General features: G+C 39.3%; 1 long non-coding RNA gene across 3 annotated transcripts; it reads left to right on the forward strand.

Moving 5' to 3' along the window:
* Window positions 1–3207: 3207 nt before the first annotated feature.
* LOC306642748 lies at window positions 3208–50514 on the forward strand. 3 transcript variants are annotated; one of them, XR_013758664.1, is made up of 5 exons: window positions 3208–3288; window positions 4083–4242; window positions 46631–46736; window positions 46966–47113; window positions 49042–50514. It is a non-coding gene; the product is annotated as an uncharacterized lncRNA (long non-coding RNA). The 3 variants fall into 3 exon arrangements; XR_013758665.1 differs by having other exon boundaries at window positions 46678–46736; XR_013758666.1 differs by lacking the exon at window positions 46631–46736.
* The last annotated feature ends 21575 nt before the right edge of the window (window positions 50515–72089 follow it).

Here is a 72089-nt window from a genome sequence, read left to right on the forward strand (position 1 = left end):
TATTCAACATTGTCCTTGAAACTCTAGCCAGAGCAATTAGACAGAGTAAATATATTAAAGGGATACAAATAGGAAAAGAGGAACTTAAGCTGTCACTATTTGCTGATGACATGATTCTATATTTAGAGGATCCAGAAAACTCCTCCAGAAAACTTCTAGACCTCGTCAATGAATTCAGCAAAATAGCAGGCTATAAAATCAACATGCATAACTCTAAAGCATTTTTGTACGCAAGTGATGAAACATCTGAAAAGGAGATGAGGAAAACAACTCCATTTGCAATAGCCTCAAAAAAAAATAAAATACTTGAGAATCAATCTAACCAAAGAGGTGAAAGCTCTCACAATGAAAACTACAAAACATTGAAGAAAGAAGTTGAGGAAGACTTTAGAAGATGGAAAGATCTCCCATGTTCTTGGATAGGCAGAATTAATATTGTGAAAATGGCCATACTAACAAAAGTGTTATACAGATTAAATACAATTCCAATTAAAACCCCAATGACATACCTTACAGAAATAGAGCAAGCAATCACGAAATTCATCTGGAACAATAAGAAACCCAGAATGGCTAAAGCAATCCTTAGCAGGAAGAGTGAAACAGGGGGTATCGCAATACCAGATATTCAACTACACTACAAAGCAATAGTAACAAAAACGGCATGGTACTGGTACCAAAATACACAGGTAGATCAAAAGTACAGAATAAAGAACATGGACACAAACCCAAATAAATATAATTGTCTCATACTAGACAAAGGTGCCAAAATTATGCAATGGAGAAAAGATAGCCTCTTCAACAAATGGTGCTGGGAAAACTGGAAATCCATATGCAAGAAAATGAAACTAAATCCCTATCTATCATCCTGCACAAAACTCAACTGCAAATGGACCATGGACCTCGGAATCAGACCAGTGACCCTGTATCTTATAGAAGAAAAAGTAGGTTCAAATCTTCAACTTGTTGGCTTAGGATCAGACTTCCTTAACAGGACTCCCACAGCACAAGAAATAAAAGCAAGAATCAATAACTGGGATGAATTCAAACTAAAAAGCTTTTTCTCAGCAAAGGAATCTATCAGCAATGTGAAGAGAGAACCTACAGAGTGGGAGAAAATCTTTGCCACTCCTACTTCAGATAGAGCACTAATTTTCAGAATATATAAAGAACTCAGAAAATTCTACACCAAGAATACGAATAACCTAATCAACAAATGGGCTAAGGAAATGAACAGACAATTCACAGAAGAAGATCTACAAGCAATCAACAGATATACGAAAAAATGTTCAACATCTCTAGTAATAAGAGAAATTCAAATGAAAACTACCCTAAGATTCCATCTCACCCCAATTAGAATGGCGATTATCAAGAATACAAGCAACAATAGGTGTTGGCGAGGATGTGGGGAAAAAGGTACACTCATACAATGCAGGCAGGGTTGCAAATTAGTGCAGCCACTCTGGAAAGCAGTGTGGAGATTCCTTAGAAAACTTGGAATGGACCTGCCATTTTACCCAGCTATCCCACTCCTTGGCCTGTACCCACAAGACTTAAAATCAGCTTATTACAGAGATACAGTCAGCCTGTCTGAGGGTATATATTTGTTGGAAACACATTAAAACAAATGTTGAGTTGTATCCAAAGTATATGTTCTAATTATGATAACATGTTGCTTCAATATTGTTTCTTATAATTCATTATTTTGGGGAATGGGAAACACTATTCCAAAAAAAATCCATCTGAAATAGGTTCTTGCTTGTCTTTAAATTGCTCTTGGTTGTTTTATCAATTGTAGGTGATAGAAACCCAGTTCTAACTAGCTTAGAATTAGTAACTATTCATGGACACTAAAATAGGACTGGACAAACACACCGGGGTAGAGTTGGGCCCATCTTACTGCCCATGGTCAAGTTTCATCTGACTCTGGGGTTTATCCATGCTCAGAGCAGAGCAGCTCCTGCATGGAGCTGTGGCTTCTGAAAGCCAAAAGTATGACTTTCACAGAATTTGTTTTATAATGACCCTTCTCAAAACTTTCTTTGTTTTGTTTTTCCAGTTGTAGATGGAACACCATACGTTTATTTTATTTTTATGTGGTGCTGAGGATTGAAGCCAGGGCCTCACGCATGCTAGGCAAGCACTCTACCACTGAGCAATAATCACAGCCCTCCTCAAACTTTTAACATGCATAGGAATCACCAAGGTGTCTGATTTAAGGGTATATTTTGATTCATAAATTCTAGGTCTCAAAGATTCTGCATTTCTATCAAGTTTCCAAGTGACACATAGTGTTGAACTGCAGTATTGTGACCTGATCACAATTGTTTGTGACCTGATCCATAACTTCCCTCACAGCTTTCACTGACACTAATATAGCAGTGCTAGAGGTGGGTGATCTCAACGTGTTGTTGGGCACTTCACATGCTTGTGTGAGCTGCTTTGACACTCTACCATGATTTTGTTCCAATGGATGAGGGCACTAGCCTCATTCCTTGTGACTATATCCACATGATCGGTTCCAGAAGTAGACAATACATTCCGATTCTGTAGCTCTGTACATTTCTTCCTAAATTCATTTTTCACAGTCCTTCTCAGTCTCCATTTTAAGGTTCAGATCTTAAGGCCTGAGTTTGAAAAACCATTTCTATCACCTTTACTAAAGTACCACCTTGGGCAAGTTATTTAACACTGTGCACTGATTCCTCATCTGGATGGTGTGAATTACAGCAAATCAGTAACTCTGTGTGCATCACTCATCCCACCTATTTTTGAACTCTTCTTAGTCTTGAAGCTCAAATGATTTTTTTGTCACTTCTAGAAAATTATTATACTTAATACTACTGTTCTTCAGTAAAATCGCAACTTTGTTCAAGGAAAGAGGAGGTAAATACAGTTTTTAAAATGACTGGGGATGCTGACAACAATGTAATTTTCTTCATGTTTTCCCCAAACTTTTCTAAAATCAATAATATTACTAGAAATAAAAAGTTTAAAAAAGGACCATTAAACTTTCACACTATCTTGGGAGAAGAAAAGAATGAGAGCCCACACAAAGACACCCCGGGTGGGGGCCGGTCACATGGCAGCCTCCTACTTGCCTCCCGAAATGACTTAAGCTCTCCCCTCTCCCGCGCTGCCGCTTCCAGCTGCCTTGACGGCTTTCTTCCACCAGGCGGCGCCGCAGGACGTTCAGTTACCTATGCCTCGGGCGCAGCCCACTGGCGCCTGCCACAAGTCACCATCTTCGCTTGTTTTCTGGAGAGCGCAGGACTGCGAGGCTGAAAAGTGGTAACGTCACTCGGGTTCCCCGTGTGCCTTGCAGGGGCGTTACTAGGGACAGGGCTCGCCGGAAGAGCGAAGAGGGGTAGGGGAAGGGAAAGAGGAGGCGGAGCCAGACAAGGACTTAGGGGGAGGACACCAAACTGTGTGCGCGCGGTCTGGCGGGGGTCTGACTCGGGTGCGCCTGCCTCGTGACACACCCTGGGGCCCAGCCTGGACCTGCGCGCCCTGCAGAGCTGTTGACTAAGCGGGCGCGCAGCTCCTCGGAAGTTGGGCCTTCCTGCTGGCGGGCCTACCAGCTCGTGGGTCCTCTGGGGCAGTGCAGTAAGCACTAGGGCTGAGTAGCACTTGAGCTCCCAGCCACAGGGCTGCAAGGAACTGCGCCCTGGACCTCGCCCCGCCCTGACGCGGCGCACGTTTGTCCTCCCGCCTCACTAGCATTTTGCAGTCCTGAACGTGGCGGTGCTTACCACGGGAAAAGAAGAATCGGGCAGAGAAAGAGGTGTGTGTGTCTGAACCCGGGCTGCCACTTGTGTGCTGCTGGCCTTGAGCAAGACGTTCAGTATCTCTGAAATTCGGTTCTCTTTTATAAAGTACTTAGAGCACCATCCACCTCACTGACCTAGTAGTCTGCCCAGCACATGGTAGGCGTTCAGTCTGCACGCATTACTGTAACCCCACTAATTCCCACCCCACCTGAAGGGTCAGCTTTAAAAGGGCATTAATTCATGTGCTGTCTATAAAACAAAAGTTTTTGTGTGTTTCCGTGTTCTGGTTGTTAATAGAAGCGTCTTTTTTCTTAGGGTGAGCTTCATAGTCCACCAAGTGGCTTTGGAAGAAAAGGTGACCAAGAAGAGCTCATCTGTTATTCTGCCTGATGAGAATTGTGGGGAGTTGTTTTCTCTACCCCGGCACCTACCTCACTCTTTATTGGAAGACCGGTGTAGGACACATCATGCACAGGTTTTTTTTTGTTGTTGTTGTTGTTATTGTTTTGGTTTTTGGTTGGTTGTTTTTGCTGCCCCTGCACAGAATTTTTCATCTCTGTGACATTGCTATGGCCATTGTGGAAGGATGACCTGAACCCTGGAAAGAAGTCAGCCTCCAGTATTTTGAATGAAGTGGACAAGGATAGTCCACCGAGGGCAGGACCTTTTTTCCTGGAAGGAAAAAAAGAAAGTGCTGAGAAAGCACAGGTCAGGGACTGACCTAAGTTTTTTTCACAAGTGAGCTCATCCTATTCCATAAGGGTGTTGTGGGCTAGGTGGAACCATTTGATATAAAGAAACTGGTTCAGCAGGTTTAAATAGCTCACCTCATATCTCACAGCAAGGATGTGTTGGAACCATACTCTTGGAGACTCAAGTTGTGTTTTGTAGGATTCTGGCAAGGAAGAGGCACCAAGTCAGGTCTTCTCCACAGTCTGAGATGCTAGGGACCATACGAGAGAGTGTGAGTGAAGGCATATTACATTATGGTCTACCCCTCCATGTTCTTGGCCACTTGTATCAGGACAGAACCTGGTATGTGGTGCACACCTGTAATCCCTGTTATTTTGGAGGCTGAGGCAGGAGGATGGCAAGTACAAGACCAGCCAAGGCAACTTAATGAGACCCTGTCTCAAAATAAAAAATAAAAAGGTCTGGGGATGTGGATCAGTGATTACATGCCCCCATGTTCAATCCCTGGTACCAAAAAGAAAACAGCACATTAAGTGATAGAGGAAGAATGGCATTTGAGGTAGAATCCCCAAAAGGCAGAGGAGAGGCAACCCTCTCCCACTTTTCCTTGGTCTTGGAGGGGTTAGTGAAAGGAGTCCTGTGTATCAGACTTGGGCCTTTTTTTTAGCACCATCTAGCCAGAGTCACCTCTCCTGCATCTGCTGCTTCTACAAACCACTGCCCATTTGCTAGTCAGCAGTGCAGCAGACAAATGTTACTCCTGTGTAATTGCGATTCCATGGCCCCCAGGGTTAACTGTGCTCTTTGCTTCATGTTGTAAGAATGGAAGTCTGTACACCGTTGAGTTGTATGTGGAACTGCTAGGGACAAGAGAAAGTCAACAGAGGCAGAACCCCCCCGCCCCCATGTAACTTAGGTTACAGCTCTCAACATTCAATCATTTGACTTCCAAATGTTCCTGTATTAACAGGAACTTTTGGAGGATACCTCATAGCCAAACCATATCAGTATTGGTTATTGGTTGATGGTTAGAGGTGTATGTGTGTGTGTGTGTGTATGTGTGCATGCAAGCAGGTGTGCATGCATGTATGTACACACGTGATGGGGGAAAAAGAGAGATTGCCAGAGGTGGGGAGAGGAGGTAATCAGGACAAAGAACCATGAATTCAGAATGACTGACTTATAGCCTGAGGCAACTGCACAAGAGACTAATTCCTCCTGGAAGTAATAGATGAGAGGAATCCAAAGACCCTCAAACTGAGGAGCCATGAGTAGAATTTGGGCAAGTAAATGAGAGGAAAGCTTTGTGAGTAGGAAGTCAAGAGAGATGGGTGGAAGGATGGAGAGGCGAGAAAAAGCTGAGAAGGCTCAGACAGCTCTAGTGAAGGGATGGGAGCCTCTGAATGGCTTCCTGCTGAGGAGCAACTCAGTTTAAACAGCCTCCCTGGCACAGACAGCCAGAATACTGAACATTTGCTGGTGTGAATCTCCTGCATTATGAGGACTTTGCTGCCCTCCCCTCACCACAAGTGAAGGCTTTCCTCACCACATTTAGTGGCCCCACCACCTGGTGACTTCTTGATTCCTCTCTGCTCTGCAGAGTGTCACAGTGTCTGCTGAAGGAGCCCATGCCCAATACATTCTGCAAAGTGTCACACATGCCATAGTGAGACACTTTAGCCACACCCCCACTCCCCAAAGTCCCTGCTACTTCCTCTAACAGAAGTACCACACTTCTCGAACCCTCTCCAATGAGGAGAACCATGGATGAGCTTTGGTCACTGAACAGTGAGCTCAAGGTGTGTATTTACAGGGACAACTGTGCTATCCCCTGTGGAATACTCTTTCTTTATTCCACATTACTGAGTACCCACTCCGGGCCATTGGCTGTGGTAGCAGTTGTCTAAACCAAGCCTCCATCACCTAAAACATGCTAAAACCTAAGGACACAGAGATCTATTACAGCACAGAGGACCCAGGCAGAGCCAGAATCTGTCTTTACATACTGTGTGACCCAGGGCAACTTATTTAACCTCTGTGGGCCCTTGTATAATGGGGGAATGACAGAGTGCATAGAATAGTTGCTGGGAAGATAAATGAGTTAGTTGCTGTAATTTGGATCTGGAGTGTCCCCCAATGCCTGTATTCTAAAGATGTGATCCCGTCTGTGGCCCTCTTGGGAGGTGGTAGAACCTTTAGGAGATGGAGCCTATTGGGAGAAAGTTAGGTACCACAGACCCTTCTAGTCTCTCTTTCCCTTTGCTAGCATCAAGGAGGTGAAAAGGCCTCCTCTGCCACAAATTCCTGCCCTAACATACTGTGCCAACACAGACCCAGAGCAACAGGGCCAAGTGCTGACACTGTGAGCCAAAATACACCTTTCCTCTTTTAAGTTGGTTATCTCAGGCATTTCATCACAGGAAAGTGAAACTAGCACATTGACACACAGGAAATAGTACACCTCAAAGCCCACAGGGAGCATAGTTGGTTATAGGGTTGGTAGTCAGGTCAGGGCAAGGGGACCCAAACCAAAGTGATGCCACAGTGACCTGGAAAAGACATCAGCTTCAGCTAGAAGAGCAGGAGGCCTTTCAGGAGGGGCATCCTTGAGGGGTGGCCTCAAACCTGCAGCCAGGAAGAGAACTCCTGGTAGAGGGAACAGCCCCTGCAAAAGTTTCACCTGAGAGATAACAAAATGAAGGCCCAGAAAGGTGAAGTCATTTAGCTCCAGAGTACTCAATAAGACAAAGTATGCTGGGATTTTAACCCCATGGAGCCAATAAAAATTTAATTTGTCCCCCCCACTCCATCTCTTCTGCTAAACATCAGCTTTAAATCCCTCCCCTCATAATTCCTCTGTGTATATTCCTAATTACTCTACCTTTTCCAAGCTCTGCCCTGTACGTACAGCATTACAGGTCCCAACTGTGATAATGTTGACATCTGCACCAGACCTGCTTCTGCATTCATGGCCCAGTCATTTTTCTCCATGTGTCTCTTGAAATCATTTGGCTGAGAGCTTTCAGCTGCAATAGTGAGCTATGGGAGGCTCTGAGTAAGAGCAAGTGTGAACTTGTGGAATGTCCTTAGAGGACACCCACTGGCTACAGTGCAATACTGAGTGCTCCTGTTAATCTTTTCCTTGTAGGGTTCTCGGGGTCAGAAGGGGATGCTCCAGGTTGGAACCACCCAATAAAAGTGGAAGTGTCTGGCTGCCAGCAGCTCTCTGACTAGCACCTAGTGTTGGCCTGTGTGTCTCTATTCCACCTGTGAGCTGCACCCCTGCATTGCAGACATCTAACTTCAGTCCCATCACCAGGACTGTCAGAATGCTGCCTCCAGCTTTCCATAAAAAGTGACCCAGAGAGAGGTGCAGGGTCAGGAAGAGCCCATAAGGGAAGGAGAAGCATGCTTTCTGCTGAGATTGACCCTGGGCCCAAAAGACTGGTTGTCATTTTGCCCCAGGTGCTAGGGCTATCTGGGTGGCAACAGGGTTATTGTTGGAGAAGACACTTGTGAACTTAACAGGTGCATGAACCAGTAAAGCCATTTTTATTAAACCTGTTTGAGTTCCTATCACTTGCAATGGAGAAGGTCCATAGATACCACAGGTGTCTGTAGATCTTGAGTGCCCTGGGGGTCTCTGTTTTAGAATGTGGAACCCACCAGGTTGGGCATTCAGCTCAGGCTGCAGGGATGAGGGACTCAGCAAGTTTGGCATTCAGAGAACCTTACCCATCTGGAAGTGCCTTACAACAATTGGGTAATCCAGGCTGTAATTCCTCTAAGGTCCTTCAGGGCCATGGTCAGCTTCCATCTTGACAATCTTCAGGCATGAACATTGTACTACAATAAGGGACAATTCCCAATGACCTGTTTTATAACTTAATTTACAGCTACCACTAACAGTTCCCTGCCAGTATCTTCTCACACCCAGTCTCCCAAATGGTTTCCAAGTTGTACATACCTGGAAATGACACGCACAGGCCCTAATGGGCTGATATGAGGAATGTGAACCTGGTGATGTACTATGGGACAATTTTAATGTCATTACTATGATAAGTAAGAACTTTCCCTTTTTGAATTCTTTAGACCACTTTCCCTTTAAAGGTTTTTATCTGGTCAAGTTGAGATTTTTAATAAAACTCAACTTGAAAGGGATCAAGGACCTCAGAATTAGACCAGAGACCCTGCACCTAACAGAAGAAAAAGTAGGCCCAAATCTTCATCATGCTGGCTTAGGACCAGACTTCCTTAACATGACTCCCAAAGCACAAGAAATAAAAGCAGGAATCAATATTTGGGATAGATTCGAACTAAAAAGCTTTTTCTCAGCAGAGGAAACTGTTGGGGGCTGTGCCGTGTTGGCGGCGCCGGGATGGCGCCTGATCACATCGGCAGTGAGGTTAATTGACATAAGCACACTCAGGTGATTTTCTCGTCCACGCACACAATGTATGCGCATGTGTTCTCAAGCACTAATTGCCTGCTCGGAGCATCTCGCCTAATCTTTGCATAAGAGGCGTGGCCCTGCTCTCCGCCTCCTGGAGGTGATATAAGCGAAGGCGGAGCAAGACAGACACAGCAGCCATTAGAAGAAAAGCAGTAGAGGAAGACACACGCGTGGCAGCAGCCAGAGGGAAAAACACGCTACAGCAGCCATTAGCAAAAAAGCAGCCAGAGGGAAAAACACGCGGCAGTAGCTAGTAGGGACATACGCAACAGCAGCCAGAAGAAAGGAAAAACGCGCGGCAGCAGCGAGTGGGGGCAGCGGCAGAAGGCAGATCACAGAACGGAGAACTGAGACGCATCACTAGGGCACCTTGGGTGGACATACCCTTAGTTCACAGGATGCAGGACTTTAAGGCATAGCAAGTCTCTTCCTCTAAGCTCTAAGCAAAGCCTGTCCTTCTCTCAAGGTCTCTCTTAAGCAAAGTTTCTTTCTCTCTGATAAGCAGGGTCTCTCTCTCTCTCCTCTCAAAGCAAGTAAACCTCATTTCCTCTATCCTCTATAAACAAACAAGCAAGAAAGCAGTGCACTAAAGAGAAAGATAGAAGTGCCTCAGTTTCCACTCCACCACCCATAAGACCCGGGCAAGTTGTTGCTGCAGGCGGTGACAAATATCCACGGATTTTGTACCGCAAAGAGCCAGCGACAGGAAACAATCAACAATGTGAAGAGAGAACCTACAGAGTGGGAGAAAATCTTTGCCACACACATTCCAGATAGAGCACTAACCTCCAGAATGTATAAAGAACTCAAAAAATTTTACACCAAGAATACAAATAACCCAATAATAAATGGGCTAAGGAAATGAGCAGACACTTCACAGAAGATCTACAAGCAATCAACAGATATATGAAAAAATGTTCAACATCTCTAGTAATAAGAGAAATGCAAATCAAAACTACCCTAAGATTCCATCTCACCACAATTTGAATGTCTATCATAAAGATTACAAGCAATAATAAGTGTTGGTGAGGACGTGGGGAGAAAGGTATGTTCATACATTCCCAGTGGGGTTGCAAATTAGTGCAGCCACTCTGGAAAGCAGTGTGGAGATTTCTTAGAAAACTTGGAATTGAACCACCATTTGACCCAGCTACCCCACTCCTTGGCCTATCTGCAAAGGGACTTAAAATCAGCATACTACAGTATCAATGTTTATAGCAGCTCAATTCACAATAGGTAGATTGTGGAACCAACCTAGATGCCCTTCTAGAATGGCGTGGATGAATGGATAAAGAAACTGTGGAATGAATATATATATATATATATATATTTATATATATATTATAATATAATATATATAATGGAATATTATTCAGTCATAAAGAAGAAAAAATTATGACATTTGAAGGTAAATAGATGGAGAATATCATGCTAAGTGAAATAAACCAATCCCAAAAACCAAAGACTGAATTATTTCTCTGATAGGTGGTTGATGACACATTAAGAAGGGTAGATAAGGGAAGAATGGAAGAAGGATGGATCATGTACATGGAAATGAGGGGTGGGGAGGGGGTGGGAAAGGAAAGAGAATAGAATGAGACAAACATCATTACCCGATGTACATGTGTGATTACACAAGTGATATGACTCTACTTTGTGTACAACCAGAGAAACAATAGTTGTACTCCGTTTGTGTACAATGAATCAAAATTTTAAAAATTAAAAGTTTACTTTAAAAAATAAAAGAGAAAGAAAATAGTCTCTAGGGGGCATTATCTCCTCTAAAGCAAAATTATTTTTAGGCACTGTCCACATCCTTGACTGAAAGTGCCCACATTCCTCACTGTCTAAGCAAAACTGACATATGTTCACTAGACCACCCCTCAAAATAACCTGTAAAATCTCAGTTCCTTTCTTTGTTCAGTGACTCATTTTCCACCAGGATAGTGGGTCCACAGGCACCATTTCATCCCCCTGAATAAAGAGCTGAATGATGCATGAGGTTTGTGTCCTGCCCAGTCTTTCTGTGCTAACATTTTTGATGAAATGGTATAGCATCCTTTTGATGTCAGGCGGTTGGTGCTCAGTGTTGTTTGCTCAAAACTTAGAAACTGTGTTTTATGAATGCTTCTCACATTGATTCCTTAGGTTGTTGGTCTGTATATGATTCATCCCACTGAATTTGAGTCAGCCTCTGGTCAGGTCTGTCCAAACAGTGGGCCTTGCCTAACTGACTTGTCTAACTTAAGATGTGGTCTCCACCTCCTGGGGTGGTCCCTGAATACATAGATATCAGGACAATGAGAACTCAGAGAGTGGATCCTGCTGGTTTGTCCTCCCAGAAGTCAACATGAAGCAAGATGAAACTAGAATGGATTTTGTATAGGCAATATTGGGAAAGAGATAGGTAAACATGAAAGAGAATGGATTGGGTGGGGTCTTGTCTTGAATCAGCAGATTGGTTGATTGTGGAAAGAACTGATCCACCAGCTTCACTCTTGAAACTGCATTCATATCCTCACTTAAAACTAACTATCCCTGGAAGTGTATCAGGTATAGTATATACATGTAAATGAATTCATGCAAGATAATATGGGTGGGGGCTAAGGCAGAGGATATTTAAAGGGTTTGGTCTTGAAGAAGATAAAAGGTGTCTCTGAGTATTTTCTCCCTTGGTCCCTTGGGTATTTTCAGTGAATGGGAGTTTACCAGGAGGACAATGAATAGGTGGAGGAAATAGTGCAGAGATAAGACAGGTAAACAGTACAGTTACAATCTAAGAGGATCTCTGGGATCTGGGAATAGAGACGACAGTGGTAGCCAGGTCCTAAAGGTCTTGTGCATCCTTTATTTTGACTTCAGCAGTGGGAGGTTTTCCAGCAGGTTTCATCCAAATAAGTTATTTTACAGCCTGAGTTGTTCAATTTTGCCTCAAATGACTGTTTGCTCCTTAGCCAATGTGACACACCTAGTCATTCTTTGGTTAGATTCATCTGGTCATCCACCTAGTCCTTATTACTGTTTCCAACCTACTACATCCTTCAAATTTGTTGTTTAGTGAGTCATAGAAAGATGTCCCTAATATAAATTTTCTGCATTTTTTTTTATTCATTCAACATGATTTACTGAATAACTGCTGTTTATCATGCAGGGAATATGGTTGTGAGAGGTATTTGTTATTTTCTGGTGCTTATGACACAGTGGGACAAGAATAATGGAAGAAGAAACAAGTATGTAAAAAAGCAAATAGTGACAGTGGCCGAAGTATGAAGACCACAACAAAATGGCTTACCGAATGGCCAGATGGTAGAGATGGTGGGATTTGTTTGAAACTTCCTCTAGAATGCAGCTAGCATTTGAATTTCACTGATGCTCCTATAAATTTTTTCAAATTATACACGTTTGACCTTTATGAGCTCTGTCCCTAAAGACCAAGTATAAAGAATGTATATCTTGTGCAGTACCAGGGGACAATTCCTAATATCTTTAATGTGAATTAAGTGACAATCTCCATCTTGAACAGACCTGCCCCTTGTATTTTACTGTTTCTTCTTCCTAAAAACAATTTTCAATTTGCACATACACTACCATAATAAGCACTGAAACTGTTATGGTTCTCATATTAGGTGTCCCTGTAAAGGTTGATTGGGGTCCAGTTATAAAAGTTAACTGGAGAGTAAATAAAGAGGCAAGCACACAGGATGGTGTATAGCAAGAAGTGATTGCTTGCTTCTCAGGGTCCACTAGTACTAAATGTTTGTATAATAAGATAATATCTCCAGACCTCAAGGACAGAGGAGTTGCAGTGTTTCTAAGCCATTCAAATAGAAGGCCTTATTTCCTGAGGAGTTTGCTCACTAAAAGGACTTTGGCTCCTCTGTACTTTGGCCTGAATCTTGACAGTCCCCCAAAAGCTCATGTGTGAGACAATACAGATGTTTAGAGGTGAAATGATTGAGTTGATAGCCTTAATGCAATCAGTGCATTAATCCCCTGATAAGGAATAACTAGGTGGTAATCATAGGTAGGTAGTTGTGGCTACAGGAGTGGCTAGAGTTGTGGCTCTGTCTAGGGGCATGCCCTTGGGTTATATATTTGGCCATGGTGAAGGGAGTCTCTCTTTTCGCTTCTTTGTTTGATGTCCTGATTCACATTCCTCCACCTTACTCTTCTGCCATGATGTTCTGCCTTACCTCAGGCCTTGAAGAATGAAGTCAGCTATTCATAGACTAGAAACTCTAAAACCATGAGCCCCCCAATAAACCTTTCCTCCTCTAATTATTCTTGTCAGATCTTTTGGTCACAGCATTGAAAATGCTGACTAAAAAGGCACTAATGAGCTAAGACAAGAATGTGTACCTGTTGACACATGGGAAACAATTCTCTAAGGCCCCCTTAGTAAATTAAGTTTCAAATATGCTGTGGAATCTTCCTGCCACTTGCATTTTGCTGATACTTCTATAACCTGTTTTCAAATTACAAATATTCAGCCATAATGAGCACTTGCTCTAATGGACCCATATGAAGAATATGTACATGATGTTCTACCTGGTAACATTTCCCAATGCCCTTTCTCTGAATTAAGTGTGAAACTTCCTCTGGAATGGCTCTGCCATTCACACTTCACTGCTGCTACTCTAATGATTTTCAAATAGCACATAAATGGCCATGATTAGCGCTAGCATTAATGGGCCGATATGAAGAATGTGAACTCAGTGCTGCAACAGGAGACAATTACATAAGTTCTCCTTGTGAACTGTGTTCAAAATTTCCTCTGGAAACTCATTACCACTGCCAATTCAATGTTCCTACTACATACTGTTTATAAACAGCACATGTGTAGTCTAGAAGAGAACTAGTACTAATGGGCCAAAATGAAGACTATGAACCTGATACTGCAACAAGGGACAATTTCCAGTGCCTCATTTGAGAATTAAGTTGATCCTGCCTATGGACCACCTGACACTACTGGTTCTTTGATGATCTTTCAACCTGTTTTCAATTTGCAGGTATTCAGTCATAATGAACCACTGGAACTAAATGTCCAAAATAAAGAAATTGAACATGGTTCTGCAAAGGTACAATTATCAATAGTCTCTTTGAGAATAAAGTTTGAATTTGTCTTGGGAACTACCTGACAGTACCACTTCACTCCTGCTCCTACAAGTTGTTTACATATGACACTCAATTGGCTATGATAAGCACTGGCCTTTATTGGGTTAGTATGAAGACTGTGAACCTGCTGCTTTATTTGAGGGATGATTGCCAATGCCCTTTCTATGAATTAAGTGAGAACTTATCTCTAGAACTGGATGAAATATGAGTTTTGCAACTACTCCTATAATCTTGTTTAAAAATTCACATATTTGGCCATAATGAGCACTAGCACTAGTAGTTGATAAGAAGAAGTTAAAACTGGTACTGCAGCTGGAAACAATTGTCAAAGACTCTTTGAGAATTACTTTGAAAATCCTCTGGAACCTCCTTGCCACTTGAGCTTCATAGGTGATCCTATGAGTTGTTTTCAAATTGTACATATTATTGATAATGAGCACATTTCCTAACAAACCAATAAGAATATGAATGTGGAGCTCTGAATGGCCAAATTGTTCAAGTGAACAATTTGAACATGGTATTGAAACAGAGGACAATTACCAATGCCCTCCTTAGGAATTAAATTTTATATTGCTTCCAGAAACATTCTGCCACTCCTCTTGCCCTGCTGGTCCTTCAAGCTGTTTTCCAATTGCCTGTATTCTGCTATAATGAGTACTGGTCCTAATGGTCCACAGTTAAGAATGTGAGCATTATTTTGAAACAAAAGAAAATTAAGTTTGAATTTGCCTCTGGAATATCCCTGCAAATAATATTTTCTTCTCTTACAAATGCTACAGATGTTCATATTGAACACATTTGGCCACTATGAACAATGGCCCTAATGGGCATAAATGAAAAAATGAGAAACAAGTGCTACAATGGGGAAGACAATTCTCTAATTCCCTTTCTGTGAATTAAGTTTGAAACTCCCTCTGTAACCTTCCTGCAACTTCCATTTCAGTGCATATACTAAATGTTCTTTTCAAACTGCATTCATTTGGCCCTAATGAGCACTGACCCAAATGGACATATGTGAAGAGTTTGAATGTGGTGCTGTACTGGGGGACAATTCCCAATGATCCTTTTGTGAGCCGAGGAACTTCCTGTGGTACCTCCCTACCACTTGCAGTTTGGTGGTACTCCTAATAGCTTTTCTCAAATTGCACATATTCAGCCATAATGGGCACTGACCCTAATGGGTCAATGAGAAGAATGTGAGTTCAATGAGGCAATAGGTGAAAATTAAACCCCTGTTGAATTAAGTTTGAAACTTCTTCTGGAACCTCCTTGCCGCTTGCACTTTAGTGCTGCACCTATAAGCCATTTTCAAATTATACATTTTTGACCCTAATGAGCACTGGCCCTGGTGCTGCAATGGGAGATCTTTGAAAATGACTTAGAAGAGCATGAGGGAAATGAAAGTGGTCTAAAGAATTCAAAAAGGAAAGTTCTTACTTATCATAGTAATGAAGAGCATGAGGGAAATTTGAGTTTTGTGCAGGGTGAGAGATAGGGGGTTAGTTAGTTTCATTTTGCTACACATGGATTTCTAGTTTTCCCAGCACCATTTGTTGAAGAGGCTATCTTATGTATGTTTTGTATCTATTGTATGTGTTTGGAGCCTTTGTCTAGTATAAGATAACTATTTATTTGGGTTTGTCTCTGTGTCCTCTATTCTGCACCACGTCTACCTGCCTATTTGGGTGCAAATACCATGCCATTTTTGTTACTATTGCTCTATAGTATAGGTGAATGTCTGGTATTATGATACTACCTGCTTCACTCTTCCTGCTAAGGATTGCTTTAGCTCTTTCTGGGTTTCTTATTCTTCCAAATGAATTTCATGATTGCTTTCTGTATTTCTATGAGGAATGTCATTGGAATTTTAATTGGAATTGCATTGAATTTGTACAGCACTTTTGGTAGTATGGTCATTTTGACAATATTAATTCTACCTATCAAAGAACATGGGAGATCTTCCCATTTTCTAAGGTTTTCTTTAATTTCTTTCTCTGGTGTTCTGTAGTTCTCATTGTAGACGTCTTTTACCTCTTTCGTTAGATGGATTCCCAAGTATTATATATATTTTTGAGGCTATTGTGAATGGGGTAATTTTCCTAATTTCTCTTTCAGAGGGTTCATCATTTATGAATAAAAATGCATTAAGTTTATGAGCATTGATTTTGTATCCTGCTACTTTACCGAATTCATTTATGAGTCCTAAAAGTTTTCTGGTGGAATTTTCAGCTCCTCTAAATATGTCATCAACAAATAGTGATAGTTTGAGTTCTTCTTTTCCTGTTAATATCCCTTGAATTTCTTTAGTCTGTCTAATTGCTCTGGCTAGAATTTCAAGGATGATGTTGAAAGCCATCAGTCGAACTTTTTTGAAACCTACTTGAAATGCACAAAGTACTTTTGTTTTACACTTTAAGATGTCTCAGCTATCACATTCAGAGCACAGTTCAGGCCCATTATTCAAAGTCTACTAGCAGGAAAGCCCTTGTACCTTGATCACCAGCATTGAGGAGGAAAGGGGGAATACTGAGATCGATTTTCCCAAGTTTCATGGAAATCCATTTGTAAAATTTTTTTAGAATACTCAATTTAATGCCATTACCCATTGGCAGGGAACTGCCAATTTGAAATGACATAGAAACTTCAAGGTGAAGTCAGTCTTCAGGCTCTGAGGAACATTTATGCTGCATGCTAGTTCAACCCAGGAAAAACCCCAAGATTTTATTGAAATCCATTAATGAAATCTTTCCAGGTAAAGCACTTTGTTCATATTTGCCTGGTGGCAATCACCTTCAGCTATCCAGGTACACCGATAATATAAAATGACACCTTTCTAATCAGTGCTGGGAAGCACTTTTGCCTCACAGTAGTTAAAACAGAGACAGAAGCCAATTGTCCCATTGAGAACAGGTGTTTTGCTACAAGATGAAGTTGCAAGCAGAAACTACTTTTGTTCAGCACTTCCAAGCTGTTCTCAGCCAGCACATTCAAAGCAGAGTTCAGGTCCAATATATAGAGTGCACTAGCAAAAGAGCCCTTGTACCTTGGTTACTAAGTTTGGGGAGGCATGTTGGAATGGTAAGTAAAATTATTTCGCAAAGTCTCATTGAAATCCTTTTATGCTCATTAGAGTGGTTTTACATTATAGGGTCTGTGTACTGGGGTAGCTACTGTTGATTCCAGGGGATAAATGCAAATGAAGGGCATATTTCAAAGTGTTTCACAGTTGGCTTCAGTGAAATCTTGGGCAATTGACTGACTCACTATTTTACTTTCCCCCACAAAATTGGTAATCCTAGGCACAGGGTTCTCTTAGTACTGCACTTTATATCTTGAACCTAAACTCTACTTTGAATGTGCTGACTGAAAAGGGCAGGGAAGGCATAGCAGAAGTAGTCTGTGCTAGCAGCTTCAATGTGTGTATAACATTTTTGTTTTCTGTGAGCAGATTGTGCTTTGTTTGTGGTTGAAGAAGTAAGAAACCCAAGCAATTTTCAGCATTTGAAGGAAGGATTTTATTTTGAAACATTTGTTCTGTTGGTAAACAACAATTTATTTGAAGCTGGTAAATGCAACTGAGGTGATTACTCTCAAGTTTTTAGAATGGATTTCAATGAAACTTTGGGGTAGTTTCTCACCATTCCAACATGCTTCACCATACTTGGATATCCTAGGTATAAGGGTTCTTTGGCGAGTGTACTTTATATATTGGGCCTGAGTTTTGCTTTGAATGGGTTGACTGAGAACAGCGTGGAAGTGCTGAACAATGTTCTAGCAGTTTCATCCTGTAGCAACACATCTTGATCTCAATGAGACCATTCACTTTTGTCTCTGGTTCAAATACCATGAAGCAAAAGTGTTTCTCAGTGCTGATTAGGATCATGTCATGATACAGTGTCTGTGTACATGATTTGATGCAGTTGACTGCCAGCAGGTAAATGCAGATGAAGTGCATTTTCTGAAAAGTTTTAATGACTGGATTTCAATGAAACTTTGGGGAATTCATTCATTCATCACTTGACCTTTCCTCACCAATTCTGGTGATCCCAGTTACAAAGGCTCTCATGGTAGTGCACTTTTAATATGGGACCTCAAGTGTGCTTTGAATGTACTCAATCAAAACCCTTACAGTTGAAGTACATTTTCTGAAAAATGTTTAAAAGTAAATTCAATGACACTTTATGTGAATCTTCTCACAAACCATTCTACCATACCCCCCCAAAGTGGTAAACATTGGTCAAAAGGATCTCTTGGTAGTGCACTTTGTATATTGGGCCTGAATTCTGCTTTGAATGTGCAGGTTGAGAACAGATTTAAAGTGCTGATAAAAAGTGATTTGTGTAGCAGCTTGAACTTGTGGCAAAATACCTGCTTCTCAGTGAGACAATTGATTCTTGTCTCTGGTTAAACTCCCAGGAAGCAAAGGTAATTTTCCAGGCTCATTACAATGATTTCACATTACAAATTCTTCATATGTGTGTAGCTGCAGTTGATTGCCAGCAGGCAAATCGAAGTGAAGAGCATTATTTTAAAGTTTTTTACCAATGGATTTCAGTCAAATCTTTGTGGATTGATCCAGTAAATGCTGTCTTTTTCCTCCCCAACTTTGGTGATCCTAGGGATATCCTGCTAGTGAACATTGCGTCTTGCCTGAACTCAACTTTGAATGTACTGGCTAAGAATAGCTTGGAAGTATAGAACAACAAGCAGTTTGTGCTAGCCACATCAATGTGGAGATATATTTTTTGTTTTTAATGGACAAATTGTGCTTTGTTTGGAGTTGAAGTAGCAAGAAGCACTAGTGATTTGGATCACGTGAAGGAAGGATATTACTTTGAACCATTTGAACTACTGGTAAACAGAATATTCTGCAAGACAGTAGTGCAACTGAAGTGAATTTCTGATCAAGGCTTTAGAATGACTTCCAAGGAAACTTTGGAATTCCATCCAACATCATTTTTAGTCTTTCCTCCCCAAACTTGGTGATCCTAAGTAAAAGGGCTCTCATGCTATTTTGCTTTGAAGAGTGGGATTGAGGAGAGCTTTGAATGTATTTGGTCACAAAGACTGCAGTTAAAGTAAGTTCTCTGAAAATGTTTCAATAATTTGAATGAAACTTTGGGAAATTATTGCACTCATCACTACATCACGCCTCCCCAAATGTGGTAATTCAAGGTACCAAGGATCTTTTGCCATTGGACTTTGATTACAGGGCCTGAACTCTCCTTTGAATGTACTGCCTAAGGACACCTTGGAAGTACTGAAAAAAAGTGGTTTCTGTTGGCAGCTTCATCTTGCAGCAACAAGTTTATCTCAATGAGATAACTGATTTTTGTCTCTGTTTGAAATACTGTGAAGCAAAAGTGCTTCACAGCACTAATTAGATGCCTTACAGCATCTGGGTACTTGGGTAGCTGATGTTGACTGCCAACAGGCACATACAAATGAAGTGTGTTTCCTGGAAAGTTTTCATGAATGGATTTCAATGAAATCTTGGGAAATGGATTGTCACCATTTCCACTTTGCATTCTAATCATGATAATCCTAGGTACAAGGGATCCCTTTCAAGTGCATTTTATATATTGCAATTACTAGTGCCCCTGTATTTTGGGCCTGAACTCTGCTTTGAAAATGCTGGGTGGGAAGAGCTTGGAAGTTCAGAAAACAAGCAGTTTATTCTCAGTGCTTCAATGGGCAGATATCCTTCTTGTTTCAGTAAACCAATTGTGCTTTTTCTGGGGTTAAAGTAGCAAGAAGAACTAGCATTTTGCAGCACTTGAATGAAGGATATTACATTGAAACTTTTGAACTACTGGTGAATAGCATTTATCATAAGCCAGTAAATGAAACTGAGGTGAATTCCTGAACAAGACTTTCGAATGGCTTTCAAAAAATCATTGGGGATTCGATCAAATCATCATTTGGCCTTCCCTCCCCACACTTAATAATACTGGGTACAAGAATTCTCATGCTAGTTTACTTTGAATAATAGGGTTGAAAATTACTTTGAATGTACTCAGTCACACAGAGTTCTCTGAAAAAGTTATAAGGATTTCAATGAAAATTTGGGAAAAAGTTCACTCACCATTCCAATATGCTTCCCCAAACTGGGTAATCCTAGGAACCAAGGATCTTTTGCCAGTGCTCTTTGTTTATTGGGACTGAACTCTGCATTGAATGTCTGAGAACAGATTAGAAGTCCTGAACAAAGTGTTTTCTGCTGGCAGCTTCATCTTGTAGCAACACACCTTGATCTCAATGAAACAATTATTTTTTTTTTCTCTCATTGAACTACTGTGAAGTAAAAGTCTTTCTCACCACTAATTAGAATGGAATCAACTTACAGTGTCTGTGCACTTGGGTAACTGTAGTTTATTGCCAGCAGACAAACCCAAATGAAGTGCATTTCCTGGTAAGTTTTCACCAATGGATTTCAGTGAAATCTTGGTGAATGGATCTACAAACCATTTCCACTTTACACCCCAAACTTGGTAATCCTAGGTAGAATGGATGCCTTTCAAGTGCATTTTGTGTATTACAATTACTAGTGCCCTTTGTATTTTGGGCCTGAACTCAACTTTAAATGTGCTGGTTGAGAAAAGCTTGGAAGTGGAGGACAGAAGCAGTTTGAGCTAGTAGCTTCAACTTGTAGCAACACACCTGATTCTCAGTGAGATCATCTGAAATTGATCCAGTCAACAATTGTCTCTTTCCTCCCTATCTTTGGTGATCCTAGGAACAAGGCATTTTTGGCTAGTGAACATTGTATCTTGACCTGAACTCAGTTTTGAATGTGCTGACTGAGAAGAACTTTGAGGGGCATAATGCAAAGCAGTGTGTTCTAACCATTTCAAAGTGCAGATACCCTTTTGGTTTTCAGTGAGCACATTTTTGCTTTGCTGGGCTTGAAGGAGCAAGCTGAACAAGCCATTTGCAACATTTGAAAGACGGATATTACTTTGAACCACTTGAACTACTGAAAAGAGCATTTTCTGCAAGCTGGTAAATGCAACTGTGTTGAACTCCTGAACAAGATTTTAGAGTGGATTTGAAGGAAATGTGGGTTTCAACAACTCATCATTTAGCCTTTTCTCCCCACACTTGGTTATCATAGGTAGAAGTGCACTCATATTAATTCACTTTGAAGAGTGGGGTTTAATAGTGTTTTGAATGTACTCAGTCACAAAGACTGCAGTTAAATTGAGTTCTCTGAAAAAAGTTCAAGGATCTCAATAAAACACTAGAAAATAACTCACTATTCCAGCATGCCTCCCCAAAATTGGTAATCCTAGGTACCAAGGATCTTTTGCCAGGGCACTTTGTTTACTGGGCCTAAACTCTGCATTGAATGTGCTTACTGAGAAGAGCTTGGGATTGCAGGAAATAAGCAGTTTGAGCCAGCAGCTAGAACTTGTAGCAACATACCTGATTCTCAGTGAGCCCATCTGGAATTGATAATACTAGATACTAAGTATCTTTTGCTAGTGCACTTTATATATTAGGCCTGAAGTGTGCTTTGAATGTGCTGCCTGAAAAGAGCTTGGAAGTGCAGAACAGAAGCAGTTTTAGCTAGCAGCTTGAAATTGTAGCAATACACCTGATTCTAAGTGAGACCACCTGGAATTGTTCCGGTAACCACTGTCTATTTCCTGCACAATCATGGTGACTGAGGTACAAGGGATTTTTGGCTAGTGATTTTTGTATCTTGGGCCTGAACACTGATTTGAATGTGCTGGCTGAGGACAGCTTGAAATTCTGCAAAAAGCAGCTCCTTCTGACAGGTTCATCTTGTCCTAACACACCTTGATCTCAATGGGTCAGTTAACTTCTGTCTCTGGTTGAACTACTATGAAGCAAAAGTGCTTCTCAGCACTGATTAGAATGGTGTCACCTTACAGTATCTGTGCACTTTGGTAACTGAAGTTGATTGCAACCAGGCAAACATCAACAAAGTGGGTTTTCTGGAAATTTTTAAAAAATAGATTTCAATGAAACCTTGGGGAATGGATGTCTTCACAAGTTCCACTGTTTACCCCAAAGTTGGTGTTTTAGGTACGAATGCTCTTTGTATCTGGAGCCTGACCTCTTCTTAGAATGTGCTCACTGAGAAGGGCTTGGAAGTGCAGAACTGAAGTGGTTTGAGCTAGCATCTTGAACTTATAGCAGTACACTTAATTATCTGTGAGACCATATGGAATTGATCCAGTAACTACTGTCTACTTCCTGTCCAACATTTTTTATCCTAGGTACAAGACATTTTGGGCTAGCAAATGTTGTATTATGGTCCTGAACTTAGTATGCTGGCTAAGAACAGCTTAGAAGTGCTGAAGAAACATGGTTTCTTCTGGCAGGTTCATCTGTACAACACACATTGATCTCAGTGGGACAATTAACTTCTGTCTCCTGTTGAACTATGTGAAGCAAAAGTGTTTCTCAGCATTGATTAGAATGGAGTTTGCATACAGCATCGTTGTATGTGTGTATCTGCAGATGTCTGTCAGTAGGCAAATATAATTAAAGTGTGTTTCCTGGAAAGTTTTCATTAACAGATTTCAAAGAAATCTTGGGGAAGAGGTCTCCTCACCATTTGCACTCTCCATGCCAAACTTTGTAATTCTAGGTACAGGGTATCCCTTTCAAGGGTATTTTGTGTTTTCCAAATACTAGTGGTTTTTGTATCTGGGACCTGAACTCTCCTTTGCATGTGCTGACTGAGAAGAGCTTGGAACTGCAGAATAAGCAGTTAGAGTCAGTAACTTGTAATTTTAGCTAGACACCTGATTCTCTGCTGGACCACTTAATACTGATCCAGTAAACACTGTTGCTTTCCTCTCCAACCTTGCTGATCCTAGGCATAAGGCACTTTGGGCAAGTGAACATTGTAATTTGGGCCTGAACAAGACTTGGCATATGCTGACTGAGAAGAGCTTGGAAGTGCAGAACACAAGAAATTTGTGCTAGCCCCTTCAATGTGCAGATATCCTTTTGATTTCCAGTGACAAATTGTGCTTTGTCTGGGGTTGAAGTAGCAATAAGCACTACCTCTTTGCAGCACTTGAAGGATATTACTCTGAACCATTTGAACTATTGGTCAACAGCACTGTCTGCAACCCACTCATGCTGTGAGCCCATTGCATTATAAAACTCTCAGACATATTCTGCCCATGACTGCTTGACAATATAAGCCTGCCTATGAAACAATAAAGTAGATTGAGTTCTCTGAATCTGGCCTCTGGAGGTCTTTCTTCAACTCTGTAACCACACCCTCCTCAGCTATTTGGAGGGTCCCAGTGGATGGAGAGACCCCATATTTTGGCCCTGAACAGGGACCTGAGGCCAGCTGGTAAGTGTGGGTGTAGAACTCTCTAGGAACTAGGGGAAATATGGGCAATTTACCATCCTCCAAGAGGGACTCTCAGCTGCAACTTCTGTGTATCCTTCTTAGTACAAGAAGACTAACATTGAATAAAAAGGAAGCACAAAAATTTTGGGATGTAGTACTAGACACTTTAATCCTTGGATTAAAGTGGCTGATTGTTTGATCCAGAGATATGGGAGAATCATGGTCAATGCTAGGCAAGAAGAGGTCAGACAAGGATATTACCTACCTTTAAATTTTTCCCCATTATCACAGCCATTCAACAATCTTTGGGATACTATGGGTTGGATCCTTGTCAGATCGTGGCTGCACTAGCAGCAGAAATAGAGAGTCAAGAGAGGGAACAAAAGTAAAAAGAGGAAAAGCTTACGGTTACTTCGTAGGCAGAGGCTCAACCTCTCAATGCACAACAGGTAGAGAAAGAAGTTAAAACAGGAATAGTTAAGCCAAAAAAGATTTACCCCTCACTATCTAATCTCATGCAGCAGTTACAAATAGATGAGGAGCAACTGGACAACCTTAACAGGCTTCAATCACCTTGGCCAAGACCCACCCCTCCCCATGGTTAGAGTCTAATCCTTCCTCTGAACTGTGCACATGGGAGATATTCTTACTCCTGATGATAAGGCCTTCTATGAAGAAATTATAGGCACAGACCTATATGATCCAAACTGGAGCAGGTTTAAAGAAAAGCACCCCCAATTCTAAGGGCCACTGTTCAGTCATTATCTCCCATTAAGTTACAATGACATCATGAAGAACCTATCTGAATTGAACAGTGGCCTATAAAGATAAATTGTTACATTTAAAGTCTCTGGTAAAGGAGCACTTGAAAGTTGGACATGTAGGACCCTCTACTAGTCCATCTAGTATTCCCATTTTTATCATAGAAAAGAAAACAAAGGAAAAATTTAGGCTTCTCCATGACTTCAGGGATATTAACACTATTATAAAAAAATGGGCTCTACACAGCCCAGTTTACCAAGGGTAAATTTTAAACATTAAAGACTACTTTTTCAGTATTCTGTTACATCCACAAGATAGAGACAGATTTGCTTTCGCAGTGCCTGTCACCAATAACATGGTACCAACACAAAGGTACCAGTGGGCAGTCCTCCCTCAGGGGAAGAAAAATAGCCCAACCATATGTCAAATGTATGTCTTTCAGGCTGTTAAACCATTGTTAAGCCACACTGATTCAACAGTAGTACATTACATGAGTGATATTCTGCTAGCCCATACTAAGGAACATGATCTAGAACAAGCCTTCATGATCCTACAGACCAACTTAAAGTCTATTGGACTTTGTATAGCTCCTAAAAAGGTGCAGAAAAGCCCACCTTACTCCTTCTTAGGCACATTGGTGCTCCCTAACCCCCTAAGCCCTAGTGGGCCTATTATTCACATTCCAGATCAAATAACTTTAAATGGTCTTCAGGCACAATTAGGACATATTAACTGGATAAGGCCCTGGCTTAAGTTTACTACAGTCCAACTTCTTTATTCAGTGGCCTTAAACAACCAAATTCTTTGTGGATGTTAACTCTCGAGGCAAAACAAGCACTTTGGTTGGTTAATGGGGCATTAGGGACATTACAATTATCCAGATTTGACTCAAATAAGAACCTGTATGCCATTGTTTTGGCAACTGCAGTACTTCCTACAGGAGTATTATGGCAACCCAAATGGCACATATTGGAATAGGTGCATTTGCCCTCCAACAGTGCGGCTAAGATGCAAAGCCCACTCAATGCCCTAGTCACATTAGTATGAAAGCTAAGAATTCAGAGTGTAGGCACTTATGGAATCAAGCCTGATAGATTGGTACTCCTGATCTCAAAAGAGGAATTAAACTTTCTACTACAAACTAATCCCCGTATACAATATATATTAGAAGGATATCCAGATATACAGACAGTTATTTGCCTCAAGATAAACTCCTCCAGACTCTGAACCAATTAACCTTACAGTATGAAAACACTGTGTCTGCTCAGCCCATTCCTGAAGCTATATTAGCTTTCACTGATTCCAGCTCCAATGGAAACTTTGCCATTGTAAGTTTGGATGTAATCTCCAATAACCAACAGGTGTTTTGAAGAAACAAGCTATTGGGGTACCCCCAATATCTAGAACTTCTAGCCATCAATACAGCTTTAAGTCACTTTTTACAACCCATTAACCTATTTTCAGATAGTCAATATTGTGACCAGTTAATTCTCCAACTTGCTTAGGCTTATTGCAAACTAGATCTAACCAAACTACTAGATGTTTGGATTGCTAGCATCCAGACTATGCTAGAAGCAAGAAGATGCCCTCTTTTTGTCCAATGTTATCAGGCCACAATCCGGTTAACCCAGACCATTAGCAGATCTCAATAAAATGGTGGATCAATTCACTCAGTCCATTCAGGCCATGACAGTAACTGAACAAGTCTGCCATTTACATACACATTTCCATCAGTTTGGCCTATTTCTCCATAGGCTGTTCCCAGCCCTTCCTAAGGAAGTTTGCAAACAATTGGTTAGGGATTGTAAAATGTGTGCTCCATTCCTTCCCATTGAGCCCCTACAGCCCTCAGAAGTAAACCCTCACAGGCTAAAATCCAATGCTGTTTGGCAAATTGATGTCACCCATTATTCTCCTTTTGGAAAGCTTAACTACATACATGTAACCATTGATACATATTCAGGCTTTGTTGTGGCTATGCCTCCCACTGGAGAAATCACAAAAAAAGGTTATTTCTCATTTACTTAGGTGTTTTAGAATTGTGGGAGTCCCTTTTCCTATTAAAACTGACAATGGCCCAGACTACATGAGGAAAACCTTTGAAGAGTTCTGCTCAGTTTGGCATATAAAGCATGTGACTGGATTACCTTATAACTCCCAAGCTCAAGGCATTGTGGGATGCATTCATAAACAACTTAAATCAATGTTCCAAAACAGAGGGGGAAAGCTATACTAACTCCCCACATGATGCCATGCATTATGCTTTATTTACTTTAAATTTTCTCACCACATCAAAATTTCAGAAGAAACAGCAGCCCATAAGCATTGGGCTCCCCTCAAAGGGCCCTTTTACTTGCCTATGGTTTTATGGAAGGACCCCCATGACCAATATTTGGAAAGGTCCAGAGCCCTTCCTAACAATGGATTGAGAGTTTGCATGTATCTTTCCAGAGTAAGGACCTCAACCTGTCTGGGTACCTCCTAGAAGTGTCAAGCCCTGGACCCCTCAAACCAATGGCAAAGAAGGTGAAAGCACTATCATTGGAAGAGAGACCCCTCAAATGCAAGACTCAATAATGCAGGCAAGCTTCACATAAAGTAACCTGGGGTGATCTTAAAGGCCTAGTTGAGCAAGCTACCAAAATGGTCCCTCACCAGGTGGGGGCCTTTTTCCGGGACCTGTGATGGTACTGTTGCAGCGTGCAGCTCTAACAGAAAACAGTAAAGCTAATCATCAGGTAAATTGGGCCTTTGTCACCAGATCACCACTTTTAGCAGTAGCAAATTGGGAAGGAGCATTGCTGAGATTCTTCTCTAATGACTCAAATATCATTGACCCTGAACTAAGTATGATATCAACTACCATACAATGGAATACTAGTATTCCATTGCCTAGCAGACCTATTTCTTTCTTACTATGAATGACATCTATAATCCAAACTCACCTCTATGCTTCTCCCTTGCTGAAGAGATTATTGTAGATAAATATAACTACTCCTATGTTGATTTAACTTTACCAGATCTAAGGATTAGAATTAATAAGACCAATGCTCATACATTCCCCCAGGGTTGATGCAAAAAGACTTTGTTGCCTAGCTGCCCAAAAACTCTTTTTGGATTACCCCTCCTCAGATAATAACTCCATACCTTGGAATCAATACATTACTCCTATGCCTTTGTCTCTTAGATAGTAGAAAAATTTCTGGATTATATTAATGTTTGTGTACCTAGTTGAGTGCAACCCCCTGGAATATAACAGATACACCCAAAAGTCACCAAGGGTATTGTGCAATCTGCTACTCTGGACAATCTATAACCATTATGCAGGGAATGAATTCAGCATGACAGATCTAACACCCATATTACTGGCCTTGAGACCCATAAAATGGGTCATGGTCAGTTATATGACTATTAGTAATTTGGGAACTACTTTTTCTTTTAAATTTGTTTCTAATTACACTCATACCCATTATATTCAAACTCGTGTCACACCACCTTCATTATGCAGATAATTAATATGATGGAAAGTCCAAATACCACCTCTGAAAAGGTCCCTTGTACACATAACTTTTCCTGCTGGCTTTCTAATTGCTTAAATTCTGCTAGGAATGCTAAACATGTGTTTATTCTTAGAATTCCTCCTACTATATGGCTTCCAGTGAACATGTCCTGAGAATGGAATTGTCCACAGGATATGGAGGCGAAGAATCTTCTGTATGAAATCCAGCATTGCACCAGATGTGCCATCGGCCTCATTATCACAGGGGTGATTGCCCTGGTGACTGCCCTAGCTACCACAGCCACTGCCACCATCTCACTCAAAGCATTCAAAGTTCAGAGAGTGTAAATAATCTATCCACTGTCACAGCAGAAGCCTTTACCATCCAAAATAACTTAAATAAATTGTCATGTGCAGCCTTACTAGTTATCCAACAAGAGTTGGATCTCCATCAAGAGCAATTAGATATATTGTTTATGTTTCAAAAACTTACCTGTGACCTTGATTTTCAAAGCATTTGTGTTACCCAGTTGTCCACTGCTGAAAATATAACCTTAAGTTTTCACCATTTCTCCAAGTATATCAAGTGTGCTTGGGATGCTAATTTTGTGAGTACCATGTATAATCTCACCAAAGTCATTGATAAAATTAATGAAATTAAAATGTCAACCATGGAAGTCTCCACATTCTTTCAAGTCTTAACTGAACATTGGAAAAACTTACTTTCTAAACTTGTAAACCCCTATAGTATTATCACAATGGTATTGCTTATAAACCTGTTCATTGTATTTTACTATGTTATTAGACATGTAGAAAACTAGCTAATGCAGAACACAAAAGAGCCATGCTAGCTGAGGTTCTGGCAGACAGAGATGGGGGAGATGTTGGAAACATGAAGTGGAAAGAGACTTACATTGCCTATGTGAGAGGTTCTCACGGCTCAGCACACTGAGACTGGATACTGTGGTTGGCACATTAATCACACTTAGCCCCATCACTATGATAAACTAGCCTCCCTTTCATCCTCAAAATGTTCCTTGCCTCTTGCTTCTCTGCCAGTGAACTTTTAGCCCATTGGTTATGATCCCTGGGAATGTTGGGAGTACTTTGGGTCAGACATATTCTGCCCAGTGACTGCTTGGAAATATAAGCCTGATTATGTAACAATAAAGTAGATCAAATTCTCTGAAACTGGTCTCCGAAGGTCTTTCTTCAACTCCATTGCCACACCCTCCTCAGCTGTTGGGTGGGTGTTGGCTGGACCAAGAGGCCCCACACAAGGATTTCAATGAAACTTTAGAAATAGCCATTTAGAAATTTGCCATTCCAACATGCCTCCCCAACCTTGGTAATCCTAGGTACCAAGAATCTTTTGTCAGGGTACCTTGTTTATTGGGCCTGAACTCTGCTTTGAATGTGCTGGTTAAGAAGAGTATGGAATCGCAGAACAATGGGACCGGGGTTGTAGCTTAGTGGTAGAGCATTTGCCTAGCATGTGTGAGGTACTGGGTTTGATTCTCAGCACTGCATATAAATAAAAGAATAAAAATAAAGGTCTGTCAATGTCTAAAAAAAAATTTAAAAAAGAACAATTTCAGTGAGCAGTTAGAACTTGTAGCAACACACCTGATTCTCAGTGAGATCTGGAATTTGTAATCCTAGTTATCAAGTATCTTTTGTTAGTGCACTTTATATATTAGGCCTGAAGTCTGCTTTGAATGTGCTAGCCAACAAAAGTTTGGAAGTGCAGAACATAAGCAGTTTGAACCAACTTGAATTTGTAGCAATGTACTTGATTCTTAATGAGACCATCTGGAAATGATCCAGTAACCACTGTCTCTTTCCTGTCCAGCCTTGGTGATGCTAGGTATAAGGCAATTTTGACTAGTGAACATTGTATCTAGGGCCTGAACTCAGCTTTGATTGTGCTGACTGAGAAAAACTTGTAAGTGCAGAATACAAGCAGTGTACTAACCACTTCAGTGTGAAGATTTCCTTTTGGATTTCAGTGAGCAAATTGTGCTTTGTCTGGTGTTAAAATAGCAAAAAGGACTAGTGCTTTGCAGTACTTCAATGAAGGATATTACTGTAAACCATTTGAACTACTGGTCAACATTACTGATTGCAAGCCACTCAATGCACTTGAGGTGAATTCCTGAACAAGACAATAGAGTGGCTACCAAGAAAACTTCGGGGATTTGACCAACTCATTTGGACTTTCCTCCCCACACTTGGCAATTGTAGGTATAAGGTCTCTCACACTAGTTCACTTTGCATAGTGAAGTTGAGGAGTGCTTTGAGGCTACTCAGTCACAAAGACTGCAGTTAAAGTGAGTTCTCTGAAAAAGGTTCGAGGATTTCAATGAAATTTTGGAAAACAGTTTCACGTGCCCTTCCAACATGCTCCCCAAACTTGGTAATCTAGGTACCAAAGAACTTTTGCCAGGGCACTTTGTTTATTGGGCCTGATCTCTGCTTTGAACGTACTGATTCAGAAGAGCATGGAATTGCAGAACAGAAGCAGTTTCAGCTAGCAGCTAGAACTTGTAGCACACATCTGGTTCTCAGTGAGACCCTCTGGAAATGGTAATCCTAGCTACTAAGTATCTTTTCCTAGTGCCCTTTATATATTGGGCCTGAAGTCTGCTTTGAATGTACTGGCAGAGAAAAGCTTGGAAGTGCAGAACATAAGTGGATAACTTGGTAATTCTAGGTACAAGAGATCCTTTTCAAGGGTATTTTGTGTATTTCAAGTATTGTGCTCTTTACCTATGGGATCTGAGCTCTCCTTTGAATGTGCTGGCTGAGAAGAGCTTGAAACTGTACAACTGAAGTGGTTTGAACTACAAGCTTGAAGTTGTAGGAACACTTGATTATCAGCGAGACCATCTGAAATTAATCTCGTTAGTACTGTCTCTCTCTTCCCAGGCTTGGTGATTCTAGCTACAAGATATTTTGGGCTAGGGAAAGTTATGTCATGGGCCTGAACTCTGCTTTGAATGTACTGGCTGAGAAAAGCTTGGAAGTGCTGAACAAAAGAAGTTTCTGCTGCAGCTTTATCTTTAGCAAAACACCTTGTTCTCAATTGGACAATTGACTTTTTTCTCTGGTTGAACCACTGTGAGGCAAAAGTGTTTCTCAGCACTGATTAGGATGGTGTTGTCTTACTGAGTCTCTTTACTTGGGTAGTTGCAGTCGATTGTCAGCTGGTAAATACAATGGAAGTGCATTTTTTGGGAAAGTTTTCACCAATGGATTTAAATAAAATCCATCGATCTCCTCATCATTTCCACTCTTCACCCCAAATGTGGTAATTTAAGGTACAAAGAGATCCCTTTCAATGGAATCCTGTTTGTATCAAGAAATGGTACTCTTTGTGTTGAGGGCCTGAACTCTCTTTTGAATGTACTGGCTGAGAAGAGCTTGGAAGGGCATAACAGAAGCGGTTTGAGATAACAGCTTGAAGTTGTAGCAACACTGCTGATTTTCAGTGAGGTCATCTGCACTTGATCCAGTTCCCACTGTCTCCTGTTCGACCTTGGTGATTCCAGGTGCAAGTATTTTTGGCTAGTCAACATTGTATCTTAAGCCTGAAATCTGCTTTGAATGTGTTGACTCAGAAGACCTTGGAAATGCAGCACAGAAGCAGTTTGAGCCAGCTCCTTATAATTGCAGCCAGAGACCTGTGAGACCATCTGAAACTGATCCAACAACCAGTGTCTCCTTCCTCCCAACCCTTGGTAACCCTAGATACAGTACATTTTTGGCTGGTGAATGTTATACCATGGGACTGAACTCTGATTTGAATATGGGGGAAAAGATCTTGGAAGTGCTGAACAAAAGTGGATTCTGCTTACATGTTCATCTTCTAGCAACACCCCATGATCTGAATGAAACAATTAACTTCTGTCTCTGGTTGAAGTAGTGTGAAGCAAAAGTGTTTCACAGCACTTATTAAAAGGGTGTCACCTTTCACAGTCTTTGCCCTTTTGTAGCTGGACTAGAGTACAAATACAAAGAATTTTGTTTCCTGGAAAATTTTGATAAATGGATTTCAATGAAATCTTGGGGATTGGATTGCCACACCACTTCAAATCCTCACCCCAAACGTGGTAATCCTAGGAACAAGGGATCCCTTTCAAGAACATTGTGTGTGTTGCAAGTACTAGTGCTGTTTGTATCTGCTGTCTGAACTCTCCTTTGAATATGCAAGCTGAGAAGAGCTTGTACCTGAAGTGACTGGAGCAAGTAGCTTGAACTTGTAGCAACACACCTGATTCTCAGTGAGACCATCTAAAACTGATCCTGTAATCACTCTTTCCTATCCAACCTTGGTGATCCTAGGTAGAAGGCATTTTTGGCTCATCTGCTTTGTATCTTTGACCTGAACTCTGCTTTATATGTGATGACTGAGAACATCTCAGAAGTCCTGAAAAAAAAAAAATTGATTCTGCTGCCAGATTCATCCTTGTAGAACACATTTTGATCTCAAAGGAACAATTGACCTTTGTCTCTGGTTGAACTACTGTGAAGCAAAAGTGTTTGTCATCCCAAATTAGAATGGAGTTTGCATAGAGACCATGCACTTAAGTAGCTGCAGTTGATGGCCAGCAGGCAAATGCAAATGAAGTACATTTCCTGGAAAGTTTTCACCAAAGGATTTCAATGAAATATTGGGGAATGGATTTCCTCATCATTCCCACTCTTTGCCCAAAACTTGGTAATCCAAGGCATAAGAGATCCCTTTCAACGGCATTTTGTTTGTCTCAACTACTAGAGTTCTTTGTATCTAGGGCCTGAATTCTACTTTGATTGTGCTGACTGAGAAGAACTTGGATATGCAGATCAGAAGCAGCTTGAACTAGCAGCTTGAAATGGTACCAACACAGATGATGCTCAGTGAGACCTTGTGCAATTGATGCAGTAACCACTGTCTCCTGCCCAAGCTTGCTGCTCCTAGGTACAAGGAATTTTTGGTTAGTCAAGGATAAATCTTGGACCTGAACTTTGCTTTGAGTGTGCTGGCTGAGAAGAGCTTGGAAGTGCAGAACTGAACTTTTTAGAGCTAGCAGCTTGAGATTGTAGCAACACATCTGATTTTCAGTGAGATCACCTGGAACTGATCCAGTAAGCACTGCCTCTTTTTTGTCCCACCTTGTTGATTCTAGATATGAGGCACTTTTGGTAAGTCAATGTTGTATCTTGGACCTGAACTCCACTTTGAGTGTGCTGTCTGTGAAGAGTTTGGAAGTGTGGAACAGAAGAAGTCTGAATAATCAGCAATGTTATTATATCAAGACCCCTGATTCTCTGTGAGACTTTCTGGAAGTGATCCAATAACTACTGTCAATTTCCTCCACAACATTAGTGGTCCTATATACAAGGAATTTTTGAAGTCAACATTTCATCTTGGGCCTGAACTCATCTTTGCATGTGCTGCTGAGAAGTGCAGAACAGAAGCACTTTGTTCAAGTTGCTTCAATGTGCAGATATACTTTTTTTTTCAGTGAGCAAATGGTGCTTTCTTTGGGGTTGAAGTAGCAAGAAACACTAGTATTTTGCAGAATTTGAAGGATATTAGAACCATTTGAACTACTGGTCAACAGCACTATTTGCAAGCTGCTCAATGCACCTTCAGAGAATTCCTAAACAAGACTTTAGAATGGCATCCAAAGAAACTTTGCTGATTTGATCAAGTCAATTGGACTTTCCTACCCACACTTGGTGACCACAGATACAAGGGCTCTCCTTCTAGTGAGAATAATGATGTTGAGGAGTGCTTTGAATGACTCCCCAATCTTGGTAATGCTACGTGCAAATTATCTGCCCTGCTTGAACTCTTCTTTGAATATGCTGAGAAGAGCTTGGAATTGCAGAACAGAAGCAACTTGAACTAGCAGCTGGAACTTGTATCACACACCTGATTCTCAGTAAGAGCCTCTGGAATGGGTAATCCTAGGTACCAAGAATCTTTTGCTACTGCCCTTTATATATTGGGCCTGAAGTCTGCTTGGAATATTCTGGCTGAGAAGAGCTTGGACATGTAGAATAGAAGCAGCTTGAGCAAGCAGTGTGAAATAGTGGCAACACAGCTGATTCTCAATGAGACCTTGTGGAATTATTCTGCTAAGGACTGTGTCTTGCCCAAGCTTGCTATTCAAGGAATTATGGCTAGTCAACATTGTATCTTGGGCCTGAACTCTGCTTTGAATGTGCTGGCTGAGAATAACTTGGAAGTGCAGAACTGAAGAAGTTGGAGATAGCAGCATGAAATTGTAGCAACACAGCTGATTCTAAGTGAGACTTTGTGGAATCCATGCAGTAATCATTGTCACCTGCCCAAGCTTGCTGATACTAGGTACAAGGTATTTTTGGCTAGTCAACAGTGAATCATTGGCCTGAACTCTGCTTTGAATGTGCTGACTGAGAATAGCTTAGAAGTGCAGAACTGAAGAGGTTTGAGCTCACAGTTTGCAATTGTGGCAACATGCCTGATTTTCATTGAGATCACCTGGAACTGATCCAGGAACAACTGCCTTTTTCCAGTCCTATCTTGTTAATTCTAGATATGAGGCACTTTTGATTAGTCAGTGTTGTAAATCTTGGTTCTGAACTCCACTTTCTATGTGTGGCTGCAAAGAGCTTGGAAGTGCAGATTAGAAACAGTTTGAGCTGGTCACTTGTAATTGTATCAAGACACCTGGTTTTCTTAAAGACCTTCTGGATTTGATCCAGTAAGGTCTGTTTCTTTCCTCCCCAACCATAGTGATCCAAGGTAAAAGGCCTTTTAATCAGCCCAGCTTAAATCTCATGTGTGTATTCTAGCTCTCATTTGATTAATGTTAAAAGTAAAGAGATGGAGAAAAACATACCATGCTAATATTAATATTGGGCATTTTTATACTTAAGCGAGTTTCTTATAGACAGAATACACGTGGACTTTGGATATTTTATTCCTTCTAATAATCTTTTATTTGGTATATTTAGACCACTGATGTTCAAACTAGTATAGATATGGTTGGATGACCACCAAATTTTATTTGTTCCTTTTGTATTTGTTGCCCTTGTTTACTGTTCGTATTTCTGTCTCCCACTCTTTATCTTTTTGATGCAAATGTGGGAGCCATTATTTATAGACACTATGCCCTTCTTAGAGCTGTATGCTTTGCTTTCTAACAAGACACACTTAGGATTATCATATTCTCAAATTTACTGGCAGATATTTTCCAGTAAATTATTTCTGACTCTAAAATTATGCAGGATTTATGTGCATAGCAGAGCCCTGTAGGCATGACTGTTACAATGTCAATAGATGGTATTTAAGTCCTAATAGTCTCCCTATGAGGATTTATGTGCATCATTCATTTTTATTCATTTATTTCTTTCACTTCAAACCCAGGTTCTCACACATGCTAGACAAGTGCTTTATCACTGAATTACAACCCCCATGCACATCAGTTTTATTTTCTATTTTTTTTAATTTTACAGACTGAATTTTGATTCATTGTACACAAATGGGGTACAACTTTTCATTTCTGTGGTTGTACACAATGTAGATTCACACATAATCATACATGTACTTAGGGTAATGATGTCTGTCTCAGTTCACTGTCTTTCCTTCCCCCACTCCCACCCCATATCCCTCTACAAAATCCAAAGTTCCTCCATATGTCTCTTACCCCCCAACTGTTATGTATTATCATTCACTTATCAGAGAAAACATTCAGCCTTTGGATTTTTGGGTTTGGTTTATTTTACTTAACATGATATTCTCCAACTCCATCCATTTGCCTGCAAATGCCATAATTATGGCTGAGTAATAGTCCATTGTCTATATATAACACAGTTTCTGTATCCATTAATCTATTTAAGGGCATCTAGGTTGGTTCCACAATCTAGCTGTTGTGAATTGAGCTGCTATAAACATTGATGTGGTTGCACCACTGTAGTATGTAATTTTAGCTCCTTTGGATATAGGCCAAGGAGTGGGATAAATGGGTCAAATGGTGGTTCCATTCCAAGTTTTCTGAGGAATCTCCATATTTCTTTCCAGAGGGGCTGCAAAAATTTGCAATATATGAGTGTGCCTTTTCCCCTACATCCACACCAACATTTATTATTGCTTGTGTTCTTGATAATAGCCATTCTAATTGGGGTGAGATGAAATCTTAGGGTGGTTTTGATTTGCATTTCTCTAATTACTAGAGATGATGAGCACTTTTTCATATATCTGTTGAATGATTGTATATCTTCTTGTATGAAGTGTCTGCTCATTTCCTTAGCCCATTTATTGATTGGGTTCTTTATATTCTTGGTGTAAAGATTTTTAAGTTCTTTATAAATATTGGAGATTAGTGCTGTATCTGAAGGGCATATGGAAAAGACTTTATCCCACTCTAGGCTCTCTTTTCACATTTTTTATTGTTTTCTTTGCTGAGGAAAAGCTTTTTGTTTGAATCCATCCCATTTATTGATTCTTGCTTTTCTTTCTTGCACTCTGGGAGTCTTGTTAAGGAAGTCTGGTCCTAAGCTGACATGATGAAGATTTGGGCCCACTTTTTCTTCTGTTAGGTGCAGGGTCTCAGGTATAATTTCTAGATCCTTGATTCATCTTGAGTTGAGTTTTCTGCAGGGTGAGAGAGAGGGGTTTAACTTCATTTTACTGCATATGGATTTCCAGTTTTCCCAGCACCATTTGTTGAAGAGGCTATCTTTTCTCCATTGTATATTTTTGGCACCTTTGTCTAGTATGAGATAACTGTACTTATGTGGGTTTATCTCTATATCTTCTATTCTGTACCACTTGTCTACCTGTCTATTTTGATGCCAATACCATGTTGTTTTTATTACTATTGCTCTGAAGTAGGGTTTAATGTCTCGTATTGGGATACCTCCTGAATCACTCTGCTCAGGATATTTTTAGCTATTCTGGGTCTTTTATTCTTCCAGATAAATTTTATAATTGCTTTCTCTATTTCTATGAGGAATGTCATTGAGATTTTAATTGGAATTGTATTAAATCTGTATAGTGCCTTGGGAAGTAGGGCCATTTTGACCATATTAATTGTGCCTATCCATGAACATTGGAAGTCTTTCCATCTTCTATGATTTTCTTTAACTTCTTTCTTTCATGTTCTGTAGTTATTGTAGAAGTCTTTTTACCTCTTCTGTTAGATTGACTCCTATTTTTTTGAGGTTATTGTGAATGGAGTAGTTTTCCTAATTTCTCTTTTGGAGGATTCATCTCTTCTGAATAGAAATGCATTAGATTTATGATCATTGATTTTATATCCTACTACTTTGCTGAATTCATTTAGTAGTTCTAGAAGTTTTTTGGTGGAGTTTTTGAATCCTCTAAATATAGAATTATGTCATCAGCAAATAGTGATAGCTTGAGTTCTTCTTTTCCTAGTCATATCCCTTTAATTACTTTGGTCTGTCTAATTGCTTTAGCTAGTGTTTCAAGGACAGTGTTGTAGAGAAGTGGTGAAAGAAGGCATCCCTATCTTGTTCCAGTTTTTAGAGGGAATGCTTTCAATTTTTCTCCATTAAGAATGATGCTGGCCATGGGCTTAGCATAGATAGCCTTTACAATGTTCATGTACTATCCCTAGTTTTTCTAGTGTTTGAGCATGAAGGGGTGCTGTATTTTATCAAATTGTTTTTCTGCATCTCATGAAATAATAATATGATTCTTAACCTTAAGTCTATTGATGTGATTAATTACATTTATTGATTTCTGGATGTTGAACCACCTTGCATCCCTGGGATAAACCACACTTGATTGTGGTGCACTCTTTTTAATATTTTTATGTGATTTGCCAGAATTTTGTTAAGGATTTTTGCATCTATATTCATCAGGATATTGATCTAAAGTTTTTTTTTCCTTGATGCATCTTTGCCTGGTTTTTGTGTCAGGGTGATATTAGCTTCATAAAATGAGTTTGGAAGGGTTCCCTCCTTTTCTACTTCATGGAATACTTTGAAGAGTATTGGTATAAGTTCTTTGAAGGTCTTGTAGAAATCAGCTGAGAATTCATCTGATTCCAGGCTTTTCTTGGTTGGTAGGCTTCTGATGGCTTCTTCTGTTTCATTGTTGGAAATTGATCTGTTTAAATTGTGTATGTCCTCCTGATTCAATTTGAGAGGGTCATATGTCTCTAAAAATTTGTTGATGTCTTTGAGATTTTCTATTTTGTTGGGGTATAAGATTTTCAAAGTAGCTTCTAAGGATGTTATGTATTTCAGTGGTGTCTATCATGATATTCCCTTTTTTATCATGAATTTTAGTAATTTGAATTTTCTCTTTCCTTCTCTTCAATAGTTTATCTATTTTGCATAATTTTTCAAAGAACCAACTTTTTTTCTCAATTTTTTGAACTGATTCTTTTTTTGAATTTCATTTATTTCAGCTCTGATTTTAATTATTTGCTCTCTTCTACTACTTTGATGTTGTTCTGTTCTTCAAAAAGAACAGCTTTGCTTTGAGATATAACATCAAGTCATTCAATTATAGGCTTTTTATTCTTTTTTTGAATGCACTCAGTGCAATGAATTTTTCTCTTAGTTCTGCTTTCATAGTGTTCCAGATATTTTGATATGTTGTATCATTATTCTCATTTACCTTTAAGAATTTTTTATCTCCTTCCTGATGTGTTCTGTTATCCATGCTTCATTCAATAGTTTATTATTTTGTCTTCAAATGTTGGAGTCATTTCTGGTTTTTATTTTATTATTGATTTCTAATCTCATTCCATTATGATCTGATAGAATATAAGGTAGTATCTCTATTTTTTTTTTGTATTTACTAAGTGCTGCTTTATGGCATAACACCTAGTCTATTTTAGAGAAGGATCCATGTGCTGCTGAGAAGTGTATTCACTTGTTGATGGATGGAATATTCTATATATGTCTTATCCCAAGTTATTGATTGTGTTATTCAGTAGTATGGTTTCTTATTTTAGTTTTTGTTTGGAAGATCTATCCAGTGGTGACTGCAATGTGTTAAAGTTACCCAGAATTATTGTGTTGTGGTCTATTTGGTTCCTGTAATTTAGAAGGATTTGTTTGACATATATGGATGCACTGTTGTTTCAGGCATAAATATTTATGATCAGTATGTCTTGCTAATTTATGCTTCCCCTAAGTAGTATGAAATGTCCTTCTTAATCCTTTCTGATTAACTTTGGCTTGAAGTCCATTTTATCTGCTTTTTTTTTACTGAGTCTGTGTGCATGGTAGATTTTTTCCCCATCCTTTCACCTTTAGTCTGTGGATGTCTTTTTCTATGAGATGAGTCTCTTGAAGGCAGCATATTATTGGGTCTTTCTTTTTAACCCAATCTGCCAGTCTATGTCTTTTGATTGATGAGTTTAGGCCATTAACATTCAGGGTTATGATTGAGATATGATTTGTATTCCCAGTCATTTTGGCTTATTTTTGGTTTTTAACTTGTCTATGTCTAATGGTAGTTCCTCCCTTTGCTGACTTACATTGTTGTTTTTCATTTCCTCTTCATGGAATATTTTGCTGAGAATGTTATGTAGCTCAGGCTTTCTATTTGTAAATTCTTTTAACTTTTGTTTATCATGGAAGAATTTCATTTTGTCATGAAATCTGAAGGTAAGTTTTGCTGGTTTTAAGGTTTGCAGTTGGAAACCATATTCTTTCAGAGCTTGAAATATGTTGTTCCAGACCCTTCCAGCTTTTAAGGTCTGGGCTGAGAAATCTGCTGATGTTCATATTGTTTTCCCCCTATATGAAATCTGATGCTTTTCTTGCACAGCCTTTAAAATTCTATCTTTATTTTGGATGTTAGGCATTTTTATTATGATATGCCTTGGTGTGGATCTGTTGTAATTTTGTATATTTGGTGTTCTTGTAAGCCTCTTTTATTTGATTTTTCATTTCATTCTTCAGGTTTGGAAAATTTTCTGATATTATTTCATTGAATAGGTTTTTCATTCCTTTGGTTCATATCATTGTGCCTTCCTCAATCTCAATAATTCTTAAGTTTGGTCTTTACATAATATTGCCTAGTTCTTGGAATTTTTGTTCATTATTTCTTACCATCGTCTCTGTTTGGTCAAATTTCTTTTCAAGATTAAATATTTCTCTTCATTCTTTGAGGTTCTGTCTTCCCAGTGATCTAGTCTGATGGTCATGCTTTCTATTGAATTTTTCATTTGGTTTATTGTTTCCTTCATTTCAAGGATTTCCATTTTTTTTCAGCATCTCTATCTCTTTATTGAGATGATCTTTTGCTTCCTATATTTGCTCTTTTAACTATCTATTGGAGTGATCACTTATTGCCTGTATTTGCTCTCTTATCTCATCCTTTGCTTCTCATATTATTTTAATTACATACATTCTAAATTCCTTTTCTGACATTTCTTCTACCATGCCATCTTGGGATTCTATTAATATAGAATCTTGGTTTGTTTGGAATACTTTCTTTAATATTTTTTAAAGTTTTTTTCATATATTTTTCCCCTCTAGTAGTGCAGATCTGGGGTATTGCAGTTTCCTGCCGTAGGCTTACAGTGATCCTACAGGATTCTAATACCTCCCCTTTAAGGGGGAGATCAATATTTGCAGCACCTGGTACAGACAATATGCAGCCCTAAAACAAATAGCCCGTATGAAGACATTAACAGTTTTGTCATAATAAACAGAGTGGATGAGTTTTATTATTATCTACAGTATAACCAATAGATTAGCCATGTGGTCTACAATTTCTAATGGTGGACAAAGAGGTGTTATATATAGAGGTGTTAGATCATAGGAAGAGTGAGAGCAGAATCCACAAATGTTTGTTGTTAGCATGAGAAAAGCGAGAAAGAGAATCTGAGGAAACAGGCAAACAAAAGGAAAATACAGAGTGAGAAAAATAAAGCAATAAATACTTGAAATTTAAAAAGGAGAAAAAGAAAAAACCCTACACTATATCAGTCATATACTATTGAAACCTCCCAGTCTTCAGTAGCCTGATGCATGAGAGGTACCTGAGAATGAGCTTCCAGTCTCTACCAGATGTCTCAGGATGGGAGTTGCCCCACCTAAAGATGGTGCCTTCCACTTCTGGGATAATCCAAGATGGCTGCACCAGCTTCCGCATGTGTTGGCAAATGGAGAACTGTGGCATGGGCGTCGTGGGTCCTGAAGGCAGCACACCCTACCATTCATTTTCTACCTTTTGTGTTTAAGTTATTTATATGTTTACCCTTTCTGTTCTTTCTCACTTTATCAGTTATACTTAGTGTTGCTTTTTTTAGTGTTTACCCTACAGTTTGCGGTATATATTTACAACTAATCCAAGTGTACTTTTATATAATTCCATACTGAATGACAGGTGTGAAATTATCTCTATGTTAAAAGAATAATCTTAATTCCTCTCTCACATACCAGGTGTTATTGCTATCATTTATTTCACATTTATATAAACATACATAATCTTACATACATACACACATAATCAAATACACTGCTGCTATTATTATTCTGAGAACTCCATAATTTGTTATATTATTGCAGAGAAATTTGGGACCCTCATGGTCCCAGACAATTCAATGTCCTCCTCCAGGGTATCCTGGACCTAGTTTCCATGTAAATGTGAAGCCAGGAATAATAAGACAGGAAAGGTTCTCTGAGCTGAGCTTCCCTCTCTGAAAAAATGGGGGTAAGATGGTCACATATCCCCAACTCTTTTATTTTTACCTTTATTTATTTATTTATTTATTTATTGTACTGGAGATTAAAACAGGGACATTGAACCACTAAGCCACATCTCCAATACTTTTTTATATTTTATTTAACAAATAACCCAATCAATAAATAAGCAAAGGAACTAAACAGGCATTTCACAGAAGAAGAAATATATAAAGATAAACAAATATATGAAGAAATGTTCAAAATCTCTTGCAAGTAGAAAAATGAAAATCAAGACTACTGTAAGATTTAATCTTACTCTAGTCAGAATGGCAACAATCAAGAATACAAGCAACGAATATATGTTGGTGTGAATGTGGGGAAAAAGGTACACTCATACATTGCTGTTGCAACTGCAAATTGGTACAACTACTCTAGAAAACTGTATGGAGATTTCTCAGAAAACTTGGAATGAAACCACCATTTGACCCAGTTATACCCCTCTTTGGTACATATCCAAAGGAGTTAAAATCAGCATACTACAGTGACATAGCCACATCAATGTTAATAGCAGCTCAACTCCCAATAACCAAGCTATGGAACCAACCAATGTGCCCTTCAACAGATGAGTGGATAACGAAAATATAGACACAATGGAATATTACTCAGTCATAAAAAGAATGACTTTATGACTTTTGCTGGTAAACAGATCAATCTGAAGACTCTCATACTAAATGACTTAAGCCAACGCCTCTCCAAAAAGTCAAATATTCTCTCTGATATGTGAATGCTAACATAAAACAGGGGGAGAGGAGCAGAAGAATAGAAGTTTAGTGGATTAGGAAAGTGTGAATAAAGGAAAGGGAGGGGGATGGGAATAAGAGTGGAATAAATCAGACATAATTTTGTATGTTCATATATGAATACACCACAGTGAAACTCCCCATCATGTGCAACCACAAGAGTGGGATTCCAATTATAATAACATATACTCCAGGCACATATATTATAAAATATATGTCAAAATATATTCTATTCTCATTTATATCTAAAAATAATTTAAAAAATAAAGAAGGCAGGAAGTTATCAAGTATTAGTCAAAATATCAAGTGCCAGAATTCAGTGTTTTCAGAAATAATACCACATGTTTGCTCTACTATATTAATACACAGCTATAGTCCTTAAAGTTACCTGGTTGACTTAAATATTTTTCTCATTATTTTCCAGGTCATAACATTTTTAGTTCTGTATTGCCTAGCTTTCATACCATACCTAATGTCCTGTCTCCAGGCAAGTATAGCACTTATGTCTAAAAAAATTATTAAATTGGTATCATGAAGGGTTTTTTTTTTTAATTCGTGTTCTTTCATTTATCCTATTCATTTTTTGATTTATCCATTTTATTGTATTTTTCAGTGATTCATCTCTTATTTGTTCTTTTTGCTTTTGCTTTTGAAGTTTTTGGTTTAAATTCAGAACCTTGTACTTTTTAGTCAAGTGCTCCACCCATGAGCTATACCCTCAACCTAATTCATTTTTTTAATTGCCAAATAGTATTCCAATGTATTTTATACTTTCCACTCTTGATAGGTGTTTGAGATATTTCCAAATTGGGGCTTTTTTATTGTACTGAGGATTTAACCCAGGGGTGCAGTACCTTTAACCATTTTTATTTTGTATTTTGAAACAAGGTCTCACTAAGTTGCTTAGGGTCTCACTAAATTTCTGAGACTGACCTTGAACTTGTGATCCTTTTGTCTTAGCCTCCTGGGCTGCTGCTGTGATTATAGGCATGTGCCACCATGCTGGGCTCAAGTTGTGCTCTTATAAATAAAGATACCATCAGATTTCTGAATAAGTCTTTTCATGGAAATATGCTTTTCTCCCCTATGGTAAATATTTAGGAGTACATGAATGGATCATATTTTAGATATAAGATTAGCATTACAAGAAACTGTCAAACTGTCTCCCATGGTTGTGCCCTTTTCCTTTGCCATCAGCAGTGTATGAGAGTTGCATCCTCCACAATCCTTTCAGTGCTTGGTATGGTCAGTCTTTCTAATTTTCCATTCTCATTGGAATGTACTAGTATCTCATGGTAGTTTGCTCTTCCCTTTTCCTAATCATTAATGATGTTGAGCAGCTTTCTACGTAATTGACATTCATATATCTTCTCTAGCAGAGTGTTTTATAAACAACTAAAAAAACTTAACATCAATAATAGAAATAACCCAATCAAAAAGTGAGCTTAGGAACTGAGCAGACACTTCACACAAGAAGATATACAATCAATCAACAAATATATTAAAAAATGCTCAACATCTCTAGTAATTAGAGAAATGCAAATCAAAATTACTTTAAGATTACATCTCACTCCAATTAGAATGGCAATTATCAAAAATACAAGCAACAATAGGTATTGGCTAGGATATGGGGGAAAGGTACACTCATTCATTGTTGGTGGAATTGCAAATTGGTGCAGCACTCAGAAAGAAGTATGGAGATTCCTCAGAAAACCTAGAATGGAAACACCATTTGACCCAGTTATTCCACTCCTTGGCCTATACCCAAAGGACTTAAACTCAGTGATGCAGCCACATCAATGTCTATAGCAGCTCAATTCACAATAGCTAGATTGTGGAACCAACCTAGATGACCTTCAATATATTAATGGATAAAAAACCTATGTTATATATAGACAATGGAGTATTAAGCATAAAGAAGAATAAAGTTGTGGCATTTGCAGGTAAATCGATAGAGTTGGAGAATATCATGTAAGTAAGATAAGCCAATCCCCAAAATCCAAAGACCAAATGTTTCTCAGATAAGTAGATGTTGATACATAATGGGAGGGGTAGGGAAGAATGGAAGAACTTTGAATTTTACAGAGGAAAATAGAGGGGAGAGAGAAGGGGGTGGGAGACATGGTAGAATGAGACTGATATAATTTCTTTATTAATATGAATGATTGCTTGAATTGTGTGACTCTAAATAGTGTACAACCAGAGAAATGAAAAGTTGTGTTCCATTTGTGTACAATGAGTCAAAATGCATTCTGTTGTTATGTATAACTAAATGGAAAACAAACAATAAAAAGATTAAAGACCAAATCCACAAAAACAAACAACAAACAAATCAATCAAATCATTTGCCCACCTTGCTTTTGGGGCATCTTATTTTCATTTATGAAAAATCAGTTGGGGCATCTTATTTTCATTTGTGAAAAATCAGTTGTCTATGTTGGTGTAGGTGTATTTCTAGACTCCTCATTCTGTTTCTTTGATGTGTTTGTCTATCTCAATGCCAGTGATATGCTGTCTTTATTACTACAGGTTCATAACAAGTTTTTAAATCAGGTGTATTTGTCTTTAACTTTGTTCTTTTGCAAAGTTGATTTTGTAGTCTGACTCTTTTGTATTTCTGTGTGAATTTTAGAATCAGCTTGCTAGTTTCTTTAAGGTTTGTGGTAGGATTTTTTACTGGGATTGCATTGACTCTTTAAATCAGCTTTGAGAGAATATAGCCCATAATAATATTGAGTCTTCTGTCTTATGAATATGGTTAATCCACATTTTATATAGGGTTTACTTAATTCTCCCAGCAATAGTTTGTGTTTCTCAGTGTACAGGCATTACACATGTGTGGCCAAATTTTTCATACTTTGTTAGCTCTAGGAATAGAACACAGAAGTGCTCTACCACTGAACAATATCCCCACCATTTTTTAATGTTTATTTTTCAAATTTATTTTTGTGTGGTGCTGAGGATCAAACACTGTGCCTCACACATACCAAGCAATCTCTCTACCACTAAGTTACAACCCCAGTGATTTTTTTTTTTTTTTTGAAGCAGTGTCCTTCTAAATTTTTTAGGCTGACCTGGAACTTGCCATTCTCATGCCAACTTGCTAGGATTACAGGTCTGTGTCACCATGCCTGGCAATATTTCATACTTGCTGATGCTGCTATATGTGACATTATTTTAAAAATAAAATTCCTAATTATAATATTTTCAGTGAACTGTCAGCATCCGAATGTTTAATTCTCCTTGTGAGACAATGTTTGGTTGAAAGTGTAGGTTAGTCCAGGATGGAAAAGCTATTTGATATGTTTTAGGCATTTCCAGGATTATAAAATTAATAAGTCTTGTTACACAAATAAATTAAGTAATACCATGGGCAGCATTGTATATGAGCATGTAGGGTGATTTGTACATTCAGATTCCTTGGGGCTTCAGGACACAATAAAAAACCCTCAGTAAAATTACAGGGTTTATTACTTTCCCCATCTGTGTCTACAAATTTTCATGATGCCTTTCTTATAGAATTAAGCAAAGGGTAAATGAGATTTCCTGTACAGAGTACATGGCACATAGTAGGACATCAAGAAGTTTCCATCCTGGACTGGGGTTATAGGTCAGTGATAGGGCACTTGCCTTGCACATGTGAGGCACTGGATATGATTGTCAGTACCACATATATAAATAAATAAAAAAGTTTCATCTACAACAATAAAAATTTAAATAAGAAATGTCCATCCTGCCCCCCTTTCCTGTTTCTCCCAGAAAACCGATGACAGTTACCTAAACCCAGCAGTATAACTGTCACAGAGACCACCTGGAAATGTGGCAGTAAGAAGTAGCACATACTCACACTTGTGTTATGAGTGAAGCGTTGAGGACATTGTGTGTGTGTGTGTGTGTGTGTGTGTGTGTGTGTGTGTGGTTTTGCAGGATACTTTGCTGGAGGAATTCAGGAGAGAAAAGATTATCAAACCATTTCTTTGGTTCTGTTTTATTTTCTGTTTCACTATTTGATATTCTAGTTTGATAGTAGAAATACATTTTCCTATTAATTCCCAAATTAAGAGAGTGAAGACAAAGTGGAGAGACAAGCATCACAAGGCCTTGACCCTGATGCTAGTACAATTACCTCCTATAGTACCCTGCAGTGAGATTTCATCTGCACCATCAGCTTCTTCAAAGTTACAAGGATTTTGAATGAATACCCCCAAGAGCACAATACTAAAATGACAGGTTTGTAAGTCCTAGATGGTTACAATGTATAAGAGAATCTACTGAGTGTCCTTAGGGAAAGGTAAGAATTAGAATCCCAGTTTTGTAGATGACTCTGGATTATTTATTGTTTGTCAGTGTGTTTGATTTTGTCATCTACAAATTGGGAAAAATGATGCCTTCCTCATAGAATCATTGTGAGCACATTATATCAAAATGCATTTAACTATATACCTGTAAGTGGCAAAATAAAGTTGGCGCCCTTTTGCACTTTTTTCTCTTAAAATGTTTCTGAGATTTCTCTAATGGCATGATATCTTTTTGATTTTACAATCTTAGCCACACTGCATGACCATACTTGTGCTCATACCCTAAGTTTTCTGCAGACTAGACCTAAGAATACAGCAGCTGACAGTGGCCTCATTTGCTTCTTTCTTGGATGTAGGTAAGTATCTACACAAAGTAGTTGACAGTCTTTTTCTCTCCCAAAATGTAAGATGTTTTCATGGCCCTGCATTATCCATTTAAAGGCAGTGCAATAGAAACACAAAATCATAGATTTGTTTTTGTTTTCAAACACAAAAAAATATTCTAGAACATTACAAGACATAAAGTGGGACCATTGTCATTGCATTTAGAAACTCACATGTGAAATATGCTTCTATGTTTTTCAGGTTTGTCCCCTCAAGAACCCATGTCAAAATTTGATTGCCATTATCACAGTATTGGGAGGTGAAACCTGGGAGAATGGATTGAAATGTTAAGTCCCTACCCTTATAAATGGATCACTGCTGATATCACAGAAGTGGGTTCAGTATAAAAGTGGGTTTGGCTTCCTTTTGCTCTTTCTCTCTTTCTTGCCATATCACTGTCTGTGATGTGATTAGGTAGCAAAAATAGCCTCACGAGATATCAGCAGGTTGATCTTGAACTTTCCAAAATCTAAACTGTGAGGAAATAAATTCCTGTGGTTTATAAATTACCCAGTCTTAGGTAATTTTGTTGGAGTAGCACAAATGTACTTAGACCCAGGCCATTTATATGGAAATATAAGGAAAATTAAAAAGCAATCTAAAATTTCAGCAAAATGTATCACATTAGCAAATAATATTGCAAAGCTCATTATTTGCAAAGATATAGTAAAGTAGGTAAATTTATATTTGCTTGGAACACTTTAGTAAAGAGATTTCAAAGTTCAGGGACACCAGTTATAACATGCATGTTCTTTAACAGACTCGGTTGTGGGAACTTACCCACAAGACACAGGCTAGTGTGGTCTCTGCCATCATCAGTCATGTGTCTGCACTCCTGTGGTAGAGATGACCATTTCCCTAGCTAGCTCATTGTCTTCAGGCCTCCTGACCATGCTCCATCCATCCTTCCATCCGAAAAGGAGACTCTTTCTCATGGCTGGATGCACAGCATTTGTGAACCACCCAGAGGTCTCCAAATATTGATAGGAAGCTGTACTCAGGTCTTAGAGTGAACTGTACGCATCCAGTTCCATCTCTGTCTGAAGATAATATCCCTTCCTCTCCCTCTCTCTATGTCCTTAGAGGTCCTTTTCTCCCCACTAGTTCCAAGCAGCTCATTTTTCCCCATAAGTTTAAATTTCCATAAAGGATGGAAGAAACACTGGCTTCAGACAGCTTCTGCTTCCAGTCCTGTCATAAACCTCCACTCAGTGTAGGGGAGGGAGCACTAAGCATGGGTCCCTGCTTCAGAGAGGATTAACACAGGAAGAATAGATTTTAACCTCCTCAATTGTATGTGTCCCAATACATTTACTAGAGGATCTGCCACCAATCACTTAAGGTGCCCAGGTTGGCAGGTTTCTCCCTGGATTTGGCAATGGGCCTGGTGAGCAACCTGCTTGACACACAACTCTGTGGCTAGGAGCACATGCTTTGCACTCAAAACATATTCATGTAGTAGGGTTGCATTGAGATTAAATCCAGAAACTGAAGACCTCTTAAGAATCTGCTTTATAAACAGTAACTATCTTTCCTCCCTGGAGCAGAGAAATCCTGTGGCAATTTGGCCAGCCCCCTCAGCCTAGGCCTCTTTACCAGAATACACAATGAAATTACCCTGATATGTCTTTTCTAAACCCTCACCAGGACTTCCTTGTTGGTGGAAATTGGATTTTTGATTCAGAAAGCTAGTCAGGTCATTAAGTTGTAAAAATATGAGCCTCAAAAACAGATATGCCCATTTGGTGCCAGCATTGTAGGTAAGTGCCTATTTCCTTTATCCCACCAACCAGCTTTCAGCTTTTAAAAAAAAAAAATTTAGTTGTAGGTGGACACAATACCTTTATCTTATTTATTTATTTTTGCGTGGTGTGGAGGATTGACCTCAGTTTCTCCCACATGCTGGGCAAGTGCTGTAACACTAAGATACAACCACAGCCTCCCACCCCCATCAGCTTTTATCAGTATTTTCAAGGAGTTTATTTTTTCTTGTTTTGGTAGTAGATTTTATCTTTATTTCTTATTTGATCATCTTATTTTTCCTAGACCTGCCCCAGTGGAACTGTCATCTCCCATGATCATTAAACTTCTTATTATAGACAAGTTTATATTATAAAGCCATCATATAGAATTGTCAGATGTAGCAAATAAAAATACAGAATGCTCAGGTGATTTTTAAAATCCAACACAAAATTACATTGCATGCCAAATAATTATACTAAAAGTATTAGTGGTTTATCTGGAATTCATTTCTAATAGGTGTATTTTATCTGGAAGGCCTGCACATGGAGAAATCTACAGGGTAGAACCAAGGTGCTCCAGTCAACAACCTCAGCTGAGCGCTCCAAAAATGACAGCATCACACATCATCCATGGACATGAACTCTCTTGGATGTCCCAGATGAGTGGAGCCTCCAGATGACAGAGGTGACAACACCATGTGGAGAGGCATTTGACAGACACCACATAGAGAAAATAAAATACCCAAATTATCCCCCTCAATACAAAGAATCCAGAATGAAAATAAGTGGCTACTGTTTGGGAGCTTTAAGCACAATGGAAATCACAAAATTGCAGTCTAGGTATATTCTTACTCTTTTGAATGGTCTGTTCTCATTGCATAATATAGGGATTCTCTTATCCTTGAAGATTTGGTAGGATTTCGTTATAATTTTGGTTATAATCTGCAGGTTTGTTTGGGTGTGGATATCAAGTTCTGAGCATTTTCTGAATTCTTTTGTAAAGAGATTTCCAAAGGAATTTTCATGATATATGACTTTTACATTACTTTTGGAATTTGGAAACTAATTCCAACCCCTCTCCATAAGATGAGCATCTACTGCAGTCATGATAGTTAAGGAATTGATGGTCTGATGTTACACATGGCTCCATGAGCCACTGGAAAGCAATATATTTACAAGGTTTCTAGGAGAGAACACAGTCAGAACAAAGGGTATCTATTTATGTAGAAAATTGTTTCTCAAAGAAGGTGTTCTGAAACACTGACTCCAGATACATGGATAACCTCATAAGGAAGTCCTTTATTATCTTCAGGATTCCTTGAGCATGGGTGAAGAATTTTCCTTCAGACAAGTGATAGGATGTGCATTACAGTGCTTGACTTTTTCATTGTCCTGACATAGCACTATTGACCCATAAGGCTGTCCATTTCTGGAGTTCATTAAGAAGTGTCTTGCCTACAGACCTAAACAACTTTCTCCAGTATCATCTTTATAGGGATTAGAGTGAATGGGTTGCTCTTCTTCATTCTATTGTAATGTTTCTTTGTTGATCTAGAGCTCAGACTTGGTGCTGGGGTGGTATTTTGGTGCAGGTTATAGGAAATAGGTGGTGAAGCCAGTGAGACCAGAAAAGGGGAGAAAAACTATAGCCCCATTGTAAGACCCACACTTGAGTGACAGGCAAAACAAGAGTTTTGAAGGGAGAAGGCCTGAGCTGTGTGAGACATTGTTCTTCCAAACTCAGTAATTGGGTAAGTGATTCTGGTGACAGGAGTAAGTGTACAATAGATAGGCTAGAACCACTTTTGTCTTGGATGCCCTTTCACATAGAAGAAAAGATCAGGAATGGAGGAAACAAATTTTCTAGTATATCCCAATATCTAGGGGAATTAATTTGAATAAGTTTCAGTATACTAAATAAGTGTAATTTGGTAGCCCTGCCTCCCTGAAATGACTCAGGTTTCTTAAATAACTTTTTTGGTACTTCCAAATCATTCGGACACATGATTTTAAAGTGTCTAATATTATGCCACAGGTGGCTAACTGCTTGGCAGGATCACTTGTAGAGGAATAACTCATCTCTCAGAGCCTAGGACACCTCCCTGCATTTTTGTCTAATTATAGTACTCTCCTAACATCACTTTTAAAGCAAATGAGAGTCATGACAACAGAGACATTGTTTGTTTCAACAACCTGAGCAGTTTTATTTCCTGTGCCTCAATCTGCTTGCCTTAATCAGTGTGCTTCCTTGGGTGGTAGTCTGAAGTGTGCAGATGTTATGCTTTCAAGGAAAGGCATGGAGACAGAGCGATGTGTGGCATCTTTTCCAGTGTGTTTGTGTGGAGTAGGGGTCAGGCCAGTGCATCTGTGTTGCCATAGATACTGGATGTCATTATGGCGACCATAGTGAGCATCATGATATTCTAAAGGGGAATTACTTGCTCTGGTTCCAGAGCAGGGTCCTGCCTCCAGCTCTTTGTACTCAGCAGAGGATGTGAGTGCCCCACGGTGGGGACTGATCCTCCCCTGACATGTGGGCAGACAAACGGATCCCAGACCCATGTCACCTACTTCCCCACTCTGGATGTCGGCGATCCACTGACTCAAAAGGAAGACCAACTTTCCTAAACCCATGCAGTGTGATGTCCTGTGTGGTTATTGTGTGATCCTAAATGCTTATGTAATTAAAAAATAAAAGAAAGTACAGTATTTAGAATAAGGGGACCAAGGAGGAAGGAGGAGGGGAGGAAAAACGAAGAACTGGGGAAGATATTTGACCAAATTATGCCACGTGCATGCATGAATATATCACAATGCTTTCCAATTTCATATGTGACTGTAAAGCACCAATTAAAAATAAATAAATAAATTGAAGAAGAACAATAAAGGAAGAGGCTCAGGGGAACTAGGAAGCAAGAAAAGCGGATAATACTGGGGACTGAAATGAAGAGATTTTTCGATGCATTTTTGAATATGTTACAATGAACTACACTATTATGTATAACTTCAATGCAGGAAAAAAATGAGTTGTTTCCCCAGAATCCTTCAAAGTTGAAAACCCAAGGTTGTTTGCTTGTTTTAATTTTTATTCCTAGTGACATCATGGACTAATTGATGCTTATATATTTGATGTGTTTTAATCCATTATGTTCATTAATTTTGTCATGTTCAAAATGAAATATTTGCCCAGTAGGAACCCCTTCAGTTTGGTCACTAATTCCTTTTGATAGACTCTCTACTGTAATAGTTTGGTCCATACTCATCTACTAGGATCTCAAATCCAGAATTGGAAACAACCATTTCTGCAAGAGGGCCTGGCTCCTCTTAGTAGGAAATGGTTTAGAGGATTCTGTCAGCGTGGTGTCAGGATTGCTGAGTGCTCCTGAGTTGCTCATTATTTCTTATCCTTCTCAGTGCTAGAAGTCAGGATACACCTATTTTTTTTTTAATTTTTAAAGTTGTATATGAACACAATGCCTTTATTTATTTTTATGTGGTGCTGAGGCTTGAACCCATGTGCCTCACATGTGCTAGGCAAGTGTGCTACCATTGAGCTAAAACTCCAGGCCCTCTATTATGTTTTTAAAAGAATGAACATAATCTTCCATCCTGGGCTGCTTCACCATTCCCATACAAATAATCATTTTTTGCAGTTGTGGTTTCAACTGTTCAAATTTTAATAATATAATCAAATATGGTTTGTATATTAGAATTACCCCATCACTGTCCAATGGAAATTTCTTAGGAAATTGAAGTGCTCTCTTTCTGAACATTCTCTCTGAAAAGTGTGCAAGATGATTGCCACTGGCTACCTGTGGCTGCTGAGCACATGTATCATGGTGAGTGTGACTGAGGAGCTGAATTATAATTTAATTCAGTTATGAAGTTTGAATTGCCACATGTCGGTTTCAGTTTCTTATTGCACTGCTATAGCTTAGATTATTTCACCAGCCTCCTGTTGGTGGGTATTTATGATATTTCTAGACTACTGCTTTTGTGAATTCTCTTTTGGCCTTTTTGCATTGTATCTTTGGGATAGATTCTTAGAAGTCACAATTGTGGTTCCAAGAGTATATGCCTGCGTATTATGACTAGATAGCATCAAATCCCCTCCATGGAGATTGTACCATTTGACATTGCCTAGTGCACTGAATGTGAATGCCTACTTCCTCACAGACTATGCAAGGAGAACCAAGGGAGGTGAAGGTCATGTGAAAAGTTTGTGAAAATCACATTTCAATAAATCAGGAGAATTAGGTGTTTAGACAGAGTTCCTGTGCCTGAGCTTGTCTTTAAAACTATGGTCGCTCATCTTTTCTGTCTCTGTGGCTCCAGGTCCATGTTCCCAACTGTGAGAAGAGGTCTTACATGAGTCAGTAAATCCATGTCACCTCAGAATACTTATTGGGAGGGGCCTCCCTGGTAGGGAAAAGCACATAAAACCAGATTAGCAGTCCACCACCTTGTTCTAGCAAAGGTCTAAAGGAAGAGCCTGTAGTTCCCTACCTGGGAGAAAAGCCAAGACAGGAGCCCATGAATGTTTCCTTGTCCTTCACTCCCTATCTGTGAGTGAGGAGAAGGTAGCCCTTTAGCACTAGGTGCCTCTGTTTCCTAAATATCATCCTCTCCCCTCAGCTTTATTATTTCCTGTTCAGATGTTGAGTTTCCAGGATTCAGCATGACTGTTAGATTCATCTTGCCTGGAGTAGAGTGCACGTAAGGTCATATACCATGGCAGATGCTTCAACATCCATGTTAATTTTTTTGAGCATATCCTGTTGTGCAGGTATGGAGATAGTGACTGTGTGGGATGCACATACAGAACTGGTATGGCAGTGTCCAGCACAAACTAGACCTCAATATATATTTCACAAATTTATGACATGTACACAAAGGAGTAAGCAGGGAATAAAACTTTGCATGTGTTCTTTCAATTATTTCATACATGTTGGGAATTTTCAGAGAGAACTGAGGTCCCACTCTTCGTTGTTTTATAATCTACTTTGAGGAAATATTTTGTTTCTGTTTAAAGAAACAATGCCTTTTCCTTGAGCAGAAATGACCTGGAGAAGATTGAGAATGATGCCACCTGGCGAAGGGAGTCAGAATTATAGGGGTGATTACGTCCAGCAGGAGACTTGGACAGAGGTAAGGGATTTGTGAGCAGTGAAGAGACTGCCTTGATTTCTTTGTACAGGTTATATCTTTCTGGTCTTCCCCACACATTGGTGGTGATCCTGCTATCTTTATGCTCACCCTGGGATCTTTCACCCTGGTATTGAAACTCCAGCCCCTGTGTGAACTGAATAGAAAACTGTTCAGCATTATGGGAGAATAATTATTCTAAAGAAGGATGAGACATGAACACATAGGGATACCCACATACAAAAGCACACCATCATATAATTTGACTTGATCTTTTTCTTTTTATATAAATATACACTGTGAATGTGTTTTCAAAGCACTGATTACATGGTCATTATATGTATAATCAGTTCACAATTCTATTAACATTTTAAACAATAACTTTGCATATTTAAAATGTGTTTAAATTTTAAAATTATATATTTTAATGTGCAATTTTTTCATGTATATGGACATGATTCTTAGTAAATGTGTTTCTAAACTATCATTTTGACTCTGTTTATGAATTTTCTTATTTATGAAACTTTATCACAATCTTTCTGCCAATTAATTATTTTTGTTATTTAAGACGTGTGAAGCAAGGCTGGGGATGTAAGATTCAGTGGAAGAGCAACTGCCAAGCATGTGCAAGGCCCTGGATCTAGTCCCAGTACACCATACACACATGTGGGCATGCACACAAGACGTATCAAACATACTTGAAATCTACTTCAAAAATTAAAAATATTTTGTCTCTCCTTTTTTTCCCCTATCTTCTCATCATCCTTAAAAAAACGTTTCCATTAATTTATTCATACCTGCTCTCCAAATTTTCTCTCAGGAGGTGGAGAGGTCCCAGTAATTGTTGGTCTAGGTCCTTGTGAAAGTTATAGTGACCTCTGTATAACAACCTTACTAAAGAAGAGATGAAAGCCTCACTGGAGTCATTAGAGATTCTTCAGTGAGTCGCTGAGATTAGTGCCATGGCAGGTCTTATGGGATTGTGTGGAATAGGATGCAGGGAGACTAGACTGACTGGAGTGGAGATAAGTGTTTCCCAGGAGAATGGACAGGGCTCTGACATAATGGATTGGACCCTCCATTGTGTGTAGTTTTATAAAGAAAAAGATAAGAACTTTAAAACACAATAACCAAGTGTCCCAGGAGGCAATATTCACATCCTCACTATCTAGAATATGGGGAAAATATGTACCTTATATCCCAGGATATCTCTCATTCATTTATTGATTTATATATACATGGGTAATTGGTACCCTATAAAGTGATGAATACCTATAAGCCCAAATCTTTCCAATGGCATCATTGGTAAGTTCCCTTTATCATTTCCTTTATAATTGCCAAGTCTGCCATTGAACTTGCAACTTTCCTGCCTCAAAAATCTCAAATCCCTGGGAAAACAGTGAGGAACACTTTGCTTAGTTTAATGTGGCATTTAAATACGATTGATTTAGTATGTTACCTTTTTTTTTTTTTCTGGAGGAGTTTTTTGGATCCTCTAAATATAGAATCATGTCATTAGCAAATAGTGACAGCTTAAGTTCCTCTTTTCCTATTTGTGTCCCTTTAATTTCTTTAGTCTGTCTAATTGCTCTGGCTAGAATGTCAAGGACAATGTTGAATAGATGTGGTGAAAGAGGACATCCCTGTCTTGTTCCCATTTTTAAAGGAAATGCTTTCAGTTTTTCTCCATTAAGAATGATGTTGGCCATGGGCTTAGCATAAATAGCCTTTACAATGTTCAGGTAGGGATGTTCCTACTATCCCTGTTTTTTCTAGTGTTTTGAGCATGAAGGGGTGTTGTATTCTGTCAAACGCTTTTTCTGTGTCAATTGAAATAACCATATGATTCTTATCCTTAAGTCTATTGAAATGATGGATTACGTTTATTGATTTACAGATGTTAAACCATCCTTGTATTCCCAGGATGAACCCCATTTGATCGTGCTACACAATTTTCTTAATATGTTTTTGGATACAGTTTGCCAATATTTTCTTATGGATCTTTGCATCTATATTCATCAAGGATATTGGTCTAAAATTTTCTTTCCTTGATGTTTCTTTGCCTGGTTTGGGTATGAGGGTGATATTAGCTTCATGGAATGAGTTTGGTAGGGTACCATCCTTTTCTATTTCCTGGAATACTTTGAGAAGTATTGGAATGAGTTCTTCTTTGAAGGTCTTGTAGAACTCGGCTGAGAATCCATCTGGTCCTGGGCTTTTCTTGGATGGTAGGTTTTTAATGTCTTCTTCTATTTGGTCGCTTGATATTAATCTGTTTAAATTGTGTCGTCCTGGTTCAGCTTGAGAGGAGCATATGTCTCTAGAAATTTGTCAATGTCTTCGGTAGTTTCTATTTTGTTGGAATACAGATTTTCAAAGTAGCTTCTCATTATGTTCTGTATCTCAGTGGTGTCTGTTGTGATATTTCCTTTTTCATTATGAATTTTAGTAATTTGAGTTTTCTCTCTCCTTCTCTTTGTTAGTGTGGTTAAGGGTTTGTCTACTTTCTTTACTTTTTCCAAGAACCAACTTTTTGTATTGTCAATTTTTTGAATTGTTTCTTTTGTTTCAATTTCATTGATTTCAGCTCTGATTTAATTATTTCCTGTCTTCTACTACTTTTGCTGTTATTTTGTTCCTCTTTTTCTAGGGCTTTGAGCTGTAATGTTAGTTCATTTAGTTGTTGACTTTTCATTCTTTTCTGGAATGTGCTCCATGCAATGAATTTTCCTCTTAGTACCACTTTCATAGTGTCCCAGAGATTTTGATACGTTCTATCATCATTCTCATTGATGTCTAAGAATTTTTTTATCTCCTTCCTGATGTTTTCTGTTATCCATGTTTCATTCAATAGCATATTACTTAGTCTCCAGGTGTTGGAGTAATTTCTGTTTTTTATTTTGTCATTGATTTCTACTCTCAGTCCATTATGATCTGATAGAACACAAGGCAGTATCTCTATTTTTTTGCATTTCCTAAGGGCTGCTTTGTGGCATAATATATGGTCTATTTTGGAGAAGGTTCCATGTGCCACTGAGAAGAAAGTGAATCTGCTCGTTGATGGATGGAATATTATATATATGTCTTTTAAGTCTAGGTTATTGATTGGATTATTTTGTTCTATGGTTTCCTTGCTTGGTTTTTGTTTGGAAGATCTATCTATCCTGGAAGTGAAGACATCTGACTAGAAATACAGGGTTCATTTGAGAGACATGCTTGCCCTTTGCCTGTGCATCTATAATGCATTTGCACCTCTCCTATTGGGGCTATCATGTGGATAAATGCATACATTTGTTCTAAGACCACACTATTACCTTGTTCTTTGGCTTACACCTCTTCCCATTCTTAATTTGCACTACTTTTCTGTAGGAATAGCTGGAGATTTTACTGTGGGTAGGAATCAGGCCAATGAGAGATGCAGAGTAATTTCAATGAATAAATTCTTCTGTGCTTTATTTCAAATTTCATATCCAGAAATAGAACTATTTGGATAAAAAATGTAAACAAATCTGCATACAGATTGATAATAGTAATATATATCATATGTTAAAAATATTTATTGTATTTAATTTCATGGAGAAAATGAAGTAGATAGAAAAATGGAATTGACTGTGTGGGCCAAGCCCATCCTACAGAGCTTTCTGGATGTCTGTGTATAAAAGGAGACATTCCCAGCATAAAGGGATACTGAGGGCCTCTAGACAGAAAGTGAAGTCTATCACTATTGTGAGGAGAAAGCTCTATGTGATAGGATCAAAAAGATGTATCTTTATCCTTTGAAACTTCTGGATAAACAGCTGGAGATATACCAAAAAGAGGTTCCTTTCCAATTATGATCTTTATAATGCAACTTTTCCATGAATATAGGCATCTTTGCAGAAAAATATATTGCTATGATTGCATTTTTAATATTCAAAAAAATTTTGCTGGGTGTTTCACTCTGTGGATGCCCCAAAACTTCCTCAGTATGGAAGCACTGATTCTTTATCAGTTTTTCTATGACAAATAATAGTATAACTGACACCCTGCTAACACCATATATATATATGTACATATATATGTATAAACACACAAATACTATATACTACATATACTTATATACACATATGCAACTTTAGTTATAATCATTTCTATTAACATAATTTCTATTTTGTTTTTTTAAATTTGTTCTATATTAGTTAAACATGACAGTAGAAGGCATTTTGACACATCATATATAAATGAAGTATAATTTCTCATTCTTGTACATGATGTAGAATCACACTGGTCATGTAGTCATATATGTAAATAGGATAATAATGTCAGATTCACTCTACTATCCTTCCTACCCCAATACCCCTCTCCACACTTTCCTCTCCAAACCCAGTACCTCATGTGTTCTAGGTGAGTGCACTACCACTGAGCCAAAACCATACATACAGCCCAATATAATTATTTCTAAATGCTCTTACTCATTTATGTGCCTAACAGAAGCATGAAAATACCTATTTCTCCACAAATAAGAGATAATAGAGATCATGGCTAAATATTCATTTGTATTCCTAACATGGCATCATGAGAATACCTACTTCTCCACACATGTGAGATCCCTGTTTAATGGTGGGAAGAACTGTCAGACTGTTTCCTTGACTTGGCAGCCTTGAATAGCACTAGTTTAGCCTGTTATTTTCTCCAGATTAGGGCATAGTTGTGGGTTTTAAGAGGAAACATCAGCTTGCCAATAATGCTCTCACAAACATGGTGGATATCCTAAGACATGCCAGATGTTCTGTAAAAGTGTGACAAACATAAACCCCATAAACTGACACAGTACAAGGGCAAGGACTCTCTGTATGCACAGGGAAAGTGGCATTATGGCAAGAAACAGAGTGGCTATTGTGGGCAGGCTAAATCAATTTTCAGGATAAAGGCTAAAATTATAAAGAAGATTGTGCTGAAATTTAGTGTGTTTGAGCCTACTTGCAGATCTAAGAGAATGCTGCCTATTAAGAGATGCAAGCATTTTGAACTAGGAGGAGATAAGAAGAGAAGGGCCAAGTGATCCAGTTCTAAGCTTCATTGTTTTGTCATGAAGATAATGAAATATTGAAGTTATTTTCACTTAAAAAAAAAAAAAGGAAACACCAGAGATTTGAAGCACCTTCCCATCACATTCTCTCTGGGAGTACAGGATATCCATGTGACATCACTGGTCTCTTGGTTAAGGTGATGTCTGCCAAGTTCCTCCAGTGGACAGTGACAATCTGTTCCATCTGCTTACTCTCATCTTTGCAAGTGAGTCACTAATTCAGTTCTACCCTCAGGGGTTGGGATCAGAATTAACCTTCACCTCTTGGAGGACAGTTAGTTGCATATGTTCTTTGGAATTATTGGTTGAAGTTAGTTTGTCTCCTCTTTGCCACTTCATTACTAATGCAGACATTTGTTTATATCACTTTGGATTTATGTGTACTTATTCTATGGATCGTGTCATTTCATTTGAAGGAAATGCCAGCATCCTGGATTTTTGGTGCAGCCTGGAATGTGAGTTTCCAGGGAGATCAGAGCACTCAGATTCCTGGCAGCATCAGGACACAAAGCTTTAGTGAGATCCCAGGCTCTACTGCTGAGCAGGCATTATCAATGCAGTTTCCCTGATTTACTTAAGCTTTCCCACTTTTGTGTAACCCAATCTAAACTGTAGATAAAATAACAAATTACTTAAAGATTAAGATTAGAGGAAATACAACTTGAGTTATCATTTGGTTATGTTAGTTTAAAAACTTGCACTCTCCCCCAATCATCAGTCCTAAAGGAAACACCTGTTATTCTGATTCAGCCTTTGTCTGACATCATTAAGTCCTGGTGACCCATCATCAACATGAAGTTGTTGGGGATATAACATTTTTCATCCTTCTATTATTCCTCCCCCATAGAGGCTTATTAGACATTTCCCCCTTCATGCACTTTCTGTCCAGAATATGAAATTTTAATGTCACAGATGGACTGTTAACTATGTGTTGTGGTTCTTTGTATTCTCACAAACCATTGTAATATGCACCATCCCCAGACTCCTGAGGACCCATTTGAAGTTTCTTGTGGGTAAAATAATCCCTGTTTAAAGTGCATATTAAACATTTCAAAGAAAACCAACTATGGAACCCCATTCTGACCTTTACTTCATGTGTGGAGCTGGAATCCTTTATCTTTGTCAGTCTGAACTTGGTCATCTGTTAAAGGGGACACATCTTGCTCTCCTTATAGAACTGTAAGGGTGAATGAGAAATACTCTTCAGAGTACATAGTGTGGAGTTAGATTTCAGCCAACATTTTTTCTGCCTTAAGTTTCTCCTCTTCCAGAGAAGTGATGACAGTTACCTAAACCGGAACATAGGTGCCCTGCATACCACCTGGATGTAGCAGAAAGAAGGAACACTACCTCACTTTTACATTATGAATCAAGATTTGGGGAAGTCTGAATATTACAGAAGGCTGAGAAAGAGGAAGAGGATTAAGCTAGTTCAATTTCTTCCTCATCATTTTCTGTCCCCTTATTTGATATTCTAATTTGATGTTGGAAAAACAGTTTCCCATTTCTCCCCAAAGGAACTGAGAGTACAGATAAAAGGAAAGAAGGTGTCATAAACCCTTCATACTCATACTAGTCCATTACCACCTACAGGACCCTGCTCTGGGATTTCATCTGCAGCATCAACTTCTTCAAAGAGGGTTGTTAAATGATTATCCACTTAGACACAATAGTAGAGTCATGTGAGCTAAATATTCTTAAGTCCTAGATATAATAATGTCCATTGATAATGAAGATTGTTAGGCACCTTTGAGGGAGGGTAAGACATAGAATCTCCTTCTTGCTTTTCATTAGATGGCTCTGAAACTGTGGTTTTATATATCACTGAGTTTGATTTTGACATATTGCCATTTTGGCAATAATGTTGATTTCCTCACAGAGTTGCTTTGAGAAAATAATGCAAAATATATGATCATTGAAATGTGTTTAAGCTATAAATATATAAGTGAAATCATAGGGCCTGTTTGCAGCTTTTATTTACAACTATGCAAAGAGTGTTTCTGATATTTCTTTAATCAGATGATTTGGGACTGTTTGGTATGCCATGCGATTCATGGTTTGTTTTACTAAAGAGGTTGTGTAATTTGTCTTCCTCCAGAGGTGTATGTAATTCTCCCCACACTTTCCATTTAAGTAGGATATAGCATAAACCCACAGTCATCAAGGTATATTTTTAGATGCAAGAATTAATCCAAGATATATTCTGAGGTATAAATGTGAGCTATGCAATTCACAGGTAAATAGGGGAAAATAATATAATATTCTAACACTAAGCTGTCAGATGAACAATATTAAATACATTGTGAAACCTATAATTTCCTCAAATCTTCAAAAGATTGTACAGTTCAATTCAACAGCATACATTAACCACTGTTTAATTTTTATACACTTGAGGAAGCAGTTTTACTTGTGGGAATTTATTCTGCTGATGTAGCAGAGGGAGCCCCTGGCCTCACAACTCATCTGTCCATATCCTCCCAACTTTTCTATTTGGCTTGCAGCTTTCAAGCCCCTCCATCTGAAGCAGTGTTCTACAATCAAGGTTTTATTATTCAGGTATGGCAAGGCCAAGAGACCAGGAGACCTATGTTATCTATGTTGCAGCAGATTAGACCAAGAAGCAGATGGAGCAGGAAGAACACATGGCAAGGACCTTTACTTTACTGTGCTTCCCATGCAAAGTGACAGACGTGGTAGTGTAAGTAGCTTATGATTCAGTACCACCAAGAATTTTATCAGACTCTATGGGCTTTGGGGCTGCCCTGGTTGTCTCATACCAGGGCCTGGTATGATGACAATGTTGAATCATTAGTCTGGAGTGTGAATCCAACAAAGGAAGTATGACAATGTATGGGCAGCTATGGATTGGTTAATTTGAATATGGCAGGTGAGTTGCTTGCTAGGTCTCAGAATTAGCTGATGTTTGATGGGGCAGTCCCACTCCAGGAAGCAAGAACCCAAATGCCAGAACATGAAGCATACAAGTAATAAGAGAAAAATATTTAATACACTGTTTTCCATCAATCTGAACAGGAAAACCTTCTTCATAACAGGATGCCCTTTTCAGATGGACCATCCAGGAACCACCTTAAGCATGTTCTCACCCCCATGCTTCTGGAAGGACCTGTTGATCTCCCACCTCATGCCTGTCTGGGAGAAATCTCTATTCCACCTCATTCTCTGCATATTCAGAGGCACTCCCTTCCCTACCATGTCCAAGCAACCCCATTATTTCCATGAGCTTAAGGAAAGAAGGAGCACTAACCTCAGATACATTCAGCTTCCAGCACTGTCATAAACCTCGCCTAGGCAAGGGGAAGGGACACCAAGCCTGTCGCCCTACTGGAAATGCAGAAAGGGTAAACAATGGGAGAACCAAGACTGATCATCACAGCACCATGTATCCTGATACCATTGGCTACAGATTTGCCACCAGCAATTCAAGGTGCTCAGCATCCCAGAGCAATTCAAGGCTGAGAGTTTCTCTGCCTGGCTCTGGCAGTAGGCCTGGTCAAAATCTCTTTGCCTTCTAGCTCTGTGGTTCAGAGGATGTATTTTGTATTCATGAAAAGTGGGTAGTGATATTTCAATAGCAGGATTGTCATGAGATTCAATTCAGACACTAACATAAAGAACCTGTTGCCATCGTCCTCTATAAAATCTGCTTCACAAAGAAAAACTCTTTTCTCCCTAGAGCAGGGAACTTATTGACTCCTGACTTTACCCAATGCTGGGGCCACATGATGTGACTACAGGTGAGACACATTCTGTGATTGTTCTCTAAACCCTCAACTGACACACTCATGTTGGTGGAAATTATCTCAAAGATAAATTCAAGTCATTTAGATAAAACAGTATGAACCTCAGAAAACAAATAAACCCATTTGGCATTATTCAAAGATAAACTTAAGCACATTAAAATTTTAGATAGTTTAAGTAGGTGAAGATTCATGAATGTGGCAGCTTCAAACCAACAGAGGTTTTGGCTCCACTGAGGATACAGGAGGGGAAAGCTTTTATAAGTTGCCCCCAGAAACAAGAAAAGGCAACATATTTGATTGGTCAAAGTCAAAGCCTCAAGTTACAGGTTCCTTTTGTGTCTTTTTATGGGTTAAGTTTGAAGCTTGTTTTACAGTTTCCATTTAGTTGCTCTTCATTTTACTTTTGTAGGACCTCAGGTTACAGGAGTCATCTTTGTTAGTCACCTTTAGATTGCTGTTACTAAGATACGGGATTGTCCCCTCTTTTTCTGTAGCCTACAATCATTGGATAACAAAGGTCTTCTCTTATCCTTAAAAATTTAAGGATGGTGCTTTGTTATCATTTTGACTGTAGTATGTATGTTTTGGAATTGAGAGGACTTTAGTACAAACTATTCCCAGAGTCAAATGAGAAACTATATCCTCACCAAGCTGTGTGATGAGTTTGCAATAATGACAAGAGGCATTTGTCCACTTTAAAAAGTGTTGTAATGAATCTCTCCTGCTACAGGGCTAGCTCCTTGCAAGGAAGTTACTTTCATGAGGCACATACAGATAGGACTTCTTCAGTAGACAGTGGGTAGGGAGGCACTGTAATCCTTGGCCTTTGTCACTATCTCAACACAGCACTGCTAGGTGGATAAGTCTGCCTAGTTCTGGAGATCATTAGTTGGACACACAAATGCAGGAAAATCTAAGTCACATTCTCTAATATCACCTTTATAGGAAAAAAGTTGATGTGGTGTTTTATTCTTTGGTCACATATCTCAGATTTGGAGCATTGGGCTCTTTTGTGTGCCCCTTAAAGACACAAAGCTTGTGGCCAGATATAATGGCACATGCCTACAACTCCCAAGCTCCCAGCAGCTTGGGAAACTTGGGAGGCTGAGGCAGGAGAATGATGAGTTCAAAGCCAGCCTCAGCATCAGTGAGGCACTAAGTAACTCAGTGAGACCATCTCTAAATAAAATTCAAAACAGGACAGGGGATGTGGTACAGTAGTTGAGTGCCCCTGAGTTCAATCCCCAGTATGCTTCACAAATAAAAAGAAAGATACAAACATTCTGAAGTAAAAGCATAAGAATATTTGGAGCAATAAATATACAAAAATTGGGTTGGGGATATATCTACCACTCTGTGGTAGAGTGTTTGTCTAGCATGACCCTGGACTTAATCCCCAACACTGAAAAGTGAAGAAAAAGAAAGAATGAAAAATGAAAGAAAAAAGGAAAGGAAGAAAAGAAAAGTGACAAGAGAAGAGCTGTGGGCTCATTTTAAGACCCACCTGAGGGTAGAGTTGAACAAGTGCTCCTAAAAGTTAGGTTACCGCCAAGAGTTTGAGGGGAGGGGTCTGGATGTACAACCCCTATTTATTCTCCCAAACTAAGTCATTCCTGTGATAGAGAAGGAATGGATATATAGAGAAGGAGATGTGTTTTGAAGAAAATACCAGGGATACAGAATCATTGTATGGATGAGTTGACTAGGTTTTTGCCTACTAAATGACAATATTATCCTACTCCTGCCTCCCTGAAATTATACATATTTCCCTGATGACTATTTTTTGTGGTTGTAAATCACAAGAGTTGAGTAATTATGGAGAGTCTCTTAGTTTTCTAAGAGATGGGTATCTGCTTAGAATGGTGTATTTTACATGCTCACATAGAAGTGTGCTAGCTCATCTGCAAGAACCTTAGGAGGTATTCTTGGGTCTCTGTGCTAGTACTACACCCCAAATGTCACCTTCTCATGGATCCTTTCCACGTGGAAGAATGTATCAGAAATGCAGGTAAACATTTCCTAGAATAATCCAATACATGATTTGAATACCGGGATAAGATTCTGCTTATAAATAATGTTCCAGCCCTGCTTTTTTGAAATAATTCTGAGATTCCTTAAATGATATTTTATAAATTTTAAAAAAGCTTTCCTAGGTCATTTAGTCAAGGAATTAGAGGCAGTCTCTTAGTTTTCTGCCAAGAATGGCAAACTACTTAGCTTGATGTGTGAATTTTGTGTTTCATCTCAGATGGCTACGTCATATGCAAGAGTCCTAAGATATTTTCCAGTGTCTCTTTATACAGATAACACTCCCGCACAGTCATTTTTAAAGCAAACATTCCTGTTAACAGATACATACTTTGTTTCCACAACCAGACCAGAATTCCACTCACTGCCAGTGTTCCAGACTAGTTTGTCTAATTGGCACTCATCTTAGATGTTAGGCTGCAGAAGGAAGCTATCAGAGAAAGGTGAGGGAAGGACTTTGTGTAGGCATTTCTGATGTGGAGAAACAGCTTTCTTATTGGGGTTACCACAGTAACCTGACATCATCATGTCAACCATGGAGACCAGGAGGGCATTTTTTTCCCAGTGTTAGAAATATATAACTTTATTCACTTTGAAATTTGAAAGAAGTTTTCCAATCTTTTTTCTTCTATGACATAGAAAAACAAGTATTTCACAATAATTCTATGTAAGATATTTTCTTTTTTTCCCTTTTTTAAAATTTTTAATTAAAAATCATAAATTTACATAGAGCAATGTTGTTTGATTCATTTTGTTATTTTTTTCCCTTCCCCTCTCCCCTCCCACCCCTCTTTTCCCTCTATACATTCCTTTCTTCCTCATTCTTACCACCCTCCTAATCCCTAACCCTAAACCTAACCCTAACCCTAACACTAACCCCTCCTACCCCACCCCGTATGTCCTCATCTGCTTATCAGCGAGATCATTCGTCCTTTAGTTTTTTGAGATTGGCTTATCTCACTTAGCATGATATCCTCCAATTTCATCCATTTGCCTGCGAATGCCATAATTTTGTCATTCCTCATGGCGGAGTAATATTCCATTGTATATATATGCCACAGTTTCTTTATCCATTCATCAACTGAAGGGCATCTGGGTTGGTTCCACAATCTGGCTATAGTGAATTGAGCAGCTGTGAACATTGATGTGGCTGTATCTCTGTAGTATGCTGATGTTAAGTCCTTTGGTTATAGGCCAAGGAGTGGGATAGCTGGGTCAAATGGTGGTTCCATTCCAAGTTTTCTGAGGAATCTCCATACTGCTTTCCAGAGTGGCTGCACTAGTTTGCAACCCCACCAGCAATGTATGAGTGTACCTTTTTCCCCAACACCTATTGTTGCTTATGTTCTTGATAATCGCCATTCTAATTGGGGTGAGATGAAATCTTAGGGTAGTTTCGATTTGCATTTCTCTTATTACTAGAGATGTTGAACATTTTTTCATATATCTGTTGATTGCTTGTACATCTTCTTCTGTGAAGTGTCTGTTCATTTCCTTAGCCCATTTGTTCATTGGATTATTTGTATTCTTGGTGTAGAGCTTTTTGAGTTCTTTATAGATTCGGGATATTATCGCTCTATCTGAAGTATGAGTGGCAAAGATATTCTCCCACTCTGTAGGCTCTCTCTTCACATTACTGATAGTTTCCTTTGCTGAGAGAAAGCTTTTTAGTTTGAATCTATCCCAGTTGTTGATTCTTGCTTTTATTTCTTGGGCTATAGGACTCCTGTTAAGGAAGTCTGCTCCTAAGCCAACAAGTTGAAGGTTTGGGCCTACTTTTCCTTCTATAAGATGCAGGGTCTCTGGTCTGATTCCGAGGTCCTTGATCCATTGTGAGTTGAGTTTTGTGCAGGGTGAGAGATATGGGTTTAATTTCATTCTGTTGCATATGGTTTTCCAGTTTTCCCAGCACCATTTGATGAAGAGGCTATCTTTTCTCCATTGCATATTTTTGGCCCCTTTGTCTAGTATGAGAAAATTGTATGTATTTGGGTTTGTCTCTGTGTCCTCTATTCTGTACCATTGATCTACCTGTCTATTTTGGTACCAATACCATGCCATTTTTGTTACTATTGCTTTGTAATACAGTTGAAGATCTGGTATTGGGATACCCCCCGCTTCACTCTTTCTACTGAGGATTGCTTTAGCTATTCTGGGTTTCTTATTCTTCCAGATGAATTTCATAATTGCTTGCTCTATTTCTGTAAGGTACATCATTGGGATTTTAATTGGAATTGCATTGAATCTATATAGCACTTTTGGTAGTATGGCCATTTTGACAATATTAATTCTTCCTATCCATGAACATGGGAAATCTTTCCATCTTCTAAGGTGTTCTTTGATTTCTTTCTTTCGTGTTCTGTAGTTCTCATTGTAGAGGTCTTTCACCTCTTTTGTGAGATTGATTCCCAAGTATTTTATTTTTTTCGAGGCTATTGTGAATGGGGTAGTTTTCCTAATTTCTCTTTCTGAAGATTCATCACTTATGTATAAAAATGCATTGGATTTATGAGCATTGATCTTCTAACCTGCTACTTTACTGAATTCACTTATGAGTTCTAAGAGTTTTCTGGTGGCATTTCCAGGTTCCTCTAAATATATAATTATGTCATCAGCGAACAGGGATAGTTTGAGTTCCTCTTTTCCAATTCGTATCCCTTTAATTTCTTTCGTTTGTCTAATTGCTCTGGCTAGAGTCTCAAGAACAATGTTGAATAGAAGTGGTGAAAGAGGGCATCCCTGCCTTGTTCCAGTTTTTAGGGGGAATGCTTTCAGTTTTTCACCATTTAGAATGATATTGGCCATGGACTTTGCATAGATGGCCTTCACAATGTTAAGGAATGATCCCACTACCCCAATTTTTTCTACTGTTTTGAGCATGAAGGGATGCTGTATTTTATCAAATGCTTTTTCTGCATCTATTGAAATAATCATGTGATTCTTAACTTTTAGTCTGTTGATGTGGTGAATGACATTTATTGATTTCCAGATGTTGAACCAACCTTGCATCCCTGGGATAAAACCCACTTGATCGTGGTGCACTATCTTTTTAATATATTTTTGTATGCGATTTGCTAAAATTTTGTTGAGAATTTTTGCGTCGATGTTCATTAAGGATATTGGTCTGAAATTTTCTTTCCTCGATGTATCTCTGTCTGGTTTGGGTATCAGGGTGATATTGGCTTCATGGAATGGGTTTGGGAGGGTTCCCTCCTCTTCTATTTTATGGAATACTTTGAGAAGTATTGGAATGAGCTCTTCTTTAAAGGTTTTGTAGAACTCGGCTGAGAACCCATCTGGCCCCGGACTTTTCTTTGTTGGTAGGCTTTTGATGACCTCTTCTATTTCATTGCTTGAAATTGATTTAAGTTGTGTATGTCTTCCTCGTTCAGTTTAGGTAATTCATATGTCTCTAGAAACTTGTTGATGTCTTCGAGGTTTTCTGTTTTGTTGAAGTATAGATTTTCAAAATAGCTTCTAATTATGCTTTGTATTTCACTCGTGTCTGTTATTTCCTTGTTCATTCCGAATTTTAGTAATTTGAGTTTTCTCCCTTTTTCTCTTTGTTAGCATTGCTAAGGGTTTATCAATTTTATTTTTTCAAGGAACCATTTATTTTGTTAATTTTTCCGATTGTTTCTTTCGTTTCAATTTCGTTGATTTTGGCTCTGATTTTAACTATTTCCTGTCTTCTACTACTTCTGGTGTTGGTCTGCTCTTCTTTTTCTAGGGCTTTGAGCTGTAGAGTTAGGTCGTTTATTTGTTGATTTCTACTTCTTTTATTGAATGCACCCCATGAAATAAATCTTCCTCTCAGTACTGCTTTCATAGTGTCCCAGAGATTTTGATATGATGTGTCTTTGTTCTCATTTACTTCTAAGAATTTTTTAATTTCCCTCCTGATTTCTTCTGTTATCCATTCATCATATAATAGTGTATTATTTAATCTCCAAGTATTGGAGAAGTTTCTGTTTTTTATTCTGTCATTTATTTCTAATTTCAGTCCATTATGATCTGATAGAGTACAAGGTAGTATCTCTATCTTCTTGTATTTGCTAACAGTAGCTTTGTGGCATAAAACATGGTCTATTTTAGAGAAGGATCCATGTGCTGCTGAGAAGAAAGTGTATTCGTTCTTTGTTGGATGGTATATTCTATATAAGTCGGTTAAGTCTAAATTGTTGATTGTGTTGTTGAGATCTATGGTTTCTTTATTCAATTTTTGTTTGGACGATCTGTCCAGCGGTGAGAGAGGTGTGTTAAAATCACCTAGTATTATTGTGTTGTGGTCTATTTGATTTCTGGAATTGAGAAGGATTTGTTTGACGTACATGGATGAGCCAATGTTCGGGGCACAGATATTTATGATTGTTATGTCTTGCTGATTTATGCTGTAATGTCCTTCTTTATCCCTTTTGACTAGTTTTGGCTTAAAGTCCACATTATCTGAAATGAGGATGGATACTCCAGCTTTTTTGCTGTGTCTGTGTGCATGGTATGTTTTTTCCCATCCTTTCACCTTTAGTCTATGGGCATCTCTTTCTATGAGATGGGTCTCTTGTAGGCAGCATATTGTTGGATTTTTCTTTTTAATTCAATCTGCCAGTCTGTGTCTTTTAATTGATGAGTTCAGGCCATTAACATTCACAGTTATTGTGATATGATTTGTATTCCTAGTCATTGGACTCATTTTTGTTCTTTGACATGATTTGGTTTCTCCTTTATTTGGCTATTCCTTTAGGCTAGTTCCTCCCGTTGCTGATTTACATCGTTGTTTTTCATCTCTTCCTCATGGAATATTTTGCTGAGAATGTTCTGTAATGCCAGCTTTCTTTTAGTAAATTCCTTTAGCTTTTGTTTATCTTGGAAGGATTTTATCTCATCGTCAAATCTGAAAGTAAGTTTTGCTGGGTATAAAATTCTTGGTTGGCTTCCATTTTCTTTCAGGGCTTGGTAAATGTTGTTCCAGGCCCTTCTAGCTTTTAGGGTCTGGACTGAAAAATCTGCTGATATTCTTATTGGTTTCCCCCTGAATGTAATCTGATTCTTTTCTCTCGTGGCCTTTAAAATTCTGTCTTTATTTTGAATGGTAGGTATTTTCATAACAATGTGCCTTTGTGTAGGTCTGTTGTAATTTTGCATATTTGGAGTCCTATAAGCCTCTTGTACTTGGTTTTCCATTTCATTCTTCAGATTAGGGAAATTTTCTGATATTATTTCATTGAATAGATTGTTCATTCCTTTGGTTTGTTTCTCTAAGCCTTCCTCAATCCCAATTATTCTTAAATTTGGCCTCTTCATGATATCCCATAATTCTTGTAGATTCTGCTCATGATTTCTTACCATCTTCTCTGTTTGGTCAACCTTGTTTTCAAGATTAAATATTTTGTCTTCAATATCAGAGGTTCTGACCTCCAGGTGATCTATCCTATTGTTTATGCTTTCTATGGCATTTTTAACTTGGTTTATTGTTTCCTTCATTTCAAGGATTTCCGTTTGGTTTTTTTTTTTTTTTCAGTATCTCTAACTCTTTATTGAAATGCTCTTTTGCTTCCATTATTTGCTCTTTTAACTGTTGATTGGTGCGTTCATTTAATGCCTGCATTTGTTCTTTCATCTCCTCGTTTGCTTCCCTGATTGTTTTAATTATGTACATTCTGAATTCCCTTTCTGACATTTCTTCTGCTGTGCTGTCATTGGGTTTTATTGATATAGTATCTAGGTTTGTTTCGGACATTTTCTTCCCTTGTTTTCTCATATTGGTCAGATGTCGATGGGACTCTGTGATATTGTAGATTTCTTCTATTGGCTTATAGTGACCCTGTAGATTTCCAGTGTATCACCTAGCAGCCTTCAGTAGCCAGAAGTCTTGGATTAATTTGATAATGCAGTGCTTCTGAAGAATGCTGCCCCTAGCCCGCTACTGGTTCCAGGGAGAGAAACCCGGAGAGGTCTCTTGTTGCACAGCCCTGGTTCCAGAGGCTGGTTGTAGGTCGGAGGTCTCCACTGGCTTGGGGGCTTGTGGCTGGCTCTGTGTAGACAGGCTCTCACTGGGCGATTTGCCCCAAGAAGCTAGCCTAGAGAGGTGCTTCCCGCCAGAGGGGGGCTGGGCTGCTTGGGAAGTCCCTGGCTCCCTGTGCTGGTCACTGAAGCAACCTGCGGGCGGGCTGGAGCTGGCAGCGGGGCGGGCCAGAGCCAGCCGCGCTGCTTCTGTGCAGAAGGGCTCTCACTGTGGGGCCTGTTCCGAGAGGCTGGAGGATCTGTCCCTGTGGGCAGAGCCCACTGCCAGACTGCACAGAGCTGCCTGGGAGAGACGCTATCTGCCCTGTCCTACTCTAATAAGCCACTCGAATCCTGGCCTGCCACCCAGCTGAGCTTCGCTGAGTGAGGGAGACTCACCCCGTGGTTCTATCTTAGTCTGAGTCTCTCAATGCCTCCTCTTCTTGAATCCTGAGTTCTGGGGCAACTGGAGATGCAGTCACCCTCTAGTCTGCCATCTTGAATTGCCCTGTGGAAAAAGCCTGCAGCTGGAGGGGGACAATGCTGCCTGGAGAGGTCTCTGGCTGCCCAGCCCTGGTCCCAGAAGCTGCTTGCATGTCGAGTATCTCCGCTGGCTTGAGGACTTGTGGCTGGCTCTGCCTCGAGAGGCTCTCACTGGGCGGTCTGCCCCGGGAAGCTAGCCTAGAGAGGCACTTCCCACCGGAGGGGGCTGGGCTGCTTGGGGGAGTCCCTGGCGCCCTGTGCTGGTCTCTGAAGCAACCTGCGGGTGGGCCAGAGCTGGCAGCAGGGTCGGCCGGCCGGCCGCGCTTCTTCTGTGCAGAAGGGCTCTCACTGGCGGGCCTGTTCCGAGAAGCTGGAGGATCTGTCCCTGTGGGCGGAGCCCACCACCAGAGTGCACAGAGCTGCCTGGGGGAGACACTATCTGCCCTGTCCCACTCTAATAAGCCACTCGAATCCGGGCCTGCTGCCCAGCTGAGCTTCGCTGGGTGGGGGAGACTCATCCCGTGGTTCTATTTTAGTCCAAGACTCTCAATGCCTCCCCTTCTTGAATCCTGGGTTCTGGGGCAACTGGAGATGCAGTCACCCTCTAGTCCACCATCTTGGATCGCCCCGTTCAGGAGGGCATTTTAAGAGATCCAGGTGATTTGGTGAGAAGAGCATGGCCCAACCTTCAGGTGGAGGGTGTGAGTGCACCGCTGTGGGTGCTGAGACCTCACCTGGGGTGTGGAGAGATGAAGGAACCCCAGACCATGTTGCCTCATTACCGCTCTGGGACTGGTGCTCTGCTGACTGGAGAGGGAGAGAGATGAGTGATCGTTTGACTTATCTGATTTGATAGTAGGTTATATGACCCTCATGTCAGTAAGAGTCCTGCCCCATATCATGGTAAAAGGAATGCTACATAGAGATGCCAAGAAAAATCACAACAGGCCTTGCTGGGTTTCCCTACCCAGTCTAGTAGCACTAGATCATATTCTTTTCCAGGTATATTTCTCAATGGTGTCCATGCTTTGATTGTGCTTATATTATGAATCTTCTATAAACAGTTCAGAGAGTTTCTGGATAGCTGAACAGATGGAG

This window comes from Sciurus vulgaris (assembly GCF_902686455.1).
Source record: "Sciurus vulgaris genome assembly, chromosome: 13".
In the NCBI taxonomy this organism is placed as follows: Eukaryota; Metazoa; Chordata; class Mammalia; order Rodentia; family Sciuridae; genus Sciurus; species Sciurus vulgaris.